Source organism: Populus trichocarpa, chromosome 2 (genome assembly GCF_000002775.5).
Source record: "Populus trichocarpa isolate Nisqually-1 chromosome 2, P.trichocarpa_v4.1, whole genome shotgun sequence".
Taxonomy (NCBI): domain Eukaryota; kingdom Viridiplantae; phylum Streptophyta; class Magnoliopsida; order Malpighiales; family Salicaceae; genus Populus; species Populus trichocarpa.
Genome location: NC_037286.2, coordinates 2,752,379 through 2,815,979, shown reverse-complemented (window position 1 = coordinate 2,815,979; position 63,601 = coordinate 2,752,379). Strand labels below are relative to the sequence as shown.

The 63,601-nt window shown below is 34.7% G+C and overlaps 8 protein-coding genes and 2 long non-coding RNA genes across 14 annotated transcripts in view; 3 read left to right on the top strand and 7 right to left on the bottom strand.

The window, feature by feature from the left end:
- The window catches only part of LOC7471993 (calmodulin calcium-dependent NAD kinase), a 4,340-nt gene extending 3,371 nt beyond the window's left edge, over nt 1–969 (bottom strand). Inside the window, exons 1-4 of one of the 3 annotated variants that reach the window (XM_002300759.4) lie at nt 830–969; nt 556–726; nt 210–433; nt 71–132 (exon numbers count right to left, since the gene is read on the bottom strand). In XM_002300759.4, the coding sequence (XP_002300795.3) occupies nt 71–132; nt 210–433; nt 556–726; nt 830–839 (467 nt within the window). In that variant the 5' untranslated portion in view covers nt 840–969. Of the gene's footprint in view, nt 1–70; nt 133–209; nt 434–555 lie in introns of all 3 variants that reach the window. The other 2 variants (XM_024595144.2, XM_024595145.2) reach the window with 2 other exon arrangements.
- Nucleotides 970–3,272: 2,303 nt separating this feature from the next.
- Nucleotides 3,273–6,952, top strand: LOC112326522 (uncharacterized). Its single transcript, XR_002980193.2, has 2 exons — nt 3,273–5,652; nt 5,763–6,952. It is a non-coding gene; the product is annotated as an uncharacterized LOC112326522 (long non-coding RNA).
- A 3,391-nt stretch (nt 6,953–10,343) lies between these two features.
- On the bottom strand, nt 10,344–11,921 carry LOC112326601 (uncharacterized). Its single transcript, XR_002980344.2, has 2 exons — nt 11,483–11,921; nt 10,344–11,279 (listed from the first exon to the last, which is right to left on the bottom strand). It is a non-coding gene; the product is annotated as an uncharacterized LOC112326601 (long non-coding RNA).
- Nucleotides 11,922–17,886: 5,965 nt separating this feature from the next.
- Nucleotides 17,887–21,444, bottom strand: LOC18096137 (uncharacterized). 2 transcript variants are annotated; one of them, XM_024595466.2, is made up of 3 exons: nt 20,762–21,444; nt 20,459–20,547; nt 17,887–20,358 (listed from the first exon to the last, which is right to left on the bottom strand). In XM_024595466.2, exon 3 carries the CDS (start codon nt 20,313–20,315, stop codon nt 18,078–18,080), a length of 2,238 nt encoding a protein of 745 aa, XP_024451234.2. In that variant the 5' UTR covers nt 20,316–20,358; nt 20,459–20,547; nt 20,762–21,444; the 3' UTR covers nt 17,887–18,077. The 2 variants fall into 2 exon arrangements, with proteins under 2 accessions (XP_024451234.2, XP_024451233.2); XM_024595465.2 differs by having other exon boundaries at nt 20,970–21,444.
- Nucleotides 21,445–21,595: 151 nt separating this feature from the next.
- LOC7479988 (fructokinase-1) lies at nt 21,596–25,602 on the bottom strand. The gene is made up of 5 exons (XM_002300757.4): nt 25,011–25,602; nt 24,229–24,479; nt 23,819–24,110; nt 22,714–22,866; nt 21,596–22,208 (listed from the first exon to the last, which is right to left on the bottom strand). Exons 1-5 carry the CDS (start codon nt 25,407–25,409, stop codon nt 21,825–21,827), a joined length of 1,479 nt encoding a protein of 492 aa, XP_002300793.4. The 5' UTR covers nt 25,410–25,602; the 3' UTR covers nt 21,596–21,824.
- A 1,569-nt stretch (nt 25,603–27,171) lies between these two features.
- Nucleotides 27,172–30,750, bottom strand: LOC7471992 (iron-sulfur protein required for NADH dehydrogenase, mitochondrial). Of its 2 annotated transcripts, none has more exons than XM_002300756.4 (8): nt 30,670–30,750; nt 30,450–30,573; nt 29,789–29,911; nt 29,177–29,274; nt 28,892–29,018; nt 28,382–28,467; nt 27,851–27,976; nt 27,172–27,604 (listed from the first exon to the last, which is right to left on the bottom strand). In XM_002300756.4, the coding sequence occupies exons 1-8, from the start codon at nt 30,694–30,696 to the stop codon at nt 27,434–27,436; spliced, it is 882 nt and encodes a 293-aa protein (XP_002300792.2). In that variant the 5' UTR covers nt 30,697–30,750; the 3' UTR covers nt 27,172–27,433. The 2 variants fall into 2 exon arrangements, with proteins under 2 accessions (XP_002300792.2, XP_024450498.1); XM_024594730.2 differs by having other exon boundaries at nt 27,856–27,976.
- A 1,914-nt stretch (nt 30,751–32,664) lies between these two features.
- Nucleotides 32,665–37,450, top strand: LOC7479987 (probable myosin-binding protein 4). Its single transcript, XM_024595153.2, is given in 3 exon segments — nt 32,665–34,328; nt 34,428–35,646; nt 35,648–37,450. Coding segments are annotated over 3 exon segments (2,604 nt in total). The 5' UTR covers nt 32,665–33,205; the 3' UTR covers nt 35,910–37,450.
- Nucleotides 37,451–42,043: 4,593 nt separating this feature from the next.
- LOC7479985 (cytochrome P450 94A1) lies at nt 42,044–43,823 on the bottom strand. Its single transcript, XM_002300754.4, has one exon. The coding sequence runs from the start codon at nt 43,739–43,741 to the stop codon at nt 42,212–42,214; it is 1,530 nt and encodes a 509-aa protein (XP_002300790.3). The 5' UTR covers nt 43,742–43,823; the 3' UTR covers nt 42,044–42,211.
- An 8,764-nt stretch (nt 43,824–52,587) lies between these two features.
- Nucleotides 52,588–54,291, bottom strand: LOC7471991 (cytochrome P450 94A2). The gene has a single exon (XM_002300753.4). The coding sequence runs from the start codon at nt 54,216–54,218 to the stop codon at nt 52,665–52,667; it is 1,554 nt and encodes a 517-aa protein (XP_002300789.2). The 5' UTR covers nt 54,219–54,291; the 3' UTR covers nt 52,588–52,664.
- Nucleotides 54,292–57,458: 3,167 nt separating this feature from the next.
- Nucleotides 57,459–59,751, top strand: LOC7479984 (transcription factor bHLH3). Its single transcript, XM_024595472.2, has one exon. The coding sequence runs from the start codon at nt 57,936–57,938 to the stop codon at nt 59,445–59,447; it is 1,512 nt and encodes a 503-aa protein (XP_024451240.2). The 5' UTR covers nt 57,459–57,935; the 3' UTR covers nt 59,448–59,751.
- Nucleotides 59,752–63,601: the final 3,850 nt, after the last annotated feature.

The window sequence follows — 63,601 nt, the reverse complement described above, 5'->3', positions numbered from 1 at the left end:
CTCTTGCTGACTTGTGTTTTAACATCAATTACATTGGTGCATGAATTTTCCCAAGGGAAGTATTGCTCACCTAGTTGCTGCCATGACGATTTGCTTGAGCTTCCTTTTGGGCTCCGGATCAGAATTCAACACCTAAAATTAGATGGTAAGAAAGCAACAATAATGAAATACAGGAGACGATACATGCAGGTCTAACAGATCTCGTTTACCTGACTAATCAAAAGATCAGCGTGGCTCCAGTGAAATGCAAAATAACTAAGAATGCACCTCTCAAACTCCTCTACCAGCTTTACATAGAGTGAATCGGCGTCAGGTTCTTGAGAAAAGAATGCATAAATGTCCTCCTCACATCCATCACAATCTCGGATGTATTCGGCGGCCAACCTACATAGATGTGGGCATTCTCTCCTATCTGCAAACCCCATTTGCCGTGCTGCTCTCATGAATGAAGGAGGGAGACATATTACAATAATTGAAAAGACTGAAATGATTCAAGCTCTAGGGGGGAAATTGGATTTAATGTATATTTTTATCGTTGGATCTCGTAATAATTACCTACATAATGGGGAAATCTCTCAAGCTTTTCAGCATGGCCTGCCTCTATTGGTCTTAGGCGTAGGATGATCTTTCGATCCCTCAACTTCCAGAGACGATAATGTACAGCTGCTATGATCAAGCCTATTGAAGAGGCCACCATGATAAGATAGGTTTGTTTGCTGGTGTAATCTGATGAATAATATCGAGACAGGAGTAAAGAAACGTTTCATGCGATTGTTATCAATGTTACTAGAGATGAGAAGACGACCAGATTTTTTCCTCTAAGACTTACCTTTCGGCATGTTTTAGAATTCCAGGGAAGAAGATTTTCTGTTTGATTTCATGTTGTGACGACAGGAAACAACATTATCTGCCATTGCCTTTCCTTTGTAGTTGCATCTTAATCGTTATTTTTGTTTGGAGACACCGATAAAAGCGACAAAAGGGACACTCCTTGTTTTTTTACATCAAAATAAAATCAAGCGGTGCCACGTGTAATAGGTTTTGACATGTACATTCCCAGTAGTTATCTCTGCGTACAGTAGAAACTAGATAATATTTAATAAAATATTAAATAAAAAAGTTATGAGATAAACATGAGTGTAAATATCTAATCTTAAAATATACGCTACAAACTGGATTTTATTTAATATATTTTTTTAAATTGATATTTTATTTAATAAAATAATAAAAAAAACACACATAAAAAAGCTATTGAATAAAACTAAAAAAATAATAATTTAAAACTACATGGAAAGAATACTTCTTTATCATAAAAATTTTGAAATCTTATTCCTAAAATAAATAAAAGATAAATATATTTATTTTAAAAACATCATAAAAATTTGTTGAAATTGGGTGAAAATAAAGATAAAAAAAGCTTGTATATGCAGGCCTAACTTAAGTGGCCTAATGTGCACGGGCTTAAAAAAAACCCAGTCTTAGGCTTATTTTTTTTTTTAAGAGGAGGATAACTTGTTGTCCGTTCCTTATTAAAAAAAAAGAATAAGTAGAAAACGAGTCACGTGTAAACCTAGTTTCAAGCAATTAGAGGGTTGCTAGAAAGTCAGGCCGTGTGTTTTATTTGTCAAAAAAACTAGATTTTAATCTTGTTTTTGACCTAAAGAAACAAACAAAAAAAAAATACAACACATCTTATTGAAATCATTGATGACATCAGATAACAAAAACACAGCTCAAAAACCCAAGGAGAAAAGAACACCCAGGTAGAATTTTCTTTCATTAAATAGAATCCATTAACACCAAAATTAACATTTTTCATGGCCATAATCAGTGTTAGCTTAGACTTTCTTTCTTTATTATTGGAATCCAACCTCTCTCTTTTCTCTCAAATCAGGGATTGAAAAATAAAGTTTTGTACCAGAATTAAAATTTTAAAATATTGAGGAACCGAAAGTTATCATTTAAAAAGTAAAAGGATCAAAATAAACTTCTCACCTCATTTTGTAAACCGCCACCTAATTTTTCCTTATTTTACACTTTGATCATCTTTGTTTTAAATTTGTCCCTCTTTAATAATTTTTGATAAATTAATTATGAATTTGAGAATAAAAAGATGTAATTAATGAGAAATAAAAAAGAAACAAAAAAAATATATACCATACACATCTTATTGAAATAATCGATGACATCAGACAACAAAAAAATAGCTCAAAAACCCAAGGAAAAAAGAACACCCAGGTGGAATTTTCTTTCATTAAATGGAATCTGTTAACACAAAAATTAACATTTTTCATGGCCATAATCAGTGTTGGCTTAGATTTTCTTTCTTTACTATTGGAATCCAACCTTTCTCTTTTCTCTCAAATCAGAGACTGAAAAATAAAGTTTTGTACCACAATTAAATTTTTAAAATATTGATGAACCAAAAGTTATCATTTAAAAAGTAAGAAGGACCAAAATAAACTTCTCACCCCATTTTGTAAACTGCCACCTAATTTTTCCTTATTTTACACTTTGATTATCTTTGTTTCAATTTTGTCCCTCTTTAATAATTTTTGATAAATTAATTATGAATTTGAGAATAAAAAGATGTAATTAAAGAGAAATAAAGTTCGACAACTAAATAAAAAAAATATTATGTTTTGCTACAATAAAAACCCACACGGTTTAAATTCTGGGCATGACTATAAATCATAAAGCTATCATATTTCAATTTGGATAATTATTAAATTTTGATAAAACAATGTTTTATTTTCTTATTTGAAAATAACTATATATTCATATTAACTTGAGCATCAATTAATATTGAATTATATTCTGAAATGATTTTAAAGAAACACTCTTCATGTTAACCAAATGTATTTAAAAATCTTTAGTAATTTTTTTTGTATAATCCCAAAATTTAAACTTAGAAGATTAATAAACGAAACATATTTTTTTAATCAGAACCTTTTAAGATTAAAATGTTTATATTTATTTAATAAAAAATGCATGGCATTTTTATTTCGAGAATGAATAGAATACAACATTCATTTAAAAACAGTATACAGAATTATGAGAACATATTTCTTCTTTGCTCACATGAAAATAACATAAATACATAATAGATTCCACATTTTAAGTGAACGAAAAAATTAAATACGCAGGAGTATTATCTAATAATAATTCCATAAATCAAAGTAAATCTTTGAACTTTGTGGGCCAGGCTCAAGGTCCATTTATATTATATTAAGCAAGCTAGGCCGGGTTGACCCAGAAAGAGAAGCATCGACAATCCCCTGGATTTTACCCGTTTGGGTTCTCGGATCCTAAATCCTCGGTTCAATTTTCCCGGCTCTACAGTCTCCAATAAAACAAACAAAAACCCCTCCAAAGGGTTCTTAAAAGTTAAAACCCTACCTTGCTCTTCTTCTTCTCCTCCTTCTGTTGCTCATATATTATCATCAAGAACAACTGCTTCTTCTATAGGCAAAATCTCCTCCCCCTTCTTCAGTAACCCACAAAAACCCACTTCTTCAAATCCCAAAACTTAAAACGAAGAGCTCACTTCAAACTCCAAAACTTTCCCAGAAGTCACAAACTTTAACGCTCAAAACCAAACGCCACTTCAAGAATTCCTCAAGAGAAACTGCAAGTCAGGTAATTCCACTCTCAATGAAGCAACTCACTTCTTTGATCACATGATTAACATGAATCCCACCCCTCCAATTGCATCATTCAATCTTTTATTAGGTTCACCTGCTAAGAAAAAGCTTTACTTTGATGTTATTTTATTGTGTAAAAGAATGAATCAGTGGGGTTGTTGATGGATTTTATCACTTTGAATATTTTGCTTAATTGTTTTTGTAATGTGAAGAGGGTCTGTGATAGTCTTGTGGTTTTTGGGAGGATTTTAAGGTGAGGTTTTATGCCAAATACTGGGACTTTTAGTTCTATGATTAAGGGTTTATTTTTGGAGGATAAAACTGGTTAGGTTGTCGGATTGTTTAAGAAAATGGGTTTGTTTGGTTGTTGGCCAAATGTGGTTGCTTATGGTATTCTGATTAATGGGCCGTGTCGAACTGGGAATAAATGTCGCTGTGAAGTTTCATGAAAAAATGCTTAGTGGAAATGGTAAATTTGGTATTCATTGCAAGCCTAATTTGGTTTGTTATGGAAGTATTATTGATGGTCTTTGTAAGGATGGGTTGGTGGAGAAGGCGAAAGAGCTTTTCTGGAAATGAAGGGTGGAGGTATTTGTCCTGATGTGGTTGTGTATAGCCCCCTAATGCATGGTTTGTGCTCTATGGATGAGTGGGAGGAGGCTAAAGGTTTGTTTATTGAGATGATGGATCATGGATCAAGGTATGCGGCCTACTGTGGTAACATTCAATTTGCTGGTAGATATGCTTTGCCAGTCTTGGAAGATGGAGTCAAGTAAATTGTTTGAGCTTATGGCTCAGTCTGTATAGAACCTGATGGTTTTACTTATTCCACTTTCATAGATGGATACTGTTTGTCTGGTATGATTGATGATGGGAGGGAGCTCTGTGTCTATGGTGAAAAGGGGTGTAAACATTATGTTGTTAGCCATAATGCTTTGATTAATGGTTATTGCAAAAATCAGAAGGTAGATCAAGCTATGCGCCTTTACAGGGAAATGCTTCATGAAGGGACTAGACCAACAATTATTATATACAATATTTACCCGGGTGGCTCTTTCCAGGCAGGTAAGGTTTGAAATACTCGAAGCTGTTTGTTGAGATGCAACTTCACGACCTGGAACCTAATTAGACGAAATATAAAGTTTATTTGGATGGGCTTTGCAAGACCAATCGTGTTTCAGAGGCAGTAGACCTGTTTCACAGTTTAGAAAATTGTAAGTTTGAATAGAGTGTTGAAATCTTTAACTGCCTTATTGATGGCTTGTGCAAAACAGGGAAGCTCAAAACCGCTTGGGACCTATTCTACAGAATGTCTAATGAAGGTTTAAAGCCAACTGTTGTGACATATTCTATAATGATACATGGATATCCTATCATGATACATGGACTTTGTAAAGAATCCAAATGGAAAAGGCAAATGATCTGTTATTGGAAATGGAGGACAAAGATTGTGCTCCAAATGTGGTCACATTTAACACACTCATGCTTGGTTTCTTCCGAAATAATGAGACACAAAAGGTAGTTGAATTTCTTCATTAGATGAAAGCAAGAAACTGTCACCAGATGTATCCACTGTCTTGATAGTGATCGAATTACTCTCAAAGGATGAAAACTACGATGCATGCATAAAACTGCTTCCAAATTTCCTACTCAAGAGCGAACAGAAAAGTTGACATGATGAATGCCAGCCATTTGTGTGATTTGGCTGAAGAAAACTTTATTAGAACTTTCCCAGAGTTCAACTTTCAACCAGAAGTTGCACAGAACTATGGCCTGCTGTTGTCCTTCCATTTGATCGAATTTTTAAGTGACAGCTTGAATGATGGGGTAAATCTGTTGAAGTTCATCAGAGGGTAGTTTGAACTGTTGAGGTGTGACATCAGGTTCTGATTTACATCATTGACTACAACTGGATTCCTTGAATCTATATGTTTATTCATAACAGAAGTTGTAGCATGGGTATGGCGGATCAGAATCGTTGATGGAGCAAATATCCTGCTAGTTTGAGGTAGGTCACAGACCTTCAAATGATAATCACTTGTGAATTGTAATAGCCTGATAATGCTACTGAAAATCATTTCCGCAACCACCTTACTGAAAATTATTGCTTGACAACAGGAACAGATGTAAGGGGATGCTAACAACCACTGCATCTCTTAAGATCTGTGACGTCAAGTACGTCATGAATATGACTGCATCTTGTTGTGTACAGGTATGCCTGTCCTTTGTACCGTCTTTGTGGAATATATTGCCAATCTACACTAAATTAATTTTCAGAACTGTTGTTGGATATGCTCTTTTAATAGCCATGGCGTACAAATCTATTTATAACTGCTTTTTCATTGAATCTGATCACTGGAACTTATGTTTGGTCACTCTTTTATAGTTTAGATATCCAATTCAAGTTTGATAAAAATTCACAAGAAAGGCAGTGAATCACTGTGTCTTTAATGTCATCAATTTTGGTAATTTGATTCAAGTAAAACTGCAAGTGAAAATATGTTTTGGAAGTCGTAATCTCTCTATCCATAGAGCATAATATTTGAAACTTGAAAGTTTAACCATATTGGAAAGCTGGATGAGAAAAAGCAACTTCATAGTGAGAACCAGATTATTGTGAAGTCTGTTGAGCACTGATCAGTGTCGTAGCAGAGGATACAAGAACTGCCTTTGGAGGCTATCATTTCTAATCAAGTGAGACTTGTGCATGCATCTCTCTCATAGTTGCAAATATTTACATCTATAATTGTAAATGAGGAAATATGAGAGCCTGATGTTTAGTGCAATTGTCAAATTCAATCATGAAACCTGGCTTATTTAAGACAGAGGTGCGTATTGTAGAGCCCTCATGCACAAGTAACAGACTAAAGCAACTGATGGTTTGGATGGGACAGGAGAAACTCTATTGCAAACATTAGTCTGCAGACCTTTTTATGGCAGCAGTTAAAAAAACATTTGATCAACGGTAAGTCTCTAGAAAATAGGAAATAGCTATGCTGATGATCTTATATCTGTGAGAGAAGTCGCGAGACTGGTTGGAGTCCCGATAGAAGTTGTTTGGATGAGCAATGCGTAGAGCTTTTTTCAGAGGATCACAGGTTAGTCAGATCTGGACCAGCATGGGCCGGAACAAATGAAATGAAGGCGTGCCATTTTGAGAATTTTTGGAGCATTCAGACAAAGCGCACTGAAAACACCAAGGAGTAAAAAAAGACATGATTTATCATTTATGTTTTTCCCATTTGAAACATGTATCTTAATCACCTGACATTATTAAGTGGATCTACTGGTAATTGGATTATTGCGAATTGCTTGCTTTTTTTTAAAAAATTATTCTAGGTAGTTACAAAAGTCCCCACATTACACTTCTATAAGACAGTGATTTCTTCATGCCGAGAGGTTTACTTTAGATTTTACTGTTAGAGGGCATTGGCTCTGACATACTCACTCAATGAGAATCTGGATAAAGTTTTCTAAAAGTTATTGGAGCATCAATTGATTTTTGCTTTAGTGGAGGTGGTAACAGGGAACAGTAAAAGAGGATGATGAACGCACCTACATGTCACTCCATTAGATTCATCAAAACCCGATATAGTTAAAGGTATTTGCTTGGTTTTAAGGCAGTACCTCCTGGATTTAGCTTACGAACACGTCTTTGAATTCTTAGATTTGCATGAAGAGTTTTTTCCTGGAATTCTTGAATCGTGTGAAGAAAATCGACCGCCTGGATCTTAGGGTCTCTCCTTTGATCTTTTGGATGTCAACTCCCCATACATCGAACGGGACAGTTTGAAGGAGCGGTGTGATCAAATTGGCTGCAAGGAAAGCTAAAGTTGGTGCTTGATGGTGTCCCCTCTTCTACTTTTTGTTTTTTTTTTTTTTAATGACGCACCACCATTCCTAGGAACCACAGTTTTTTGGATTCGGTTCTTACTGGATTCGTCAGCTTATTAAGAAGTAAAACTCTCCCAGCAATAATAAATAGTATATTTTATATACAAGAATTGAATTCAAGACCTTATTTAAAATTAACAAACACCATCACTTGAATTATTACTGCAAAATGTAGAAACAGCAACTCATGCTACAAGAAGGGAAACTGTTTGAAAATTATTCAGTTTTCCCTGTTTGGTTTGGAAAGCAACAACCAGGGGAAGAGCAATGAAGTGAAATGTGGAATCTATTCCAATCCAAAAGAGATGGACAACGAAAAGGAGAAGATGGTGTTCACACATGTTAGATTTATAAGCTCACATCAGAAGATAACAGTCTTCTTTCACTTCTGATGGGATGGAGTTTGGCAACGAAAAGGGATAAGGCAAAATCTTCAAAAGAATCTTGCCCTAACCTGCTCTGCCTAGCTGCCTATATGGCTACATATCCCTCCCTCCCTCCATTTCCCACTCTCCATCCAACGAATTTTGGACCCAAATCATTTATAGACTTTTCTTGTAATTTCAGAAACTAAAGCTCTCCAGATAAGAGGATTATTTAGGCTCGTCCGCTTCCTCGTTCCTTTTTTCTCTCTCACCATTGTACCGGGATGGCAAGGGATTTTTCCTTTAGGGTGGTAGATATGATGATTGCTAACCTTTAGGGTGTGTTCATTGATAAAAAAAAAGCTTTTCTTTTTTCTTTTCTCTGTTTTTTCTCTGGTTTTTTTCTTTTGATTGAGAATTCGGAAAACTTGTTCATTTGTTGAAAAACTAAGATGGGTTTTTTCACTGAAAAAAGAAAAAAAAATGCATCACGATTACAATAATTTATAATAATCATTTTAGATTGTAGAATATTAATTTTATTTCATTCAATTTAAAAATTACAATGAAAAAATTATATTTTAAACTGATTTTTTTTATATTATATTTATAATAAAAAATTAAATTTATGACAATAACTAAGTATGAAAAAATATATAAGAAATAATTTTAATATTCGCTAATTATTCATGTTTTTTTTTTTTAAATTTGAAAAGCTTGTATTGAAAAACCTTTAAAATGTATTTTTGAAACTCTGTATAAATTTGAAAAAAAAAGAGAGGAAGTTTTATGGAAAGAAAAATATTATATTTTAACAACAATGTTCCTAAACAGCCCCTTGGTGCCTAATGACGTTAGATTTGGACCTTTTTGTCTCTATTTACCTGACGAAGTTGCATGCCCAACACGAACGTGACAAAATCAATCCCATGGGCCCTTACGGTTTTTTGCCTGATTGCCCACCTTTTGACAAAATTATACAAGGCTTTGTAACACGTGGAGACAACTCTTTCATAATTATTACGTAATTATATTTATATTTTATAAGGGTGCGAGGACATCGGTCCTCCGATGGACGTGAAATGATTGCTGGGTTAGACTTTAGAGCTGCACGACTGTTAATCAAGAACGATAACCCTGTTTTATGTTAGATTTTATTGTAATTGAAGATGATTTAGGTGAGTCCAGCTCTCTAATAGGGCTCCTACGCCCTCCAAAGCCTTAATCTTTTCTTATAAATTAGATTTTATTGTAATTGAAGATGTTTTTGTTAAATTTAGCGTGTTATATTAACTCGATGACTCAGTTATTTGGTTCTCGTTTGAACTCGAGTCAAGTTTAAAAAAATTTAAAATGAAACTGATCTAATTAATTCATAAATTAACTCATAATTTGATTACTCAAATTTAAATATGATTTTTAATTTAACTTTAAATAATACCGTTTTAAATTTAAATAATCAAACTGGATTTGATAACTTTACTTTTAATATACAAGTCATGTGATATTACATCTTTATCTAAATTAATCTAATTTATATTTAAAGATTTTGCTATGATTAAGTCAAACTATCATATTCCATTTTTTTCCCGATGATATGAGAATATTTTTATTTTAAACTATTTCTTGAAGCTAAATGTTCCATTGGTTAGCCATCCACACAAATTTTAATTAGGGCACTACATTTCTTGAAATAATTCGAATCTAAGGTAATCACGTAAATAAATCCAATAATCACGTGAATAAGCCTCGAAGAAAAGTCAGAAGCAAAGCCAATTTTTATTGTTGTTCTTTTTTTTTTTAATAAAAAAAGTTCTGGTCGTCTAAAGACATCGAGATAGGTGCAATATTATCGATCGTCCGTGCATCCGCTTCTTAAATTTCTGTGCATCGATATTTGCCTCTCATTTAAAAAATGCTTTATCCTAATTTCTCAACTCATCCCATCTTTGCCTTTATTATGGACATGCAATGATCAGGGATTTTCCTTTTTTTTTTTAACAAATAATAACATGAAGTAAAAATATTTCATATATAATTTCAAAATTAACATACATATGAAAATTGAATTTCCCATATCATTACATAGAAAATCACTATGTAAATACACCTGTAGCTGCTTATTTATTTATTTATTAATGCCAATACTATCATTACTAATAAAAGCAGGTTGTGAACTCAATACTTTCACCTCTCGTAATTTTGATCCTTAAATTTTTAATTCTTTCATGTATACTTGTTTTACATTTGGCTCTCCAAAAAATAAAAAAATTCTCTCCAACCCTCTTTTTTTTTAAAAAAATAATTCTCTAATTTTCAAATTTAACTTGTCTTTGTAAGTTATATGAGAAATATTAACAATATGTAGCATTTCTAAAGCCAAAGACACAAACATGTAACAGCAAACAAAATAGCTAGCATTTCTAAGGCTATAATAAGCTGAATGAATTAATTAAAGCATATATATAAATAACTACAGTTGTTGGAAAAGGGACTTCAAATTGACAATGGGCAAAATAAAAAAAAAAAGCTAGTAAAGAGAGAAATTTTAGTTCTCTGGTAACCCTAACCCTAGATTTTAAGCAAGCAGCAGCCCTTCAATATTGATGCATGGAAAAGTAGTTACATCAAAATGTGGGCACGACCAGATTCTCTAGAGAGGTGATCAACCGATTGAACTTGTTTTTTTCCGCGCCCCCTTTGATCTTCCATCTTCATCCCTTTCACATCGCACCAAGCAGCACTTCGATTCGAATCTTTCAATTTTTTTTTATTACTTTCAACATGAGAATCCCCACAAAAGATGGTGGTATTTCTACACTAACAAATGTTGATATTGTCGTCACATCATGTTTTTTTTTAGTAATTAAAGGAGAGCCTCTAACATGAGACCCTAAGAAGAAGAGAACATGGATACGAATTGAAGTGAACTCATTAATTAACGTACGTAGTAATATCATGTAATTAATTAACAGTGCAATTACAATTTACAACTGCTTGTTCATCTTAGCTAATTAGTTGATAAAATTTATACACGATTTGATTATTTTGACTAACAATCCTCCTAATATCAAGTTAAAGCAGCCACGGAGCTACTGTTCCTCTCTCTCTCTCTCTCTCTCTCTCTCTCTCTCTCTCTCTATATATATATATATATATATGGCAACAAATATAAATCTGATCCCAGTTATGGTAGTTCTAGTTTTATTTATTTATTTAAAGTTGACCCGCAAGAGTTAATATCTGACCCACCTGCTACAAATGAGAAGTTATGGTGATATCCCTGAAGATCATATCGAACTAAAAGAGGCACAAAAGCTCAGAAAGCCAGACCTTGTAAACCTCAAGACAGGCTCCTTTCTTGCTCTCCTGGTTCCTGGATATGGCGCAAGCAAGCGAGCGAATATACTCATTTTATCGTTAATCTCTTCAACCGAAACCATACAAGCTAAATTTACCCAAAACACAAGGAAGATTATAAATTTATAACTATATACTTAATTAATTTTGTCTAAGATATAGTTAATTATATTGGAGACATCAGACATGAGAAGGAGACCGGAAATGATGAAATCATACCAGTTAATTAGTACTGCGACCTCTGATAGCTGAATTATGTATCAATGGGGTGTGTTATCTTCACCAGAGAAACAAATTGATCAAAATCACAAGTATACGACAACAAAAGTCTTATTACACCCTCCGAATGCTAAACAAATATAGTTGGGGGGAATGAAGCCTGGTCCGAAATCACTCAATACTACATTAATGTTAAAGCTTCACATGAATGACATCGAACCAGACAGCAATCCCCTCAACAGTTAATACATGCGAAAGAGGAGAAAGAGAGAGAGCTGAGAGAGAGAAAGGGAGACAAATTATGGAGGTTTTGATATGGCCATGCATTAATTATTTCTTTCATGGGGTCCTTATATATACACGTAGGGATGATAAAGAAATTCTAGCTCGAGTCACATGAGATGGAGTTGGAATCCACTTTCTACACTACCCCCAACCATGCTTTTCGCACATAGGTAATTAACATCCGAATGAGAAATGCTTTTTGGGCAGAATAATTGACTTAACTTTAACTACTTTTTTTCTCGAACATGGTAATTTCAGCTGGTCTTAACAGGTATTGTGTACATTTGATGGCGAGGTCAACCCAAACAGAGAGAGCCTCTTTTAGGGATCCGGCACAAATATGATCTGTAAATTCAAATTATTTTACTGTACTGTGTTGCGTGCGGTTCCTTCCAAACCCATTTCCTTTAAAACTAGATTATTTTACTGTACTGTGTTGCGTCCTTGGTTCAAAATATTTTTTTAATATAAAAAAATATTTAAGCATTATTAAGATGTTTTATAATAAAAGATTCTAATCATGATGCATATTAGATAATATATTTTTAAAATATTGATATAAAGAAATATTGGATGATATTGATATTTTATTTTTTTTAAAATATTGAGACTGTAAGTCTGTAATAGATTGGATCGACTAGGGTTAATCTGTTAAATTTATGACTCAGATCATGAAATCATGATAACCCTATAGAAAGATAATCAAAATAAACTATGAAGATTAATTTTTAATCAACCTAATGTTGAAGGACATAATTGAAAAAAATATGAAATAAAAAAAGCATAAAACCTACCTAAATCAACATGGATTAACCTACTAAACCCATAATCTAGGTCATGATATCAGGATAATCTCATAAAAAGCAAATAAAAAAAATTATGAAGTTCATTTTTCAACCAACTTAATATTGAAAGATGAAATAAAAAAATTAATAAAATAAAGACAAAAAAAAAACTCAAGTCAGCCATGGTTAACATGTTAAACCCGCGACCTGAATTGTGAGACCACGATAATTTCATAAAAAAATAAAAAATTACAAAGCTTCATTCCCAATAGATCCAATGTTGGAGGTTGAAATCAATAATAAAAAAAACTAAATTCATGAGAGTGATATAGCTCTACAAAAAAGCAAATTTTAAAAGATTTTGAAGCCTAATTCCTAAACAACTTAATATTAAATGATGAAATTGAAAAAAAAATAAATAAAAAAAGAAGATTGAGTTGTTGGAGGGTGAAATTGAAAAAAATAAAAAAATTATAAAAATTAATTTCTAATCAATCCAATGTTGAATAATAAAATAAAATAAAATATAATTAGACAAAATGACCTAAAAAAATAACTCGAGCTAACATGTTAAACCTGCGACCTAAGTTATGCATGTGATCATGATAAATTCATAAAAAAATAAATTAAAAAATTATAATACCCCATTTCCAACAGATTTAATGTTGAAAGTTTAAATTGAAAAAAAAATCTAAATCCATGAGATTGATATATAACCCAATAGAGAGGAAATCGAAAAAAAATTACAAAACACAATTCACAAAACAAGCTAATATTGAAGGATGAAATTAAAAAAAAAAACTAAAAAATAATTTGATTATTGAATGGTAAAATTAAAAAAAAAAGCTAAACAAAGGAAAAAGAAACACTATTCTAGTAAATATTATTTTGTAAATATGGCTACAATAATTTAATTACACCCTTTCATGTTTTGATAATAGTTAATGAAGATTAATACTTATTTCATAGAAGTTTTACTTTTTTTCCTATAAAATGGCTTTTTTAAGATGTATTTTACTCTAAAATCTATAACTATTGTATAATATATATATACAAGGCAAACATTTGCTACTCCATGTTGATAACTGAACTGTAGATTGCAGCCATGTATAGCTAAAACAAAACCTAATTTTAATTAGATATCCGTGATTAGTGGAGCTGACCACTCTTAGATAGTCTTGCTTGCAAGACCTTGACCCTTGTGTTCATTTCAAGTAAAGGATATGTCCTTTGCTTGCCACTAAGGTAAAGGGAGGGTGGGAGGTGGAAGAACCTTCACCATTGATCGATGGCATATATATGCAGCATGTACGATTCCAAGCTTAATTCCCAAGCTTAACACAGATTGGCCTGAACTACTTAAAGATGTAATATATAGTCAGCATAAAAAAAAATATAAAAGAAGAAAGAGAAATGGACAAAAGATCGGCGGAAAACCATGCAAGCCACTAATTAATTGCATAAGGGACACTAGTTTAGTTCATCATGCAATTTCCTCGATAAGCGAGAGCTGATATATAATTCCAGAATTAATTGACTACGCTCATGACTAATTAAGAACTAAATAATCCATGAATATGTAAAAGACTAGCAGGTTTGAAATCCTCCAGAGGTAGCTGCAGGTAAAGCTGCTTTTGTAAAGTGAGAAAAGATTATATATTGTTTCAACCGACAGCTTGAATTTTGTTGCCAAATAAAGTAGACGATTTAGCATTTTACTTCGAATACTTGGACTCCCGAAGCATATAGCTAGATCTGGTAGAATATATTTTTCCATGATCATCATCTACCTACGATAATACATGTGCAAAGGAACCAAAAAATATTCTTAGAACATCAAGTACTGATCAATATTGGTAAACTATAACTTAATTCTGCGTAAAAATAGTTTGTCGAACTCGGCGTTGAAGCTTCATTGATCGGTAACTAATTCACTTAAACTTTAATTTGCAATAATTATTAACTTATCATTCTTCGGAAATTAATATTTATTGTCTTCTCTAAAATGATTTAGACGTTGATATATGCATTAACTGAACTTGAGTGATGTAGAGAGTTGAGTTTGAGAAGCCTGAGGTATTAGTTCAAAGAGGTGCGAAGCTATGATCATATGGTATATAACACTTCCTTTTATGACAAGGAACTGAGCATCTACTTACATGTGACCATGGTACAATCTCAGTCTGAGAAAAGAAAATGCTGGACAAACCCTCTCAGCTCTTGTTTCTGGGACTATAGATATCAAATTAAGCAATTATTTTCTGCAAATCTTCCTTTATTCCAAAAGCTGAACTCATTCAATCAGCCTTATGATGCTGGCAGATTGTGAAATGGCCAATGCTAATCCTCAAAGCAGATGATGGCAAGCCAATTTGTGTCCATACACAAAATCCATTGCTGCTCTAAGATGGATACAAAGTGTTTTTTTTTTTTTTCATTTTTCAATGGGCATCTCTATTTTGCGGTTCATTACAATTTGGTAGATAGCATGTCCAGTTCACAGTTAAAGCATTCTAAAACCACTGTATCTCATGTTCGATCCCCATGTTAGAGTACAATGCATACTAGCTAGCTAGCCAGAGATCAAATAGCAAAGCCAGACAAGTTAGAAGCATGCAACTGTGAGATCCAGCTAAGGTGCCCTATATCATTATCACATTCCTGTGGACGGTATATAGTCCTTGTGTCGTTCCACCATAGAATTCAGCTTCAATAAGAGACACCTTCTAAGTACAGCCAAACGATTCATGGTCCATGAATCTATCTATCATGAAGAAAAACATACGTAAAAACATATAGTTTTAGATGGAAAAAAAATGTAGAGTCAAACTAAGCCTTTTGGGGCCCCTTATGGTTGGGAATGATGGCGGAATATTAATAAAGTTCATAATAATGTATCTTTAAACGACAATTGATTGATAAATCTATATTACCTACAACAATTAGAGTGAGAACTACTAAAAAGCAAATGGAATCATTACCTCTGTGCAGATTAATTACATGAAAAGTCAGAGCCCCATTTGGTGATAGCATTCTGTTTCTACTTTCCAAGCACACATGTTATCAAAAAGTATGGTGCCTTGTAATTCTTGGGCAGGGAAGGTTCATAATTGAGAACGTTTCTGCAACTGAGCCTCTTGAAAACAGAGTAGGCTTCTTTCACTTGTAGCAAATGGTAGGGTATCTCATACTTAGGCCAGCAATATTTATTAAGAAATAATTCCCGAGTAGGATAAGTAACTAGTATGTCCCTCTGCGCCGACAGGTTCATGTTTGTTGCCTACAACTTACAAAGATCTCGAGTAATTGAGTTTCACTTCAGCTTAAAACAGCCAATTGTTGCAGAAGTGACAGTTCAGAATGTATTGCTTCATCAAGGAATTAATTGGAGTAGGGGTCATGATTTTGTTTGTTGATCGCAGATCATGATCTTCATATTTTGATAGAGCTATTCGAAATCAACAAACCATATTTAGGATTGCGTTTGATTAACTGTCCCATAAGAAAACAGATGAACAATAAAAAGAAAGAAAGAAATTTGATTGAAGAGATAAAAACACATATAAAAATATAAAATAAATATATTTTTAAAATAATTTTAAAATGAATATGTATACTTTTATATCCTCTCTATTTTAACCATTTTCCTCTCTTCGATCACTAACACAGCAACCAAACACCAGTATCGATCAAAAACAACTTACAGCCCCGGTCAACACAAAGCCTATTTTTCTTCTTCTTCTTCTTCTTTTTCCAAAGACACCAGAAAGCCCAATTCGCAAGTCAAAATTCAAAACATCTCCTTTTGTTTTTCAATGTGATAGAAAATCCAACTTCTTAGCGACTATTGTTACTCCATCAGTTTGTCAACAAATGTAATTAACGAACTGAAAGCATTGAGTTGTGTAAAGTATGACTCTTTGTATATCATTCTATGTATAAGATTTTCAAGATATATGAATCAAGCGCTGAAGTTGCTTTGAATATTTGCCACCGTTTCCATTTTCCAATATGCCCAGCGGAAAGCAGCAGCTATTTTTTTTCTTCACGCCATGCGCCTGTCTCTCGGTTCCAGACAAGATCTTTCAAATGTAACATATTCACACTCATTTAACTATATATATATATATATATATATATATATATATATATATATATATATATCATTGGAACAGGCAAATAATCTGGTCTTAGACTTTGAGCATTTTGAAAGATCTTGTCTGGAACCGAGAGACAGGCCCTGAAGTCTATAATATAAGAATTATTGCTAGTTACGATTATGCCTGCAGCTGCCAACAAGTAGCTAGCTCGAGTTATTTGACTTTGATGTTTCCTTAACAAGATATGACTTGTGAAATAGCACACAGTTTTCCATGCTGGCTAGGAGGGTTCAAAGATGTCTGAATTGTTTTTTTTTCAAATTTTTTTTTGAATAATATAGGTGTCCGGGTTAGTTTGCGCGTGTCTCAATTACTTCTATAATTCTTGATTATTAAAAAAAACAAATCTAAAATCTAACCAATTAAATTACCCGAGTTAGATGTCTGCATTGTTCTTCTTTAATCCATGTGCCTACACATTTTATTTTTCCTGGTAAACAAAATGAAAAGATGAGACTAAACCCTTCTTGAAGCTGGGAGTTTCCTTGACTAAGGCCAGGTGTTCGACTCCGAACTTCGCTTCTGGGATATTACATTTTCAGTCGGTCTACGTGCCGTGGGCTCCTTCGCGAGACCTGAAGGTTTGGAAAGCCCGTGGTAATAGCCCGGCCCGAAGGGCACACCTAGGTATAGTTCCCTAGCTTTCTGGACCGAAATAAAGACTCACCTGAGAAGACGTAAAGTCCAAGCTTAAGCCCATTAAATAAAAACTTATAAATAATAATAAAGAAAATCCGGCAAAAGAAAAAAATAAAAGGGACTATTGATTTGAGTAGCCTCTTGCATGACCTGTTACTTTTCTGGTTCTTATATTTATTGGTACAAGTGAAGAAGATGCATTAACAATCATCCGATTGTATGATAAAAACTTGTTGTCTTCTAAGAACAAACTGATCAGATTGAAAAATGGATTAGCTTTGCAGCCGTATAGGAACGATTTCCATTGCGAACTAAAAACCATCTTCCTTCAGATTTTAATTTTTTTTTATTTAAAATAATTTTTTAATATTTTTAAATCGTTTTGATATGTGAAAAATAATCTTTTAATGTATTTCTCAATTAAAAACACTTCGCTACCACAATTTCACACCCCCTAAATAGCTTGTCATTGTCTTCCATAGAGATCCTAAGGAAGCGCAAGTAGCTTGTGTAAAAGGACAAGTAGGAGCCAGGATGGGAAATAACACAGAGCTGATCAATAATCCTGAGAATAATTGTGAGTATTCCAAAATACTGCCCATAATTTTTGCCTAACATTATAAACAAAAGGAATAAATCTGGGCACTGGAAGCAAATTCATTGTCAAAGCTCTATGTAATCTAGCAAAAATATTCACGAACTTTTCTGCGGAATTGATTCCAGCATCTATAGAGGGACAGTACATGTTGTTCTAAAATGTCCAGTCTGATGGCAGCGGCTGCAATGCACAGTCTGTTTCATGTGCCCCGAAACTTCTGTACAAACTCGCTTTTTTCTTGGTTTAGCTGCTGGTGGTTGAAGAGACTTTGGAGGTTTTATAACGAGTTCGACAGAATTGTTGCCTGCATCGTCTAATCCTACTGATAGTTCCCTCCAAAGGGCTTTATCTGGTATTGGGTGTATGGTTTGTGAATATGCCTTGCGATAATTTGTCACAGTGAAACAGCTTTCAGCAAACCGAGAAACATTCTGCCTGCAAGAGAGAAGAGCTGCCACAGCATGAGCACAGGGCAGCCCACATAGCTGCCATCTTCGGCATGAACAGTTGCGGCTACAGATATTTACTATATGAGAACCTTCAGCAGAAATAACTTCAAATTCAGCATCATCTACTTTGAGAACCTGATGACTGTGTGCGTGCTCAATAGCCACAGACACTTGCCTCTCAGCAGGAGGAACAAGTATGCTTGTCCACTGCGAACTAGTTTCACGACGCTCATTGAACCACATCATCAGCTGTCTACGGATACACTCCATCATTTGAATTATTGGAAGTCCAGATGCTTCCAGTATCAAAGAACCTAATGATTCAACTATGTCAGCTGTTAGATGTCCAAGTCTTTTTCCCTCAAAATATGCTGACGCCCACAGGTGAGGGTCAATTCTTCTAATCCAATGAGCTGCATCCTCTGACAGTTCTTCAATCAGTGTGATTTTCTGTTCAAATTCAATTGCAGTGAGAGCAAAAGCAGCTTCCCAGAGAAGGTTGGCTAGTATGGTATTGTTGAACTCCTTGCTGAAATTGTCGATGAGATGATGAACGCATAATCCATGAAAAGCACTTGGGAAGTGTACTTCTATTCCATCTATGATGCTTTTCTGTCTATCTGATAGAATTGTAAGCTTTGGCATGTTTACTATGTTAGCTTCAAGCAAGTTATGCAGCTCTGAGAGGAACCACATCCACTCAACTTTGCTTTCATCATCAACCACGGCAAATGCCAAAGGAAATACAGCACCCTCTCCATCAAAACCAGTGGCCAAAAGCAAGGTTCCATGGTACTTGCCTTTCAAAAGCATTTCATCAAGAGCGATAAGAGGACAACAAGCATTCAAAAATCCATAAATTGAAGCTTTGAATGAAACAAATAGGCGTTCAAAACTTCTATCAACAGAATTCCCATAAACCACAGCTATACTTCCTGGGTTTGTCCTTCCAATCTGATGACAATACCATGGGAGGAGGTGGAATTCTTCCTCAAATGACTCGTTAACAGCAGCCATGATCCGCTCCTTTGCTCTCCAGGCTTGCTTGTATGATAATGAGATACCATGAACCTGATGAATTTCTTCCAGTATCTCCTTCGGTTTGTAATGAGGGTTTTCCTTGAGGCTCCTTTCAATGGAGTCTGCAATCCACTGGACCGAGGCTTGTTGGTGACCAAGATGTGTAATTCCATCACAAGTATGTTCATTAGGCAAGGTCCTAATTGTGAATGTAGGAACATCTGGAAGCTTTGCAGCATGAATTCGCCAAGGGCATCCCTCACTAGCACATTTAGCCACGAAACGAGTCTTGTCAGATTTAATTGTCTTCATCTCAAAGTGACTAGCAATGGCTGCATCTCTGAGTGCTCTCCGACAGCTGTGCACATCAGGGAACTGTTGGCCAACAGTCAGCTGATGATTGGGAACAGGATCATGGACACGAGACTGAATAACAGGAGTATCAATTACATGGCTCGTCTCCTGATTTTGTTTCACATCTGAACTTGAATTTTCGTGAGAAACACAGTGTTTTTGAATAGCCAATTCATGTTTTTCCATTAAACCTAACCTTCTTCCCTGAGAGATAGGGGTCAACTGATTTTCTTGGTCATCAACATCGTTATGTCCTTGATCAGCATCCAGCTTCACATCACTATCAAAATCCAACCCATTCTCTTCATAATTCTGAACATCTCCATGACGCAGAACCATGTTGTATTGATTGCTCTGATTAACAGCTAGTCTGTGATCATCAATATGACTCGAACCCAAGTCCTGAACATTCAAACTATAATCATCAATGTCTCCCAAACATTGATCCAAAACTGAATCGACACTATTCCCCGGTTTCAAATACTCATTGGGCCTCAGCATTAAATCCCGATTATGCTCAATCATCAAATCATTGCTCTCCATGACTCAAATATATACCTAAAGAAAGCTCCTATAAAAGAAGTACCTGAGCCCAAAATCCATTTGCAAATCAGCATTCTTTTATGTTACTTTTTAGAGCTAAACGATACCAAATTCATCAGAAATTCGTAAGAACAAATGCTTACCTAAAGTCTGCAATAATTTATCTAGAATTTGCTGACTCCCAGGAGACAGCTGGAATTGAAACCCCTCTATATCATCTAAAACACCCCATCTGAATCAACCAAACAACAATTAGACGACATAAAACTAACCATGTGAACTTTGTCGAAACTAAAAAAAAAGTTCAAATTAACTCAAATACCCAGTTTGGTTTCCCATCAAGAAAAACAAGAACAGAGAGAATTGGCCGCAAAAAAGCCACATTAAACACTTGGCTTGTTTAACAAAGTTAAAAACATAACCTTGTGGAGAAAAATAAACATTACCTCAGCTTACACATTCTCAGCAGCCAAACAGGGTACAGCATAAAAAAAACACGTTTTCCAAAGCAAATAAATAATCCCTTTTCTAAAAAAGAACCCTTTTCTTTCCTGGAACTTTTAAACCCAGAACAACACGAAACATGCCCAACCCCAACTTTCCTCAAATTCTTCTCAGCAACCAAACAGAGATTAGGAAAAAAAAAAAACTCACGTAAAAAACCCTGTAGTGTTCTGCAGTATGCAAGGTCTGGCAGAAGCAGCAAAATCAAAGCTTTAAAGCAGACGAGGCACTAATTAAGAGGGGGATAATGGGATTAGTAGGTGATTAAGAGTAATTTAAGAGTTGAATGAAACGGAAAATATATTTTTTTAGGCGGGTAGGTGAGAAGGAATTCGCGCAAAGGGGAAGGGTAGTGAAGGAGAAGACAGGGAATCATTAACAGATTAGAGGGTATACAAAGGAGCAGTTCTGTGCAGTGGACTCGTTAGGCTATCCTATCTTGAGGGTATTTAGGTCATTCTCCTCTCTTAGACGACTCTTCTTCGCTTCTTGCTGCTTTTGATAGAAAAAGTACGTGTACTGTTTACAGTACAGTCACTCGAATGTTAACAGTTGGTGCGACTGCAGCCGTTAGTGCCGGACACAAATCATGTAACTAATGTTGGTCGGTCGGTCGGTCGGTCCCACTTAGGGGTTTTTTTCTCTTTCTTTCTTGATTCAATAATAATAAATATTCTTTTTGACTAGTACGGTGGTCAATCCAAAACGGTTGCAGAAATCCGTTAACTAGGTGACTCACGAATTGATCCAGTATGACATGATGAGTCAACCCGGTATCAAATCAAAACCCAATTTAACCATGTTGCAAATTAGCGAAGAATTGAAGCATCTACACTTGAGCATAGGAATGCAAGAAAAGTTATGAACAGAAAAGATGAAGTCTGCTGCATTACTTATTGCAATCAATTTCATGGCAAGGAGAACTCCCAATGAAATCGAGGGGATGAATTAGTTCCTCAAAAAACAAATCGATTCTAAGCAGCTGCATGCGTTCTATTGCATCCATCAAGAAGCCACTTTTCCCTCTAGCCAACTATTTTCAAGCTTAGGCAGCAGTTCAGAAACCACTTTTTGTAGAGCGATGTGGTTTACTTGACTGTTCCTTCCATTTATGACCATTTTTGACAGAAACGTGATTTCCTCAGTGTTCAAATCTTTTACCAGTTCACTCCAGAATTCATCATCCTCATTGATGTCTGATGCTCTCATGAGTTCAGTTACTTTATCCAAGGTAGCCACATTACGACCAGCACCACAGCCCATGGCAGTTGCAGCACCTACCGCGTTTGCGATCGCCAATGTATGTACCAAGGGCATATTATGGATATAACCAAATGCAATAGCAGCTACAAAACTATCTCCACATCCAACAGTGTCAATGACATTCACCTGATCACATTTTAGAAAACTAATCAAAATCTTACTTTCCATTTGTCAGGACATGCAATGGAAATAAGAGTTACACTAACATGAAATATTGGACTATCCACTCAAGATATAGATCAAGATTTTACTTTCCACTTTTCAAGCTATATGGGTGTAGAAAAGCAAAACTCACATGGTTAAAGATGATTAGTATAAAAGAATGTTCACTACATGGCATGCTCTTGGTTTTTGCATCCTCTCAGGTTTTGACAGCTATAAGGATTCAGCAATGTCCAGTTAATGAGGCAGTGCATGGCTTAAATTAACGATGAACACATTCAAATAAGATGTAATAAAAACATCCTAAAACTAAGGCATGGCTTAAATTAACGATGAACACATTCAAATAAGATGTAATAAAAACATCCTAAAACTAAGGCATTCTATGGGAGAATAAGATGCAAGGTTTCAAGGATATACAATAAGATTGCAGAGTCAAACGACTCTGAAAATCAAAGAAATATCATACCTTGAATGCAAGTGCACAGGATATACTGGACATGGTGACTAGAATTGAGCCCTTTGAACCCATCTTAACAATCACCCATTTCGTGCGTATCCCGTTTTTAAGCAATTCTTTCCCTGCTAGTATTGGGTTTCCTATGCCAGTCAATGACTCAGCCTGGCATATAATTAATGTAACTGAACTAAATCAGAACTGCAGCAAGTAAACTGCTTAAAGAATGCAAGCTCAAAGCACAAATGGAAGAGGAGTTAAATGGTCTAAAGGCAAAGGCGTACAAAACTACCTGCAACAGTCATAAAAAGCTCCAAGATTAACCAAAAAGGAAAGAACTCAAGCGTATAATGGTTAAGGAGAAATCTAAAACTGATATTCTAATTCGTGGCTAAAACACACAAAGGATGCTCTTAGGTTGGATGAGTTTTGAGCATTTTAGTCATGCTGTGTATCCATGAACAAGCATTCCTGAGCCATGTACGATTTCAGTACTTATTGGTTCTATAGAAGTATGCATCAACAATCTGTAGTTGACATCATATCCAAAGAACAAGGCAACAGTTATAGATGAAAATCTTGCAGTAAGGTTCTATGTTAGCATATATATATAGACGTTCAAACACTTCTAGGGAAGAATGGAAAGTGCTTAATAGAACTAGTTCATTTAACAATCAGTTTGCACTATGAAAATTCTTATTTGTTGAGAAATAATAATTTACATATTGACGTTAGTTTCATTGCATGATCCAGACTAGCTCATCCACAACTCTCCATACAACTTTTCAAATTTAGTTAAATGTTTTACATCAAATAGAGGATTCTAAAAATTTGTTTTACCAACCATTCCATGCATGCTCAAACTTTTCTATTATTTTGTAAGACTATAGGTATACACATGTGCCAATATATGGGACATAAACAACCTCACAAGCAAATCTGATCTTATGTTGTTGTTATTATTATTAATATTTTTACTTTGGATAATCTGAATTTTGGAATTGTTTTCAATAGTGGATTAGTTTTGACCTTGCGATAGGAGATTAAAGTGATTGTGTTTTGCTGAGAACTGAAGCTAATCTTGAGACATTCAAATTAAGAAGATTCTTGGTCAAACCTCATCGGATGTTAGAAGAAGAACATCGCTCATCTTCAAGAAATGGCGAAGTGCTTGTCGTTCTTCAGGTGAACCAGTCATAAGACTCTTTCCACGGGGTCCGGGATCAAAGAAAATAGATGTCCCAACGTCAACGGCATAATCTAGAGCTAACATTATCAGACCTGGGGAGAGCTCATCAAAGCCAAAACCATTGCAGAACAGGATCTTTGACTGCTTAATAGCCACCTTTACTTCTCCTGATAATTTACTCATCCAGCTAAAAGCAGGCTCCTTAGAGAAATCTGCTCGACTGAAAACAACAAAAGCGACACAAAGATATCCTGTTGAGCACAAAAGGATGATAGCAATGTATTCTTTTTTTGAATAAAAATAGCAATCTAATTATGCACAGCCAGGAAAGCTTTTACCTACAAAATCCATGTCTTTGCAAAGGGTCAACAAGAACCCAGCACAAAAGGGTCTCATACGAGGCACTAGAACTATCAACAATATCATCATCTTCACTCATACCAACCATGCTAATCCTCTCCTCGCGAAGCACATCTAGCAAAAACTGCCCATATATTTCATCACCCACATGACCAATCGTGGCGCAATGAAGTCCCAATCTTGCAGCTGCTATAGCCATATTGCAGTTACCGCCAGCTTCCCAGTATTTCTACTTGCAAAAGAAATCACTTTTAAGAACAAACTACAACCAATATAGACAAATGGGTCACTAATGCAATTGCTTTCCCATGTCATTCTTAAGATAACGAGTTAAATGCTAATTTATTTTCCAAAAGTAACATTAATCAACCCTAAACCAAATCAACAGCAAACATAAACAAATGGGTTACTTAATGAAAGACTCAAACTTTATTTCTTTTCCTTGTTGTTATTATTTGGATGCAAATCATTTCCTCATATTAAATACTAACATCATTACCTCAACTTGCAAAAATCACATAAGAATCAATCAAAAAACAAATGAAAAGCTAATATAGATAAAAGGAACTAAACCTCATTCCTTTCAGCATATAATAATCAAAATATATTCTGCAAAAACCATATTAATCAACAAGGAAACAAATTAAAAGCTACTAATACGATACTCAAACTTTATGTTTTCCAATGGAATTTATACTGGGCACTGACTGAATCCAAAAATTAAGTAATTAAAATTAGCTAAAAGAAGAGCAAACGGTACCCTATCAGGTGGAGACTTGGACAGCTCTTGCATATAAGCAAAACGAGCCTCACGAGAACGAGGGGGCAATTTTGGAACATTAAGAACAATATCAACACACAGATTTCCCAGAGTGGCAACATCAATACTTTTCAGACCAACACTCCTTAATTTCCAGTCATGAATAGCAGCACCGTTACCGTTAAAAGGGACAAGCGAGGCCGAACCATGACTGGGGACGGAAAGTTGGATTCCTTTGCAGGTGAAAACGGAGTGGTGGTGGTGATGGAGTCCTCCAGTGTTTGGAGGGGAAAAAGGGAGGATAAAATGTCTAGGGTGAAGAGGGGGAGAGAAGATCGGGTGAGAAGAGGGTGCATGGTAAGGGAGTGGAGATTCGAGGGTTACAGTGCAGTGATGCATTCAGGGGTGGAAGGAGATTGAGAGGAAAGAAGAAGAATGGAAGGAAATTGAGAGGAATGTGTTAATATTTAAGGATGTTTTTTGTTTTTTTGATCTACTCTTGTTGTTGTCGAGAGTGTTCAAGTGGAGACTGCAACCTTTTTTCGAAGTGCTGTTGTCTAGGAATCTTTGACGATCAACTTTTGGTTCTTTGGATTTTCTTTCCTTAATTTCCTTTCCCTTGCAAGGTTTCATTTTTAATATTTCGAATTCATTAATAAGGAGAAATTAGAGAAAAAATAGCTCCATTGATTATCCTTCATTCATGTGCATGCATGATAGAAGCTTTACTGTTTTTAATTATATATTTTAATATTGTAAACACGAATAATTTTTTTTTATTCCTTTTTTAATATTCCAACACTTAAAATTAGGATAAATCTCTTTCACCCTACTTGTTACATTATTTTTTAAAATGCTTTTTTACTCAAAAATATATTAAAATAATATATTTTTTAAAAAATTATTTTTAATATCAGCACATCAAAATAATATCAAAATATATTAATTTGAAGTAAATAAAAAAATAAAAAAAAATTTAATTTTTTTTAAAACATTTTTAAAATAAAAAAAATAGAGCTTTTATATTTCGGGTTTTATCCTTGCTAACTTAGATTTATTTTCATACTATATATCATCTCGTATCTGAATAAAAAAGAGGCTGTAAGAAAAAGAAAATTCTGTGAATGCAATAGTCATGGATGATTTGCTAGTAGCTTGGCCAAGAAGAATGTGAACAAAGCAGAAGTGGGGGATGCGATTACTGGATCCCAAATAACAAAATATATCCATTGAATTCCAATAGGTGAATTAGGTCATTTTGAAAGTCAAGAAGTCTTGTAGTCATGGCATTGGAATCTCATGATTTAATTATTGTGGGCGAATTTTCATTTCTAAACCTATCCCAACTCACTATATTATATTGTAAATTGTAATTTGTAATTAAATGAAATATACTTGCCTCACAGGAAAGAACCCTGCGAATTTCTAGGTAAATTCTATTTGTTTTTGCATTTCAAAAATATTTTTTAAAAAATTAAATATTTTTTATTTTTTTGTTTTAAATTAATATTTTTTAGTGTTTTATGATTACTTTGATGCGCTAACATCAAAAATAATTTTTAAAAAATAAAAAATAATTTTAATATATTTTCAAGTAAAAATCCAGTTAAAAGCGAGCAGACACGCTAGATTCACATTCTAGTTTCCTCTCTCTCTGGATGAGAATACATGCTGTTAAAAGGTGATTCTAAAGTAGCAAAGACCAAGTTGCAAATCCCCAAGAGATATTCCAAAACAATCCTGAGTTGCAATAATTAAGCTCAGCACCACAAATCAATCTCTTGTAAGCAAAGGTACAAACACATGATATGCTCATCCTAATTGCAGAAAGACTACCAGGCTACCAGTATGATGCCTTGAGCTACAAGTTTTTCCTTCAAAACCTATGTGGGTTTTTACAATTTTGAAAAGGTTTTTCCTCCTATGATGACTTCGGTAAGAATTAATTGAGTTATGTGAACAAAAGTGTTTCAAATACTTATCTGTAACCTAAAAATGAAGTCACCAGTAAGTCACTGTAGCAGCAGGATTCCCTTTTTGTGACCATTCAAGAATAAATGAAATCTTATATTAGTGCTATAACTTCAAGAAAAATTAAAATCAATGTCCATATGGTGGCTAGACTGGAAATGATGTCAGGAAAGACCAACACATACCCCCATTGTTCCACACACTTGTAGTGTAGTTAAATAATCTCGAGAGAGAACAGAGTCACTGGCTGAGATCTGGAGCAAATTGCTCTCAACTTTTCATATGCCCTAATCCTAAAATACATTAACTTATTCAAACGACGAAAAGGACAAGAGATGTTAAAATTGGCATGCTATAGCAGCTAAGGAAATTGGAAAATCATGAACAAGTAATCGATGGCTACAAGATCGTTGTCAAGGGAGGGGAGGAAAATTGTTCTTCTAGCAAAGTTTTTACAGATTAATCTCTGGGTGGAGAGTTTGTTCCTTCGCCAATTCCTCAAGTTTGCTGACAACATTTTGTGCTGTATCACCATATGCTTTGGAGATCACAGAATCAGGTGCTGAAATTACAACAGGGACACCTTCATCGGAACCTTTTCTAATGTCTACTTCCAATGGTATCTGAAAAATCATAATGTCAATGAAAGTAATTGCTAGTTACAAATTAAGTAGAGCCATCAAAAGGTTGCGTTCATCATGTCCAAAGTAAATCAAAACATAAGACAGCTTGGAATGTGCCGAAGATGCAACAAGAAGACTAAGACAAAAAGAATATCAGAATTCCTCGTTTTCCAAAAATACTGAACCAAGGTCCAGCACCTCAAGGACACTTTAAGCTGTTTTTTTTTATAAAAAAAATTGGCATACCTCACCGATTAATTTGTAACCCATTGAAGCAGCTGCATTTCTAGTTCCTTCTTTCCCAAAAATGAATGAAGGCTCACCACAATGTGGGCATTTGAAGAAACTCATGTTCTCTACAAATCCCAAAATCTGTAAACGTCATTAGAATACTTATAAATAGATTATTTAAAGCAGGTTTTATTTCCTTTACTATAGAAGATGACAAACAATAGAATATAAATCCCATATCCCTCCATGGCAAGTAACAGATGCACTTGCTTTCAGTTTAGGGACAGCACATGCATGCAAGAGAAACATATCCATCCACCAACGGATGCTAGCATGTTTCACATGCATATTGAGCCCCAAAACTTATAAATGCATTGTCTGTTGTAACCATTGTGATTTATAACCAAAACTCTCATGGCACCGATCATAATCAGCTTTTATGCACCATCCCATAATTCTCCATTATCTAAGCCAATTTACTGATTTTTTTCACTAGTTGCTGAATGAAATGACATCTTCAGATTTTAGCAAAAGAAATGATCATACAGGAACATCAACTTTAGAGAACATATTAGCTCCTCGACGTGCATCCATCAAAGCAATATCTTGTGGAGTTGAAACAATCAATGCACCTGTACAAGCAGAATATATGTTACCAAATCAGAGTCACTTGTTGACAATAAAATAAGAAAAGCTTTCTTTTTTGGCCCCTACTTGGATATAGGGTGTTATATAACATGTGGAAAACAGGTTGAATGAATCAACAAAAGCACATGGAGATCATCACAATTTTTGCACTTAATTATCAAGGCAAAGGTTTTACTGCTTATGGAATAGTTGGAATGAAACCAATATATTTCCACAACAATATAATGAGAAAAAAGCCAAATGAAATATTCAGCTAAATCATTTTCAATATAATGGTCACAGTGTCAGCATAATGGCAGTCATCAATTAGATAATTAAATCAGCACAACTACTTTAAAGAAACCTAAACTGGAAATGGAGAGCATTGCTTCTTTTTTCCCTTGGCTAATTGAAAAAAGCTTTGCTCACCAGAGAGCTGCAGATTTTGAGTCATGGTTAGTTGTGCATCGCCAGTGCCAGGGGGCATATCCACCACAAGAATGTCAAGATTTCCCCAATCAACTCCCCTAGTCATTTTGGCAAGAGCACTCATCACCTGCACTAAAAGAAAAGGGAAAATATCATCTTTACATTAATTAACAACAAATTGTTGAAATTTTGTTTAAGTTGTTCATAAGATCACTTAATGTAGATCGCATCCCATCTGAAAGATGAATTAACCTAATGAAGGAAATATCTAACAGACTACCGTACCATGGGACCTCTCCATACAATAGGGGCATCCTTCTCAACAAGAAATCCCATTGACATGCACTTAACTCCATAGTTCTCAATTGGAATCATCTTTTTATCTGCAAGAGTGAGCGAGAAGGAAAGTTATGTTCCTCTCTTACATGTGTTTGGGTGTGATCTTGTATGACCTCAAGTTCCCACTAGATGTTAAATTCATACAACTTCTAGCAATGCTGAAGAATACTGAAGTAAAAGAAATTAAAAGAACAAGAACTCATTCTCTGACATTTGCATCTGCCATGCATGAATAACGAGAGTGAGAGGAGGGAGGATCAAAGATGACTTGCAGGATAAATTCACTTGCTCGTGTATTTCAGTATGTTTTCAAAATACACATTAAGCAAGGTACAAAGCACAGTACATAATTCAATAGTGAAAATGAGAAATGAGAACGCTGAAGTATGAAATCGACTAAAGTTAGGAAACAATCTTAAAATAGCTCAGGAACAACTTCTTACTATCTCAAACCCCTTGCTATTACACTTACAAGATCAACTTATTGATATCCATATAAACTGCTACCATAAATTGACAACGTACCTTCTTGAACACATTAGAAAATTAAAGCATTACCTTCAGTAATATCTGGCTTCCTGTCAATCTTCATCATCATAGGAACAGATGGTCCATAAACATCAGCATCAAGCAGGCCCACCTTTAGTTGGCAATTCTTAGCAAGTGCAACTGCCAAATTAACTGCAGATCCAACAGTATGCTTAAATGAATCCAATCAATCAGCATTTAATCATATGTATAAAGACAAGGCATATAACACGGTAATCGCATTTAAATTCAAAGAAACCGATCTCTAGTCGCACAACTCACAATTTGAAGTTAGTTTCCACCTTCCACTACTCTTTAAAACATCACATAAAAAGCAAATATTTCGAAATGAAAACTAATGAAGTAGTCATTTCACAAAAATTAGCACACAATCATTGACCCAGAAGTTGGAACATTATGTAACCACCAAATTGCCTCATCAGCTCAGCAAAACTGACAAAAAGAAATGAAATTTCTCCTTCATGCAAACATTTATCACCTGCCCCAAATCCCAACACGTATCTTCTCCATATTAGTCTGACAACACAAAAAAAGACTTCTTTTTAACAAGAATCATGAAAAAAAAACTTGTTTAAAAGCTCCAAATGAAACAAACGCTTTCAACTCAAGTCCCCCAAGACTAGAAAGTAGGAAAAACATGAAAAAAAAGATGGAAACCAAAAACAAATACCAGCAGTGGTGGATTTTCCAACGCCACCTTTACCAGAAGCAACAGCAATAACATCCTTAACCCCTTCAAGCCGCAACTGTGATCTCTTAAACGTCCCTGAGTAGCCTCTAATACCTCCAAGCCTCTGCAATCCAAACCCACCTCATCATCATCATCTCCATCAAATTATGAAAACCAAAAAAGTAAGAAATCAAATAAAAAACACAAGACTTAAACTTACACATAAAGATCCCAAGAATCCCTTCATCAATCCAACCTTGCTCAAGAGTGGAGATGAAGGAGAGAATATAAAGCTGGGCCAAGGGATTTACTTACCTGGACTGGGTAAATGGGCTATAAAAGGCCCGTGTCGTAGGTTGGCGGTTCGCTCAGGCCTACGCCTGTGTTCTCCCGGCCCTTGTCCAATTAATACTAATTTTTGAAAACATGATGGGCCTTGAACGTGATATTATTCTGTTAATTGGTTTGGGTTTTTTTAGAGAGGGGTGACATCGAAAGTTTCTTGTAAAAACCTCTGTTACAAATATTAAAAAGCAAACTTGGTTGGACTCGAAAAATTAACTTGGTGCCTCTCTTACAAATATTAAAAAGCAAACTTGGTTGGACTCGAAAAATTAACTTGGTGATTATTAATTCTAGAATTTAGTTTAAATTAAGTTTTATATTAAATAAGAAGAAAGTTAACTCTGTAAGTTAATTGATTAATTTACAATACCTAACAAAAATCTTAATTTATCTTTTTTTTTATATATATAAAATATCATTTTAAATTAACGGTTTTATAAAGTAAAAATCTCAACCCGATTTATTTTTGTATTTTTAATTTTTTTTAAAATAATATATTTTTAAAATTAATTTGAATTAATTTGGTTAATCCATTTAACTTGTGAGTGTGATTCAACCATTCAATCAGTTCCTATTCCTAGTTTAATAATTTTGAAAAAAAATACTATATTATATATATATATATATATATATATATATATAAAATCATGATTGAAGTATTAATGTCTATGATGTGATGGTAGTATTAATGTGATGGACATCATTGAATTTGAACAAATTAATCGGCATTTGTAGCAGCCTCTAATGATAGGTTTGCAATGTTAGAAGATTATGCTGATCTTCCGACCCATTTTTCAATCCTTAATGATTTGTCAAAATCGATTATTGAAATCTGAAAGATTCTTCAAAACGGAAAAGAAACAGAGCTAATTAGAACTCTTTGAAATGTTCCATTGCTGCTTTCAACTATCCACTATGAAGATGGCTAGATGTAAGTTGTGGAGATCCATTTTCTGAACAAAAAAGAAAGCTGTGCGTTAGTAGTTGAGGTCCATTTTCTTTCTCTGCTTTGCATGATGATTTAGGCATTGAAGCATAAGATATTAATCATGATTATTTTTATATATAACAAGTAATTTATGCTTCGATATAAGTCCGATTCAACGCCGAGGGCCTGCCTTGAACAAGATGGTAATAAGAACAAGTTACAAGTATAACTTCATGAACATTTCGGTTAGAAAGTTTAGATCTTTCCTTTTATCCTATTGAATTCAGAACTTAACATTAAAATGTATGTAATTTATAAGTAATTTATGTTTAAGAATGTCTTTGATCTCACTAAATATGTAAAATCTAATAATATCTCTAAGCCTGGAACCATATAATTATCAAAGACACGGTCACTCATTTTTCTCAGTAATAATCAACCACCTTATAAATCTCCCTCTTATCTGTACTTTCATTTCTCTCTTTTCTAATTTTATTCTCAAATTTGTAATCTTTTAATATGGCAGTGTTCTTCTATTCTCTTCCTCTATAAATTCCATCGTGTCCCAGGTACATTTTATTCCTTCTCAGGTTTTCATTTTGTTGCCTATCATCGAAACGCTTGTTCTAAAGTGCAATTTTTTTTAAAAAAAAATCTGTGTTGTAGTTGCCTTGTACAGTGTATTTCTCATTGACCCTCTTGCTTTGCATGTATAATGTTTGGTTTAGCCCGTTCTTAACCTGTCGGCATTTGTGTTTTCAACGTTGAAAAGGTGCAGATCATGCATGAAGAAATGTTAGTAAATTCATGATTATGAGAAATTCAGAAGTAATAATCTGTTGTTTCTGGGAGGGACTAAGTATAAAGGCAATCTCAAAAGTGAATCTGGTTGGGCTTCTTAGCATTAATCGGTTTGGTTTGCACATTTAATTTGATGTTTGTCATCATTATGGTGGTTGTTAGCTGATTCTAATATTATGTTGTGCAGTTGGGTTCGGTGGAGGATCTTTTTCTTTATGGTGATTAGTATTCTTCTTATTGGTTGTAGGTTGATTTCATTACTGCATTGGGCAACTGGCTAGGGCTAAATCTGTACTGTTTTTTTTTTGAATTCAGAGTCAGGTTTCCATCTCTTTGAAGGTTTTTGAAGAATTTGTTCGAACTGTCCATTTTTATGAGGGTTTTTCCCAGTTCACGATCCTTTTATTTGTGCCTTGTTTAACATTAAAACATGTGTAAAAGTGGACAGTAGAGTTGAGTATCCTTTTATTTCTAAGATTTTTCTACTTTATCTCAGAAGTAATTTAGCTATTTCTGAGATTTAATTGTTTCTGGTTTCTGGGGGTTGTGGCAACTTGCTGCATTGAATTTAGACAATATGCATTTGTATGATTGGTGAATTCAGTATTTTGGTGAATAATAGCCTTTTTTTATATTCAGTGAATTCAGAAATTCATGAAGTGTTAGTGTGTTTCCGGTGGAAATGGCTGCAACTGGCACTTCATTTATTAAAGTACAGAGGAATCTGCAGAGGTTCACAACAGTTCTACAATCTGCAGCTTGTGAATGGTTTTTGCTCTTTTGGCTGCTTATTGATGCTGTACTCTCGTATCTGCTAACAAAATTTGCAAGTTATTGCGGATTGCAAATACCTTGCATGTTTTGTTCCAGGCTCGATCATTTTCTGGGAAATGAAAAACCTGGATTTTATAAAAAATTAATTTGCAGCAACCATAGATCTGAAATATCATCCTTGATTTCTTGTCACATTCATGGGAAGCTTGCTGATGGCTACGGTATGTGTGAGGAATGCCTATTGTCATCCACTATGAAAAGCGTACCAAGCCCAGACATAAACAGGCTGTTGATGGGTAAGTTTGGGTTTGATATTGGTGCTCCTGGTTTCCAGAACTCATTGCAGAACAGGGAGCTTGTTTCTGGTTCTGTTGGTACGAGGATGTGCTCATGTTGCAAGAGATCAAGACAAACTTCCAACAGAATAGCCCAACTGAAATCACCTAGGAGTGGGATGACTAAGCCCAATATTCCTTTGGCCCGTCATCTGACCCACCGTGAAAATGTAAGGAAAAAGAGAAAGAAATTTCCTGGGTCTGTAACATCTCACCGTCTTGTAAGGTGTGATTACAATCCCCGCTCTCATGTAGGATACGCTGAGCTCAAGTTCACTTTTGATTCTGATTCTGAATTTCCATTTTTTGGTGATGATGAAGGCAGTAGTATTGGTAACAAAATGAAAGAGCTGAAGGAAGAGTCCACAGTTCCACCCAAAACACTGACTGATGGTATAAGCTCAGAGAAGATGACGCATCATTCCTTGAGAAGCTTGGCTTCTGATGTTGATCTGAACCGGCAGCAAGCTGATCATGAAAACTGTCCTTCTGCACTACCTGAGCTTATTTCTTTAGATGGTTGTCCTACATCCAGTGTAATGGAGGCTACTTCTGGAGTGTCATCAGTGAGAAGTGAGCTCAAGTTTCCTTTCTTTCAGAACTACAATCTTTCTGCACTCTCTGATCTCATGTCACTCGTAGTTCCCTCATCATTTAGTGCTGTTGAAGGTCCTCTGGAAGCATCAGAAAGGAATTGTAAGTTCTCCATATCTTTCTACTTGTCTTTTCTGTGTGCTGTGTGAGGATAACTGTTTTATAAGCAACTTATTTCCATCCTGGAATTGTTTCTAGCAGCAGACTACACTGGAACAGGTGACAGGCGATACATAGCCATCAACAAGCACAAGGAAATTTCCAAATTAACTACGTCAATCAGAGGAGGTGATCAGGTTGCTACTGAAGTACCTTCCATAAATTCATGTAATGTGGATCTGATTGATGTGTGGAAGCCTGCTGCCAATAGCGAGGAAGGAGAAGCTCACACTTTTATGGCAGAAAAAGGGACTGCGAATGAACATGAAAGAGTTGATGAAAATTTGGAGTTGCCAACAGAAAATGTTTTCGCTGAAGTGCCTGATTTATCATTGAATAATAAAATCAATGGGGTGGAAGGTCGTGGGGATGAATTGGAGATGAATGATGCTTTGGGGCCTAATGGAGTTCAGACGCTCCAGACTGAAAGAGCTGAATCATCTGGTCTTGAATCTCTCGATGGAAGCTTTGTCAGTGACATTGAAGGTGAAAGTATTGTTGATCGGTTAAAGCGACAAATGGAGCATGATAAAAGACGCATAAGCGCTTTGTATGAGGAATTAGAAGAAGAAAGAAGTGCTTCTGCGATTGCTGCAAATCAGGCAATGGCCATGATCAATAGGCTGCAAGAGGAGAAGGCAGCACTTCATATGGAGGCCCTGCAGTACCTAAGAATGATGGAAGAGCAAGCAGAGCATGACGTAGAGGCCCTTGAGAAAGCTAATGATCTTCTGGCTGAGAGGGAGAAACAAATGCAGGACTTGGAAGCAGAGATAGATTTTTTGCAATTAAACACCCCCGATGAACCAATGGCGGAGACAATTCATGTAAAAAGTTACGATCTGAAGGAGAAAAATATGAGTTTAGAGAATACTTCCAAAGGCGATGATGATACCAATGTTACTTGTAGCTCATCGTTTAGGGAGGTCTTGAATGACAGTGAAAAACCTGCTACTGTCAAATCTTTCTTGTCAGAATATGATGATGAACAGTTGCTCATTTCACAACGTTTGAAGGGTTTGGAGAGGAAACTTCATCAATTTGCATCTCATGGGGCTTCACAATTCGTGTCTAATGGTGATTATTCCGAGGAAGCTCATGGAGCTCTCAACGAGGGAGAATCTCTTGACTATGAGGGGAGCCGAACAAATGATCAGACAAAGGAGGATAGTTTGTCAACGCAAAAGGATTCACCTGTATCTAATAGAAGCCTCCCTGCCCATGAAACGTCCAGCGCTTTAATTGCCAAAGATCAAGATGTTTAACGAAAGTAATCATCCAGTTTTCAATGGACAAAAACCCTCCGAGCAACATAACGAGATTGATTTGGTTGTTCTTGAAAAGGAGATATCAGACCTTAATGGGAGATTGGAAGCACTTGAATTTGATAAGAATTTTCTGGAGCATGCTTTCAATTCTCTTCAATCTGGAAAAGAGGGACTGCAGTTTGTTCAAGAAATAGCTCATCATCTGCAAAAATCGCGGAAAATGGGGATGAGAAATAGTGACCAATCTGTTCCTTGAGTTTCTATTCTTCGTTATGAGGTTAGTATATCCATTGTAATATTTCCTTTTGCTTCCATGCGTGCATGTTATTGTTCTAACTGCTACTACAATTGCTAGCTGAAACATGATAACCTAGAAAAGCCTGTTCCAAATAGAAACATACATATATTTGCGAGCATGCACGCACCTCTGTCGCTATGCACCCCCGCGCACACACTGAGTGAGAGAGAGAACACTTTCTTGTGCTTTTGATCTCATATCAAGCCCCCTCATAGAAGCAATTTCGATTCTTCAGTAGATCAAGATGACTGATGAGAACTCACATTAATAAAGCCTTTTTTCTACGCACAGAAGATGAACTGGAATGGTAAGCATAACGGTTCTTGTAAACATTCTGCACAGGTATGATACTGTTCCGTGTCTTGATTAACAAGGCGAGAATCCATGAATTGCTTCAGGACAACCCTGAAGTGCTTATTCAGAAATTAGTAACGCTACAGTCTACATCTTTACGGGCATAGGGAGTTTTATTATCAGCCTTCGATAATTTTAAAACTCTCCCCTTGGCATGGAAGATGGTCTTACTACTAACCCTTGCCAAATCTATTTATTATGTTAAAGCTTGCTGTGGTGGAGAATCTGAACCATGTGGTACAGAATATTGCTTTGAAATGGTTTTTTTTACTAACAATAATTAGGTCCTTTCGATCTCTCATTATGATTATGATTTTGGAATCATATGTCTGGGCCACTACTAACTTCACGTGGAAAGTTCTTTTGCAATTTGCAATAGTCTCTGTCTGATCATGCCTCGAAACTGCTCAAAATTAACTCCCAGTTATTGGGAATGGCGTGCTTAAGGCATAATTAATTAAGATATCAACTTTATTACAGCATAATACATGTGCTTAGAGAGGAAAATGAAAACTCGATTTATTCATGATTATGGCTACCGATTTTGTTTGATAATTTTCGTGATGTCCCTCCAAAAAGGTGGACTAATAATATGTGTGCTATATCTTAGCCAATCTAAGGAACTGATCGAGTCACAACCCCTTGTTCATTGACCCAAACCCTGTTGCACCTAAAATCCTTGGTCACTGGAGTTCCTTCTCGCAAGACAATTGCATCAACATTTCTGTTCTCTCTCTCAATGGTAGCCGCCGCCGCCTCCCCATATGCCCTAACCAGCTCTGGCCACGAACTCTTACCTGAAAGTTTCCATCATAATGATATTTGCTATCACAATGTATAACACTTCAAACTCAGAGAGGAAAACAAAAGGGCGTGCATAATTTCCTTAGCCTTACCTGGACACCGAGACGCCATTGCTCACCCTTCGCCCGGCTGCTGAGTGTTGAGAATTGAGTGAGTTGTTGCCCCCTTGATACAATAGCTAGCTAGGTTGCTTTTCAAAGCAAGATCTGAGCCGGTATCTTTGAATGTTGGCATACTGACTTGGCCCTATTAATGCTCCAATATTTAATACATTAAAAAAAGGCTATGTGTACAGTTTTTGTTTGACTTTGATACATTTATTTTGAAAAAGATCTTTTATATTTGTTTTTTTCTATTTGTTTTTGCATTTTTGGTCGTTGCAGACGTGTTCAGTTTTGTACGCAGTGTTTAAATTGAGACACCATTACAGGCGGAGGTGTTCTCCTTTGCAATCTTGCTAGACCCATAATCTCTACAGGTGTTATGCTTTTTTTGGATAATCATCGAGATCTACAGGTGTTATGCTAGTTGCATGGCATTTTGTCTTCAAGCTATTCCTCCATTAATTATAAGCTAAGCTGAATGTGTTGGCAGCATGGGATGGCCCAAACCCTCGGCAAGTGTAAGAAGAAAGGTCAAGTGATATTGATAAAATATATAAAAGGCTAATCATTCAAATAATAGAAGACGTAGGCTTTAAAAAGTTATCTCTTGTTATCAGTAAAAGTTTAAGCTGCTAAATAGAGATTTTAAAATAGTTTTCGATGCTTTAATCACGCAAAACTACTATGCAAAGACTTCCAAACATACTCAATTAATTATCATGGAGAAAGAACAGCATATTTATATGATAAACACACCAAAATTTGCATAGCTAAATGATAAATGATGAGAAATATAAATTGTCTCGAATTTATTTCTAAACAGAAAGTTTCCAGAGTACTGCTTTATGTGGCTTACCGGCCGGTGCAAAAGTCATCTGCCATCTTTCCTTTCTCTTACGGTGCGATGGGAAGGGGAGGAAATGGAACTGTATATATAGGCGAGGGGCAGGGAGAGTTTTCTACTTTGAGATTGACATGGGACACTATCTTTATTATTTTTTAACATAATTATTTTTATTTTTATTGTATTACTTTTTTGTTAGATAAAATCTTAGTTAATATAGGAATTCTAGTTGATGTAAACAAGTGGATGAAAAAAGATTTATGTAAGACTAGTTTATTAAAATCCTTGTTTAATTGGTTAGCTAGAATCTTTATTAGATTATGATAGTTAGATGATTAATCTCCATATAAATATAAGAGTCGTTATGTTCAGAAAAAAAAGCATGTTGAAAAGTGTGTTGATAAGAGTGATTTATTAATAAAGCATGGGAGGTTCATCCAAATACATGTGTATTATACTTTCAACAATTGATATCAAATCTTATGTTAATTAATTACAGAGAAAAACACAGCCTTTTTCTCCCTTGACAATAAAAAATACAACATTTTTGGCAATCGTAAACAAACTAAAAGCCTTTTTTCTCCCCTGAAGACAAAGTTGTTGCAACAACAAAACCTCCAAAGTAGCATCTTTGATTTGTTATTTAAACCAACAATGTTTATCCTTCATGTAGCATCATTAAGACATGCAATAGTACTCACAGCCGTAATGTTCAACAGTCCTCCCAGTAGCAGCCTCACAACGTTTCAAGCAACAAGAATTAAAAAAATAATTTTTTTATTGGCTTCCGATAATTTTGTTCAACTACCCATTCCTTACTTTGATGGTCATTATGATCATTAGAGCATGTCAATGGAGAATTTTTTAAGATCAAAGGAGTATTGGCAAATTGTTTCTCAATGAATAATTGAAATACCATACGGATTAACAATATCGAATGTGAAAAGAGTGAAGATAAAAGCGTAACGGTTAAAAGATTTCAATGCAAAGAATTATATTTTCCAATCAATTGACTAATCAATTTTAGAAACCATTCTTTGTAAGGAAACCTTCAAGGATATTTGAGATTCAAAGAGAAATAAGCACTAAAGAACAACTAGAGCAAAGAGACAACAACTTCAAGCACTTCGAATAAGATTCGAATTGCTTATGATGAATATGGAAGAGTCAGTCATGGACTATTTTTCATTAATAATGACAATCATTAACAAGATGCGAATTCATGATGATAAAATAGAGGATATAACCATCATTGAAAAAAATTCTTAGATCATTGATATCAAAACTCAATTTTATTTTATGTTCAATAGAGAAAGCTAAGGATATTGATGAACTTTCCATTGATAAATTACAAAGTTCCTTGATAATTCATGAGCAAAAGTTGAATCAACAAGACAATGACAAGCAAGCTTTATGAGTTTCATCTAATAATCATTTTTCTACCTCATAAAGAGATGGACAAGGAGGAGGAAGGAGCACTAACAACAATAATGATAGATTTTCACCATATTAGAAATTCAAAGATAATCACTATTCTAATATATATAAAAAAGAAAAGAATATGGCAATGATCTTCAAATTTTTAGAAGCCAAAGCCAGTGAACAAATCTAAGGTTGAGTGTTTCAGGTGTCACTAGTATGGAGATTACAAATCTGAATGTCACTGTTATGGACAAATCTATTTTAATAGGAATGGTGGTGAAAATTTTAACTTTACAGAAATGAAAAAAGAAGTATCTTTATTGATGGCTTGTCATATGAACAAGAAAAACGAGAAGGGAAAATTTAAAATTGACTAGGAGTTGATTAATAAAGAAAAAAAAGAGCTAAGAAAGAAGTCGAGCACATAGCCGAGGAGAGAGAAAATATTTCTAGGTTGCTCAAAGATGAGTGTGATAGCTTTAAACTAGAGAAGAAAGCTATACAAGATCAACATAAGCAAGATATTAGGTCATTTAATTGTGAGCATAAAGATTTCATGAGTATAATAGAGCAAGAGCACTCTGAATGGTTCAAAATGAACAAATAGATTTCTTGTTGGGCATTAAGATAAAAACGAGGGAATTGAATATTAGTTTTGATAAAAGGTATGAAGAGATAGAAAATTATTTAAAAGATAAAGAGACAACCTTTGAGTTAGATAAGAGAAGTGAGCTTCAACATGTTGCTTCTCTTAGAGAAAAAGCAGGAAAAAAGTTGGAGTAAGTTGTTTTATAAAAGAAAAACCTTAATCATGAGAAAAAGAAGAAGCCTATAAAAGATGCACCATAACTAGTAGATGATAAAGGTCCACTTGAAATATTAGCAAATAATGATAAACGATCACAATATGTTAAAAAAAGCTTACATGGATAACTGATTATGAGGTAACTAGAATCAAACAATCCGATGATCTACTTACTCATTTTGCTATATTATCATATTGTGATCTTGTGACTTCTGAATATGTCATCAAGGAAATAAAGTGTCAAAAGCTTTGGATGATGGAATTGATATCATTAAGAAAAGCAATACTCGAGAATTAACATAATTTCCAAAAAAACGAAAGACCATTAATGAAAAATGGATGTTCAAGACAAGGTTAAAGAAAAATCCTTCATGGTTAAAATGAGTGCTTAAGAACATAAGTTTAAGGGAGGGATTGTTAGATAAAATTTTAGTTAATGTAGAAATTCTTGGTGTAGAAGAATTTGTGTTAGACTAGTTTATTAGAATCTTTTTTAATTAGTTAGTTGGAATCTTTATTAAATTATGATAATTGGAGAATTAACCTCTTTGTAAATATAAGAATCATTGTATTTAGAATAATAAGTATGTTGAGGTGTGTGTTAACAAGAGTGATTAATCAATAAAGCTTGGAAGATTATTCTAAATACATGTGTGTTTTATTTTTAAATTGCTAAAATTCAACTCGCAATTTAATGAATAATTAGAGTAAATGTGATAGCCCACAATTGTCAGACGAATAGCCATTAACTCGGAGAGTTCCGGGGCAAGGTCCTCGGCCCCTTTGAGATCAAATAAATTTTTTGTCTCTTCGAGCGTAGATGGTAATTTTGAATTATAGGAATTTTCTACTAGCTATTTATGTATCTTCACTTTTCGGAAAGAAAAAAAAAATCAAAGGTCTTCGATCTTAGAACTTAGAACAATCATTAAATTAATTACCCAAATAACTTTTATACTGTTATTACTGTATCCTAATATATTATTTTCTATATAAATATATTAGTAATTTATTACTTTCTGTTAATATTATATTTTAAAGTAATTGTTATATATATACATATAAAGAATAAAAAAGTATTATGTTACTTTAGCTTTTCATGAAAAGTTGTTTTCAATCTCTTAAACTAGAATATATTTTTCTCTATCTAAAACCTATTATTTTAATAATAATAAATAAATAAATAAAGAATTTTCGTTGAATCGTTTTCATAAGATAGTTAAACAATAGAAGTTAAAAAAATTAATTTTAAAACACTTTTCACCAAACAATGCTTAAAAAGGGAAGTCTCAGTCTCTTCAATCATGTAATTATCAGAAGAGAAGTTGCACTGATTATCTTGACTTTAGCAGATAGAAAGGCATAAATCTTTGACATCGTAACTTAAATCTTGTCCAAAAAAACTAAACCTTACTTATTTTAGTAAAAACAGTTAATCTAATGATTAATGATTGACTATGACTTATTTAATAATTGAAACAATTTTTAAACTCGAATCTAACAAATATTCGACAGCGACACCACCGCATCGTGGAGATGACCACTTGAGGTACTGCCAAGAATAAATAAAATGACAATTGCCTGGCGTAATAGTGATCGTGCTTTAATGGAATTCGAGCACTATACCTCTGTCTGGTTATAGGGGGGCAGGCATGGGGTCCATCTTGGGTGGAGGGAGAGGTCCTCCGGGCATGGTATACAGGTTGTAGCATGCTCTGTGATTTTATGCGTTTTGTGTGGGATTGATGATGTCCCAAACTCGAAATCAATAATCATACCTTTTAATTATATCAATAATCAAACGACTAAACATACATACATCCATGCATACATGCATGAAATCCATCATATCGACAATTAATTATATAGGCACAAGCTCCCAATTTATCCCTATAAAGATGATGAAAATGAAGGGAATTCTTGTTCTTTAATCAGATCTCTCTTTGAACCTCACGGGAAAACCACCCTTCATCTTGCTCGTCAAATCAGCAATAAACACGGGCTCAAAACCATCATCTGCCACTGGTACAACCTTAAACCTCCGTAAGATCCCGGCAACCACCCTCTTCATTTGCAAGAAAGCCATGTCCTTACCCAAACAAATCCTTGGCCCAGCCTGAAAAACAGGGTAGGTATACGGGTCCCTCCCCACAAAACTCCACTTCCCATTCTTATTAGCTCCATCGGCAGCACTCTCCAGCCATCTCTCTGGCTTGAACTTTTCCCAATCTGAACCCCACAAAACCTCGAGCCTCCCCATTGCGTAGGGATGGTAACACACTCTCGAACCCTTCTTAACCACAGTCCCATCAGGCAAAACATCGTCGTGCTTTGCAACCTTGCTATCTATTGGGACAGGAGGGTACAGCCTCATGCTCTCACACAAAGAAGCATGTGTGTAAACCATGTCCTTAACTTCTTCATAAACTGGACTCTCCGATTTCTCTTTTATTTCCCTAAGTACTTCCTTCTCCACTTCTTGGTTCTGAGAGAGTAGCCAGAAATACCATGTTAAGGCAGCAGAAGTCGTGTCCCGGCCAGCTAGTATAAAACTGATGACAATATCAGTGACAAAGTCTTCATCAGAATGGCCAGAGCTCAAGAACCGGGATAAGAGATCGACTGATTCGAGTGATGATTTATTGCTGAGTTCTTGCTTCTTTTCTTTGATGATGTTTTTGGCGAACTGACGTAGTTGAGAGGATGCTTCTTTGAGGCGTTTCTCTGATCCAATATTCAAGAACTTTTTAATCTTCCAAAGATAGGGGAACACTGAATTGAACCTCTGGCTGCTTATATTGACAGCGTCATCGAAAGTTTTTGCAAATTCGGCTTCAGGGAGATCAGGCAGCAAGTATGCAGGGTCGTACCCGAAAGCGATCTTGCATATGTTGTCAAAAGCGAATCTTTGAAGTATGTCTTGCAAATCAAGAACTGCATTATTAGCAGCAGCCGTGGAGAGAATCGGGATCAAGCGTTGAGAGAGTTCGGCATCGACAACGGTCTCGACGAATTTACGCAGTGATTTGGCGTTGAATTCATTGCTGGAAACTTTCCTTTGAAACTTCCAAGAATCGCCATTAATGTTAAAGATACCGTTTCCAAGAAAATCGAAGAGAATCCGACGAGTTTTGCTACCTTTCTCATAGTTGTGAAACTGGGTTTTAAGCATGTGTTGGACATTTGCTGGATTTCCTGTAAGAATATGGCTATCGTCCAAGAAGAAACGGTGGAGAACAACAGTGGCAGAGGGGGAGTTTTGGATAAGATCTGATATCCATTGGATGCGTCGGCTTTTATTGGCAAAGATGGCTAAAGAGGATCCAATTAGTGGGTATGATTTCGGGGCATTGGGATATGATATTGATGATGCTTTGGACTTGGAACTTTTGGTGAGATAGAAGAAGATTGGGAGTAGTAAAAGGGAAATCGATGCTAAGAGCTCGGTAATAGACATGGTTTGGTCTGGTAATTGGTACTAACAAGTGGTGTCTTCTAGTATCCTAAGAATGTGTGTGTATATCGATACATCTACGTGAAATTTGAGCTGCTATTTATAAGCTCGATGGACTTGCTAGGAAAACCTTATTAACGTTTGAAAGAAAAAATAATAATGATGTCATTACTTATGTCATCAAGCTGGCTATATAACCTTTACTCTTCTCTTTTTAAGTGCCCGGTGCACCGCACAAACAACGAAGCCTTATCCTCACATATGCTGATATTTCTCTTATACATGGGACCGACAGCTTTTTTATTTTTTATATGCCTACGGGCAGTTTTGAATGTTGCTTCGCCTACTCTAGGTAAAAAAAGGATATGCGGTTGACTTTAATATCTCTTCTTCTTCTTCTTCTTCTTCTTAGTATTGTTATTGTTAAAGATGTGTGGAAGTCAATGTAACACTCCTCACAAACGCTGTATTATTCATATGAAACATGCTCTCTGTTTTTTTTTTGTCGATGATTGGGTTTTTATTCCTTACAATTCCATCATTCCATGTTATATTAATATGGCTTTTTGTTTATTATCTCACATATGCTATGTTTTGAAAGATTTTCAAAAATGATTTGGGTTTTGATTATGAGAAATCATAATTTAATTGGGGTTAAAAATAAAAATTAAAAGAACTATGAGAATCAACTTTAATAAATAACAACAAAACATGCCCCATTTAAATTTTTTGTTCTTTATTAAAGTTGGGCCCTCGTTCAACAAAACATGCTCCATTAGATTCCGACAAATTAAGAAAGATTTAATTTGATTTTGGGATTTTAAATTTTCTGACATTTGATCCATGTTGTTCTAGCGATTCATGTTTTATATAATATCAAACTTTACTTTCTTCAAGTTTTGGTTTTTGGATGTTGAGAGATGAAAAAAAAAAGTTATTCGAAAATGTTGAGGAGACAAAGTGCACATTCCAACTATAAAAAGGTTGATATGTCAATAAGTTCATCATCTTCTTTATAGAAGTTAAATAAATGTGTTTTTTTCTCTGTAACCATGCCAGCAAAAATAGAGCATATATAATCCATTTATTTTTTTTGTATTTGTTTTGGAGTGATTAGAGGGTGTTTTGTGGTTGAGAATGAGTTTATTAAAAATTTTATGGTGTTTTTTTATGTGTTTTCATATAAAAACAAGTTAAAAATAGATTTTAAAATCTAAAAACTCATATTTTAATTTTTCAATCATAGAAAATGACCTAAAAATAAATCAACAAGAGACAAGATGCTTGACGCGTCGTCCTCTCTTTAAAAAACAAAACAAGCCTAGCTCAACAAAACTCAACCTCTTTCTTTCAACTTTTGATAATTGTTTTTAAAAAATTAATTAATAACCTCCCTCCTTTTTATTTATTTTTAACTTGTGTTATTTTTTATTTATATTTTTTAATAAAAAAAATTTATTTTAATATTTAATTAGCGCTAACAATTATTTTTTATTTTATCCATTTATATTATTTTTTAATTTATTTTATTAAATGTAAACAACATCTTCTGAATTTTCAATTAAAAAAAATCATAATATCAAAGAACAAATCCATCATACAAGTGGTTTTTTCTATGATATTATAAATTAAATTAAAACCCTAGGAGCTACGTGACTAGTGCACTACCAATTCATGGAAAAAAGCTTGGTGGTGCCCAATGGTTTTTTTTTTAATCATTTAGATGGTGCTCCAGTAGTAAAAACTTGGGACTAAGAGGTTTGCTTTATCTGTGGTCTCAGGTTCGAGCCCTGTGGTTGCTCATATGATGGCCACTGGAGGCTTATATGGTCGTTAATTTCAGGACCCGTGGGATTAGTCGAGGTGCGCGCAAACTGGGCCGGACACCCACGTTAAACTAAAAAAAAAAAAACTTTTTTTTATGCGCCACGCTGTTCATGTGACATGTGTGAACTTGGAATCATTAAATTAATAAAGTTGTGGACCCCACTGACAGGCACATCAAAAGCACATGTAGGAATGGTAACGTTACAGATATTAAGGGAACACAAATCGACTCTTCAAGATAGTGGCAACTGGCAACTGCTGCACCGAAAAGAAAAATAAACGTTGCAAATGTGTTTTTTATTCTTCTTGCTGTAGCTGTCATGGATGCACGTGGCTTTTAAATCCACTATACCACTTCGAGAATAATTATCTGGTTGCTGACGACAAGACAATTTCTTTTTCCAGGGCGAATGCTCACGAGAGTAGTTTTAGTCGAACACCTGCTTTGTTAATATGAGTTGCTTCCATGCCTTTAATTTTCATAAATAATGTATTTTCTTTAGTAATAATGCCAAGCCTAATGTAGATTTTATATTTCGGATATTATAGGAGTCGTCTCCCTGTTGCATCTTGGAAGATATTTAGGCTTCCTGTCACTTACCGGAAGGAATAAAAGGGCGGTATTTGCTTTCATTCGAGATAGGATGAGGAGGAGGATTCCAGGTTGGAGAAATCGCATGCTATCGAAAGCAGGAAAAACAATGATGATTACGTCTTTCGCTCAAGCTCTTTCTAACTACAGAATGGGTGTTTTTCTATTACCCTTTACTTTATGCGAGGAAGTGCAAAGAATGATGAACAATTATTGGTGGGGCAATAATGGAAAAAATGGACGAGGCATGATCATTTGACAAAGATAGGATAGACTTTGTCAAAGAAAAGACAATGGTGGTATGGGTCTTCGTAACTTACATTGCTTCAATATATATGGCACTTATTGGCAAGCTAGGATTGAAATTAACAGTCGAATAACTTTATTTAGTGAGTAAGATATCCTCAGAGCAAGATATTTCCCTAGCTAGAGAGGACTTTTCGAAGTAATGCCAGTTTAGGGCATGGGCCTAGCTTTGTTTGGCGAAGTATTCTCAGCTCACGAGAGACATAAGAGGCACTAGATGGCGTATTGGCACGGGTACGAAGGTTAATGTTTGGTCAGATATATGCATGGTTGTGTAATGACACTAATAAATATGTGGAGACTCCCGTGATGGAAGGCCTTGATTCTATGTTGGTGCGTGACCTTATCACGGACAATGGAACTGGATGGGATGAGTGCTTAATAGATTCTCTTTTTTAATCCGTAGATGCAACCTCAATTTTGAGCATTCCTTTATCTTCAAGAGGAGTGAAGGATGGATTGATCTGGCATTATAGAAAAAATGGATCTTATACCTGCAAATCAGGATACCATGTAGCTATAGAGGTGGATGGGCCCAATTTTGGAGACAATTCAGATAAGAAATGGAGAAGGTTATGGAATTTGAAGATACCACCGAAGATCAAACTCTTTTTATGGAGATCTTGTCAGGATTGCATTCCTACACGAGCTCGGCTACTTCAAAAAGGAATTGAGGTCAATGATGTTTGTGTTTTTTATGGATCTGCAGGTGAGACACAAGAGCATGTCTTTGTTCATTGCTCATTTGTGAAGTGTTGTTGGCAGAAGATTGGTTTGACTACTCAGATGATTGCATCAATTACTTTCCAGCAATGGCTTTTGACCAATCAGTTTAATTTGCTGGATGAGAATTTGCTGCTGAAGGTTGCAGTGGTCGTGTAGTCCATTTGAAGCCACATAAATGATAAGGTGTGGACCAACAAGGCTCTGTCAGCTTACAATGTAGTCAAAGGGAGTAGACTTCTTAAAGGCCAGGAAATCTGCACATTCCATTCCTATGCGCTCAAGAATCCACCAGTCCTCCATACAAGCTTGGGAGAAGCCTCATGTTGGATTCTTCAAGTGCAATGTGAATGCAGCAATGTTGTAGATATTATAGCTATGGGAACAAGTTCTGTTGTCAGGGTGTTGGACAACCAGATGAGTGTTTACAGCTGCAATGGCTGAGGGTTTGGCACTTAAGGGAGTCTTGCAAAAACTGATTTCATTAAATCTCAGTAATGTCATCATAGAAATTGATGTTAAAGCTACAGTGGACGATCTTGTTTCAGCTCATACTGATAATACTGAGTTCGGTCTACTCCTCTAAAACTGCCACCTGATGGTTGTTGGTGCTCTTAATTATAGAGTAAACCATATTACGAGAATTGCAAACATAGTAGCTAATTGTTTAGCCAGGAGTTCTGATCAATTTGTGAGCCCACTCACCATGAGACATGTTTCAGAGTTTCTTTGTTCTGTATTACAGAATCAAACTTAATAAACAAGCTCTTCATTTATATAAAAAAAAACAATAATTGTTATTATGCTCGCTATGTTTAATTTCTAATTGATAAAAAAAGGGGTTCACTATTATAAATATGTTTTCTAATATTATAAAAGACTATAAATATATAATGAATTCAATATATATATAAATTATAAAAGTAGTTGTGGGTGTTGGTTAAATATCAGAACTAAAAATTCATCTCAATAATAATAGGCAAAAGATAAAGGTATATGTAAATATTTTATAAGTATAAACTGTAAATAGTCTTGTTAATTAATGGTGATACATGTACAATAAATTATGGAATAGAAGAAATAACATGAGACCATTTTCAAATTCAATTTTTATTTAATTCTATGACAATTAAAATAAATATTTTAAAGAGTTCAAAGGGATTAATTAAAACTCTCAAGAAAAAAATGTATTTAGTTAAAATCCTCACCTTTTCTTTATATGTTTTCTTTTTTCTATTTTGACAAAAGGATGTTTTTTGTTAACAATTGATTTTTGAACCCTAAAAACCTAGATTTTAATATTTTTTTAACAAAAAATTCTAAAAATATTATAAGATCCTTAATATCCCCATTTCTAACCTCAAAAAAAATTTAATCAATCTTAAAATTAAAAATCAAGTAAAAAAAAACTTTACAAGTTACGATCTATTTTTTCTAGCTTATCTGAAAGACAAAACAATCTTCATTGAACTTTTCTCTCCGGGAGAAACCAATTGGCATCGAAATCAATCTTTTTTGTGGGTAGAATATAGGAGGTCAAAATCTTGTTCCCTCATATCTCAACATACAAGGATGAAAACATAATGAGAATTAATGAAGTTTTAGGAATAACATGTGATAACCCAATTTTGGACCCCTAAAATTTGTTTTATAAAATGTGTGTGTGTATATATATATATATTTTAAAAAAATAAAAAAATAAGAAATATAAAATCCAAATTTTTTTTTGGGATATGAGGAGATAAACGTTCGAGCTGTAAAAAATCAAAATACCAGAAGATAGTTAGATTATGATGTTTTGACAAGATGACATGAAGAAAGGAAGATAGTTAAGGTTGAAATCCAAACTTGACCAAAATTAAAAAAAAAATAATAATTAAGTCTAAACTTATAACAGTTTTAATTGACTTATGTAAGGGCTTAATTAAACTTCTAATGAGTTTTATGCATTCAATCAAGGACTAAATTGAAAAAAAATCAAGTTTAGAAGCCTAATTTGGATCAATTCGCAAAGATTAAAAGATTAGGGATACGATTGAAACTTTGAAAGACTAAATTGGTGCAATCAGAAGCTTAATTGAAAGAAATTTAAAGTATGAAGTTCAGTTAAGGACCACGTTGAAGAAATTCGAAACCAAAGATCACTTTGTAAAAAATGCTAATTTAAGGGTTCAATTGAATTAAGAAGGCTAAGAGTGAAATTATAAGGAATTCAAAAGATTAAGGTTGATCAGGGGCTCCATTGCAAAGTGCCAAAAATTCAAGAATCAAATTGAAAAAGCCCATAATTTTACTATTCATTATCTTTTTCTCCCTGAAACAAAAGAAAATGATACTCAAGTACCCACATGTTAGCTTTAATTTCTTCCTTAAATTTTATGGCAACTTATACCCCGACATTGTCACTTCACTCTATCCAAGATTTCAGTTCTTATTGTATTAAAAACACCTATAAATTCTTTTTCAAAAGTACTATATTCTGTACTGCTCTGCTTATAAAAATAACCTTGTATTTTTCATTATCAGCCAGACAAGTTTTTATCCTTAACTTTAATGATTAGCTAAGAGTTATTCCTCAGCAAGGATTGAACCATAAGCCTTAAAACCTGCCCGTTTTTCCCTAAAGATCCAACAAAACCCTAACCTAAGCAGCAGAGAGAGGGGCGTGAGCACTGCCAAAAATACCATCTCCCAACCATCACACTTCAGCCTTCACCCTTATCACGACAAGTAAACATCAGACTCGTTGTTTTTTTTTTCTCTTCTCAGTCAAAAGCCCTCGCCAGCGCTTTCTATTTCTTCATCCCCACCGTATCAGTAACCGAGAGCCCTTTCATCACAAGCAACAGCCCAGTTCAGCCAAGAGCAATGGCACCATATGTGTTTGGTCAGGACCAACAGAAATCCTTACGCCACTGCAGCAAGCTCCATCACCTCCAGCTCCGCAGTTAATTTGAGGAAGAACCAGCAGCAGCGTGCACCAGTAATTTCCAACACAGCGGCGTCTCAGACCGTCTTCCAGCAGCAACGCTCATTCCTCCATTGAAGTAGCTGCACTGTGACATCCCCAGAAGCAACAAGAAGCTCCAAAATAATTAACCCTTACTAAAAGAATCAGCCACCGTCTCTCCACCACCACAACAAGCAGCAGTCGGCCACCATTTCCAAACTCACCCTCACCAATTAACGGTTTCACCACCAAGCATCGTCCATTTCTTCTTCTCCACGCTGACAGCCTCACATCAATCAAGAAGCATCCATATCTTGTTCTCCATCCACGACAGTCCAGTACCTGTTCACAGCATCAGCCTCACCTTCTCTATTCCAGTAGCAGAGCACAGCCCCAGCGTCGGCTAGGAATAGCAGCTGAAGTTTTCAGCTGTGAACGATAGCTTTATCTTTTCCGTGAACTACCTCTCTTGTTTCAGCCGTAAGCAGCAGCAGGCAATCTCTTCGCACAACAAATCTGTGCAGCAGCCTTCCAGCAGCAGCAGTCCAAGATTCAACAGCCTCGTTTCTCTAGTTTTCTCCATTGAAGAACAGCCACAGCACCAATGTCGGTTGTGAGCAGTAGCTACAGTTTCAGCCGTGAAAAACAGTTTTATCTTCACCCATCGGTGGCCGTTTAGTTCAAACCATGAGCAGCAGCACTTTGACCCAACCGTGAACAGTAGCAGAGATATTAAGTTCCAACATCCTTAACTCTCCTTTGGTCTCCATTGAAGGTCCGTTTCTTAAACTCATAAAGCACGACCTCTTTGAAATTAGTGGAATAAACCATGTTGTGTTATCTCCATGATTTACATGATGAATTTAATTTGTAATCAAATGTTGTTTGACCTTGAATTAATTGAATGACAGGTCCTGCTGGAATGGTATAGGAAGGGGCGGGTATCATGCTCTGGAGTTTTTGATAATTCACTGATTTCAGTGCGCCTTGCAATGCACATTTGATTATGACTACTTATTATTAACGACGAGCTCAGTACTGCTTAGTGTTTAACAGTATAATAAGACACAAAACATGAAATAATATAATATAATGATGTTTTTAGCTGTAGTTGAGATGATACATCTTTTTCTCATAGTTAATTTATCATTACGAGGCTAATCAGAGACAACTCATAAAATGAATAAATTGCTTTTAAAACAAATGAAATTTGTAGCTCACATCTAGGAGTTTTTTTAAATTTCTGTATAAACACAGTAAAATAATTAAATCATCATTTAAAGTAAAAAAATTTAATTGTCACCCAGACACTTTTTTCTCACTTCCATCTGATTTTTTTAGTTAGGATTATATATATTTTGAATGAGTGGTGGTTTAATATTTTAATAAATATAAAAAATATTAAACACACTTGTTGGCGCGTGAGGTATCATTGACGACGGTGTTTGAATTCTCTAGGCAAATTCTTTATTCTTGGGTGGCACTTGTAGCCAATGACCCCCCCCCCCCTCCCCTCATTTCTCCCCCCCTCATTTCTCACCTATTCTTGATTTTCGCGCCTAAACCTTCAAATTTTCAAAGACAAATAACTCTTTAATTTATTTTATTTAAAATGATTTATAAAATTAATTTTTTTTTTAATTTCAACCCTTTTATTTTTTTTATTTGTCATTTTTGCTCCATATTCTTTTTTTATTGTCATTTGTTTTATTTGAGATAAATTTTAAATTTTTTCTATAATTTTATCCTCATGTTTTTTTTTTTATCAGATTTGAGTCGTGAATATGACATATTAACTCGAGTTAACTCTAGATGTTTTTTGGCTTTTTTAATTGAATCTTTTTATTTTATTTTATCTTTTATCATTGACTTAAGTGAGAACTAAGCTCTTTATTTTTTTTCAATTTGCTTTCTGGGAGTCGTCATGGTCTTATAAGCAAGGTTGCAAATTTAAAAAGTCGACCTGAGTTGATTCACTATGTTGTCATCTTAATATTAAAAAATAATATGTCATCTTGAATTTAAATTTTTAGTCAAATTATGTTGTTACAATTATTTAAATTGTTTTTGAACTTGTAAAGTCGATCAAGTAATATCGGATCAACCAACATATAATCTAAGTTTTTTTTTTTGAAAAAATATTAGAAATGCTTGAAATTTTTTTATTTTATGTTAAAAAAAATCTGAACTTAGCGAGAATAATTTGATTTGAGCTACAAGGACATTTCAAGGAGAGCGAAAGTTTTGTGCACTGCGTGTGGGATGATAACCAAAATCAAAATCAACAATCATACCTATTTATTAGGTACAAAATTTAAATATTGTCGTGGGGTATTATTCAATGTGTGTGTGTGTGTATTAACACACTATACGTTATATTTATTTATTTATTTATCATTAATACCAACAACTGATTAAAAGAATCCAACAAATTCACTAAAAATACATATATGATAGAATTATGCTTCTTATTTATATCAAACAGAAAAACATCCATGCATACATCATATGATCATACATATATCCATTCAAAGGTGCTGACAATCAAGGGAATTCTTACCGTCAGCTCTCTTCTCGAACCTCACAGGAAAACCACCCTTCATCTTGCCCGTCAAATAAGCAACAAACTCGGGCTCAAAACCATCCTCTGCCACCGGTACAACCTTAAACCTCCGTAATATTCCAGCCACCACCTTCTTCATTTGCAAGAAAGCCATGTCCTTACCCAAACAAATCCTTGGCCCAGCCTGAAAAACAGGGTAGGTATACGGGTCCCTCCCCACAAAACTCCACTTCCCATTCTTAGTAGCTCCATCGGCAGCACTCTCCAGCCATCTCTCTGGCTTGAACTTTTCCCAATCTGAACCCCACAACACCTCGAGCCTCCCCATTGCATAGGGATGGTAAGATACTCTCATACCCTTCTTAACCACAGTCCCATCAGGCAAAACATCGTCGTGCTTTGCAACCTTGCTATCTATTGGGACAGGAGGGTACAGCCTCATGCTCTCACATAAAGAAGCATGTGTGTAAACCATGTCCTTAACTTCCTCATAAACTGGACTCTCCGATTTCTCTTTTATTTCCCTAAGTACTTCCTTCTCCACTTCTTGGTTCTGAGAGAGTAGCCAGAAATACCATGTTAAGGCAGCAGAAGTCGTGTCCCGGCCAGCTAGTATAAAACTGATGACAATATCAGTGACAAAGTCTTCATCAGAATGACCAGAGCTCAAGAACCGGGATAATAGATCGACGGATTCGAGTGATGGTTTTTTGCTGAGTTCTTGCTTCTTTTCTTTGATGATATTTTTGGCGAACTGACGTAGTTGAGAGGATGCTTCTTTGAGGCGTTTCTCTGAACCAATATTCAAGACCCTTTTAATCTTCCAAAGATAGGGGAAAACTGAATTTAACCTCTCGCTGCTTATCTTGGCAGCGTCATCGAAAGTTTTTGCAAATTCTGCTTCAGGGAGATCAGGCAGCAAGTATGCAGGGTCGTATCCGAAAGCGATATTGCATATGTTGTCAAAAGCGAATCTTTGAAGTATGTCTTGCAAATCAAGAACTGTATTGTTAGCAGCAGCGGAGGAGAGAATCGGGATCAAGCGTTGAGAGAGTTCAGTATCAACGAGGGTCTCGACGAATTTACGCAGTGATTTGGTGTTGAATTCATTGCTGGAAACTTGCCTTTGAAACTTCCAAGAATCGCCATCAATGTTAAAGATACCGTTTCCAAGAAAATCGAAGAGAATTCGCCGAAATTTGCTGCCTTTCCCATAGTTGTGAAACTGGGTTTTAAGTATATGTTGGACATTTGCTGGGTTTCCTGTATGGACACGGCTGTCATCCAAGAAACGGTGGAGAACAATAGTGGCAGTGGGGGAGTTTTGGATAAGATCTGATGTCCATTGGATGACTCGGTTTCTATTGGCATAGATGGCTACAGAGGATCCAATTAAGGGGTATGGTTTTGGGAGATATGGATTGGATTTTGATGATGCTTTGGAGTTGGAGTTTTTGGTGAGATAGAAGAAGAGTGAGACAACAAGGGCAATTGATGCTAACAGCTCAATAATAGACATGGTCTGGTCTGGTCTGGTGATTGGAGGCAAGCCGTGTAAGCTGATAGATGGATTCGTCTATGTGAACCTTGAGGAGCTACTTATAATTAAGCTCCATTGACTTGCTAGGATAACTTCATTACCATTTGAATAAATAAATAAATTATTATTATTATTATTACTTTCGTCATCGAGGTTGTTGTTTACTTTTAATGATAAACATCAATTCTAATTAAAAAAAGTTGAATTAAATTATTTTAAATTCATCTATATATATAACTTTTTTACTTTGTTTTTTAACAAATATATATTTCATTTATATAGGCAACGATCAACTTTTGAAAGTGACCAATATTGGTTTTGAATTTTGTTAATAATGTGTAGTTGGCTTTTACAACCACTCTTTTCTTTTTATTATTATTAAATTAAATTATTTATAGAAGCTTCTCGTTTTGGGAAATGTATTGACCATTCACGTAAGTCAAGTGGTTGATAGAGATGATGACCCTGGATTTAAACATTTATATGATGTAGCCGACAGTCCGACACAATTGGATCTAAGCTCTTGAAAAATCGTCTAATATTATTAGATCCAGATTTGGTTGAGACGTAAATAATTTAGTAGATATTTTTATGAATTAATAAAAAACATTTAGATTCAAGGAAATGATTAAGATCAGTTAGTTTTTTAAAACTGTTATAATAAATATCCTACTGTTAAAGCAAACTCAAAATTTTACAAGTAATTTTTTTAGGATAGAATGGATTGTTATGTCTTTTAATGCCCCATTTGTTTGCTGGAAAGTAGTTTCTTTTTGGAAAGTAAATTCCGGGAAAGTGAATTCCGAGAAAATAAATTGTTTTTCGATGTTTGGTAGTATAATGAAAAATAAGTTGAAAAATACTTTCCAGTATTTGGTTATATCATGGAAAATGAGCTGAAAAATAACTTATTAATTTTTTATTTTTTTTCAAGTTTATTAAAATAATGAGGAACAAATCTTACAAATTAAAAAGTTGAATGAGAATGGAATTGAAAAAAATATAATTTCATAAATTATCTCAAATAAAATAAATAATAATCAAAATAATTAAGATCAAATCTAAAAAATAAAAGAATTGAAAGATGAAGAAATTAAAATAATAATAATTAACGTTTCATAAATTATTTCAAATAAAATAAGTAACAATCAAAAGAATGAGGATCAAATTTGATAGATAAAAAATTTCAATTAAAAAATATAAGGGAAAAGCAAATAATTAACAATTATAAAAATAAGGACCAAAATTAATATAAAAATTAAATTCTAATGGATGAAATTGAAAAAAAATTCAAAACAAAATATATATAGCAATCAAAAGTTTGAGAACCAAATTTAATATAATCAGCAAATAATATGACATTTCTAAATTTTTCAGAATTTCTGAAAAGTGTTTTCCGCCCAAAATAAAAGAAAAATATTTTCCTGGAAACCAAACCAAATTTTCTTTTTACTGGAAAATGTTTTTCGTTAACCAACTTTTCTAATGACAAACAAACACAGGAAAGTTTGGAAAATAGTTTCCGGAAAGTAGTTTCCCAGAAACCACTTTCCGGAAAACAAACACAACTTAAATTCATGTTTTGAGCACTGATGTTCTTAGTATGGTAGTTTTTGTTATTTTTCTAAGTTTTTTTAGACTTTATATTTTAATTCAGTTTTTTTGTTTGTTTTTTTATATTTTTTATTCCCAGCTGTTTTCTAGTATAAATAGAGTTTTTTTATTTATTTAAAAATCTTGTAAATCTTTTAAAAAGTTATCCATCATAAATTTTATTTTTCAAAAAATAAAATTATAAATTCAAAGTTTATACCTATAACTTTTTTTTCTCATTAAATTTTATATGTTTTTTTCTTGCGATTTTCATGTTGTTACTGACCTACATAACTTCCGCTTGCATCAATATCACATAAGAGAGCCAACTTTTTACGTAATTCTAATAAGATCATCACTGAAAGCTCAGGCAGAGAGGTACATTTTGCCCACTGGAATTTCCCACAAAAGATAAGAGCTCCAGTTTCCTTGGAAGGCATGCGGGAAATGCCTGGGATTTTGGTTTGTGGTTTGGCCACCACAAATTTTTGCCGATGCTGCTGAAAGTGCTTGTTCAACAAGAATTTAAATAGCTATTATTTATTTTTTACTTCCCATCAAAGCACTTGTAAGATCTCAACTGCAAAAGCATGCATCTGGTCAAATAGTAAGTTTAACGTGCAAACATTATAAAATATATACCAAATCCAACCTTTAAGATACTGGCAACTGTTGCACGGAAAACCAAATAAATAAATAAATGTTGCAAGTGTTTTTCGATCTTATCCTTTTCTGGTAACTATCATAAATTTTATGTTGCATTGTTTTTTTCAAGGTGAACTTAAAAAGTAACTAATAGAATAATATTAGTTTAAGTGGAAGGAATATTTCTTCTTTTGGAAGAATTATTGATATAATAAAATGGAATTCTGCTCATTTATGTTATTATAATTCAGAAGTAGAACACATTAACTCATCCATTATAAAACTTTGTGATGGCCGCTGAAGGCTAGCTGCCAAGAGGCACTGGATCTGCAAATCTGAAGGTTGCCTCATAATGTGTCTCGTTGCCATATCTTTTGAAGAGTGGCTGTTTTCTTTTAAACCAAGAGAATTAATTCATAAGCACCAAGCGAAAAGATCGGTGAAAAACAGTAATATAATGGGAGATAACCTATGGCAGCCCTCCCCATAAAGCATAAATCAACAAGGCCTGGATATGTAAACAAGAACCCAACAAAAGCATCAATGCAGGGACAAACCTTGAGAAAAATGAAACAATATGGTGCGATCATGTAGAGATAAAGGCATATATGATGGATACATTATATATACAGTTGAAGTTAGTCTCCAACCTCTTTTCTTCCTTCCCATGGTGATTATCATGAGATCAGCGAGATTAAGGATGACAATACCAGGAAGGCAGGAACTGATGCCCAATGATCAAAAGAGGGCTGAGCTTTTTCTGCACTGGGCTAGTCTAGAGATTGGCTTTGGGTTTCTCTGAGAGACTCCATCATGAAATGGCTTTGGGCCCTTCCTTGTGCTCAAGAAGAAAAAGACCAGCAGTCGGATGGGCGGATTAACCCTAACAACGTGCCTCGGATGTGGCAAAAAATAAAAGCAAAAGTGACCCCCGGGTAACATGAGCACGCCATAACGTGTTATGACCCCATTTAAATAATAAAAAATAAAAAGGAAAAAAGGACCGCCCTAGATATATCATCAGATCAGATCAAATCTTGAATCAGAAACACCATGTGAAGATTTTCAGACAGGTGAAACTGAAGAATCTTTGAAAGCTGAAAAATTCCGACCATACAAACCCAAAGATATAGGTGAGGCTTCCTTCTCTTCTTTTAGACAAGTATTTGTAAACTGTCTGTAAGTCGACAACTTGTTGTTGTGCTGTAAAAATAGGATCAACATCTTGTCTTCTTCATAAGCTTTATTCAGTTTGCTACATGTGAAACTTGCGGTTCTGTTGAGTTTGTGTGATCTTAAAAATTCTGCCGGGAATCTAAGCCTTGTAATTTTTTTACTTAATTTTTGAGTGGGGGGTCATGAATCAAGGGTGGTTTGGATATTAGAATGAGAGAATTCAGGATTTATGTAGGATACAGTTTTTGAGATATTTGAGGTTTGTTTGAGAGGGAGACGAACATGGGTGAGAAATTTTGGGTGAAAGAAGAAAATCGTATGGTGGAATCAGTGCTGGGTGTTGAGGCCTGTGAATTCTTGATCACGTCGGCTTCTAAAAACATTTTGAATGATTTGGTTTCGCCGCCTGCTAATTTGGGTGTGCAGCAGGGTCTTGGTAAGGTTGTAGAAGGTTCTCATTGGAATTATGTGATTTTCTGGTATGCTTCTGGCTTGAAATCTGGTGGGTCTATATTGGTCTGGGGTGATGGGATTTGCCAGGACCCGAAGGGTGGAGGGGTTGTACATGGAAGCTCCAGTGGGGATGGCAAATTGGAGGGAGTAGAGAAAAGAAAAGTGAAGAAGTGTGTGCTTCGAAAGCTTCATGCATGCTTTAATGGATCAGATGATGGTAGTTTTGCGGCCAGTTTGGATGAGGTTTCGGATGTGGAGATGTTTTATCTAACCTCAATGTATTTTACATTTCGGTGTGATTCAGCATATGGCCCTGGAGAGGCATTCAAGTCTGGTAGGTCCATTTGGGCGTCTAGCATGCCTAGCTGTTTGGATCATTACCAATTGAGATCAGTTTTAGCCAGATCAGCTGGGTTTCAAACAGTGGTGTTTTTACCTGTTAAGTCTGGAGTTCTAGAGCTCGGTTCTGTCAAATCAATTCCCGAAGAGCATGATTTTGTGGAGAAGGCAAAAGGTTTGTTTGGGGCTTCTAATAATGCACAGGCAAAGGCAGTTCCAAAAATTTTTGGCCGCGAACTGAGTCTGGGTGGCTCAAAATCACGATCAATTAGCATTAACTTTTCCCCAAAGGTTGAAGATGAACTGGTTTTCACTTCAGAATCTTATGCAATGAAAGCAACAAGCACGAATCAAGTTTATGGAAGTACTTCCAATGGGCGCCCTAGTGACAAGAGTGAAGCAAAACTGTTTCCGCATCTGAACCAAGCAATTGTGGGTTTCAATACTGAAACAGTGGTTGGTGGTTTGGAGCAGCCAAATGATGACTTGTCCCCTCAGGGTGATGAGAGGAAACCAAGGAAGAGGGGAAGAAAGCCTGCCAATGGAAGAGAAGAGCCACTGAATCATGTGGAAGCAGAGAGACAGAGGAGGGAGAAGCTCAATCAGAGATTTTATGCTTTAAGAGCTGTTGTCCCCAATATCTCTAAAATGGACAAGGCCTCTCTGCTTGGAGATGCCATTACCTATATCACTGATCTCCAGAAGAAGATTGGGGCTTTAGAAACAGAAAGGGGGGTGGTAAACAATAATCAAAAGCAGTTGCCAGTGCCAGAGATTGATTTTCAGCCTGGACAGGATGATGCAGTTGTGAGGGCAAGCTGCCCTCTGGATTCTCACCCAGTTTCTAGCATCATAGAAACATTCAGAGAACATCAAATTACAGCTCAAGAGTGCAATGTGTCCATGGAGGGTGATAAGATTGTTCACACATTCTCTATCCGGACTCCAAGTGGTGCTGCTGAGCAATTGAAGGAGAAACTGGAGGCTGCACTTTCTAAATGATCTCATCTCACTGTATATTTCTATTTACATCATCAGACTATCTCATGCATGTCCCGGTCCTTGTCAAAAATGGGATTGTGTATCGATAGATGATTAGCTTCTGTAGTCAAGTTTTAAAAGAGAGCAATCCGTGTTCCGATCATTGCTGTATGGTCGTTTAAAAAGCTACCAAATAGACAGAACAGAATGTATGTAACAATACTAGGAGAAAACTCTGAAATCACTCCTCAGGAAAGCTCCAACTGGGAAGTGGACACCATTATTGCAAAACAGTCTGAATCATCCACCTACGTTGTTCTGTCTATTTTCTTGCTTCAATGTGTTTCTCATGTGTATCTCGAGGATGTCAACGTAGTGTATTAGACCCTACTTTCAGAACATTGCGTGAAATGCTGGAAACAATTAATGTTGTTCGAAGATTCGCACTAGGCATCGAACATGAATACCACTGCCATTTTCTGAGATGAAAACGTGTTTGGATCATGGCAACATCAAACGGCACCATTTTCAAAATGAAGAATTTAGATAACCGCATCAACATTAGAACACACTTCCTTTAATCTGTTCAGATGAGAAATTGGCTGTAGTATCTAATTTCCTCAGTTCCTTCGGGGAACAAGATAACGAGAAATTAAAACCTTTGCTTTTCTAGTTAAAATTATGAAGAGGTAGTATCGTGTGGGCTGTGGGCTGCCATCCTCGTTCTAGAATTGTTAAATCTCGTCTGGCCTGTATCAATAAAATGTAGTTTTAATTTTTTTAAATAAAATAAAATAATATTTGTTTTGTATTTAAAAAAAAAAAACTAAACCGAGTTTTGACATCATCGACCAGATTATAAATTGACCTGTCAATCGTTTATATCTAATCAGGTCAAATCTTATCTATTTTTTTTTTAAATCCAACCCGGGATAGGTTTTGCTACTCTCTTCCTAGATTTGTGTCATTTTATTCATACTAATTAACAACAACTAATTGAGGAGGGAACCTCACATGTTATTGGAACAGTAACATGTTTATTCCTTTTTTTTTCTTTTTAATTTTTATATTTCTATCTCGGTTTATTAAAAATTAAACTATGTTATTTATTTTAGCTTTTTTTATACAAGGTTATTATAATCTTGAAAAAACATCTCAGCATTGGGTTGGTGTTCAACTTTACGATCATCTACTTTTTTTCTATAATATTATTAAATAAAAATGATCTATTATATTGTTAAATAAAAAATATGGTTCCTAAAAAAACATAATTATTATGATTTGAGAATCATAATTTTTTTGATTTATTTTCTATAAGGTTATCACGGTCATAGAAAAACATACCAGCAATGGGTTGGTGCTCGACCTTTTGAGCATTTATTTTTTTATCATATTATTAAATAAAAAAATTATTAAAAAAACATAATTATTGAGAATTAGGGTTTATGATTTATTTTGATATATTTTTTATGGGGTTATCCTGATCTAAAAAAAATCATGGTATAATTAAATAAAGATAGTTTCAGAATAAAAAGTTATTAAACTCAATTAAATTCATAATTCAGGATATAGTTTTAGCAGGTTGACCCGGGTTGATCCAATGTGTCGTCTTTTCAATATTTTTTAAGAAAAGAAGTTGTCTTGAAAATATTTTTAAATTTAAACCATGTTTTTACAAGTTGTCTGAGTTTTTTTTAACTTATAAAGTTGACTTGGTTATGCCAAAATAACTTTTATATATTTTAATTTGAAACTTAACTTAAAAAAAAAATATAGCCAAAAAGTTTTAATTTTAACCCATTGAGTTAAGGTTAATAACATTGTCCGAGAATTTCTGGGTATTATTCCTAATTACATGTAAAAATATTGTGGCCCCATCACGGCGCGGGGAATTGTATAGTTATTCCTAAATATGCAATATTCGTTCATTAAATTAAGAGTATGGTTAGATTTCCTTGGATAATTTTGTTAATTAGGAAAAAATCATAACATTCAAAACACTACATGCAGTCGTGTAGATTTTGGTTCTCCGATTTGAATTCAATGGTAAGGAAAAACATCGGAGCCAGTTTAGTCTTGCCCCTGCTTCCCACGCTAAAGCTAGTTTCGTAAACAATGGCTTGCATTTTTAGCTTATATATATATATATATATATATATATATATCCTTGTGATGATGAACAGTTTTTTGGGGATCAACATTTATAACATAAACCTTTCTGCGGTTTGTACGACTGCTTTTATTCGGGGTCTAAGCTATGCAACGGACGTTGATCAATTCTACCACAAGTTTCAACCTTCAAACCCACGGCTCGGTCAAACTCAGAAACATTAGAAAGCTCAAAGGGGCATCGGTCAAAACAATATTAAAGCAAGGGAAAAAGGAATGCTGGGACGTCTCCATCGATCTTATATATATATATGAGTTCATATCCTCATTGTTGCACCACATCAAAAGCTTAATATCTCCCTCCATCTCAGAAAAATTAGTAGTAACCAAATTTCCCTCTGAACGGTCTTCTGCTTGAATAGCATTAGGTGATCAATCGAGGGGAAAGGAAAAAAAAAAAAACTAAGAACAACATTCTGTTCTTTTTCTAAGAGATGGGTTTATGTCACAGGAAAAATGCGTTCGCCACCTTATTCATGCTGTCGATTCTTTCAGCTTCTCTGCAGCTCGGTGCAATGAGGCCATTAGGAATCCAATGGCTAAAGCAGGAGGGGTTGTTGTTTCATTTCCTCCCAAAAGGGCCAGTGACTCCGTCCAGGCCCAATCCATGCACTTATATACCGAAAAGAGGCTCCGGGACTTGCAAATTGAATGGGATGAACATAGCTGGGAGTGTTGTTGCACGTTCACCTCCTGCATTTTCCAAACATACAGTACTGGATGTTCCCGTGGCTTCTTCTTCCATTGCTGAAAACACTCGTGATCAGGATCGAAGTTCTTGATATTGCTTCTTTCGATCTGGCGTTCTAATTATTGGTTCAGTGCTGCAAATATATACAAGTTGAATCCCAAAAATGGAGATGATCATGAGGCATATACAATCCTTGCAGCTTTACTAATTCCCTTCTTTCTAAATTATATTTCAAGTTTGGTTGTGATGTAAAATAAGGAAAAACTGATGTTACACCAGAAAAATAATGGATTTATTGATTCGTTTTCGAACTTAAAATTATTAAGATGTTTTAATTTTCGTCCAATATTAATTAGTGCCTTTTATTTTTATAATTTGCCTCCTGAAATGATCCTTTCGCCACCAAAAATATTTATTTCATGAACTATTATTTATTTGTTGATTATACGACTAAATGTGGATTAAATTGACATATATCAAAACCAAAATTAGAATTTCGGTAAACAAGGTGGAAAAATTAAAAAGTCAAAATCAGCCACAATCCCAGTCAGCTAAAAGACATGCATGTGTGCCACGAATAGACTAGTATTTAATTACGACGAGAGCAGCAAAGAATTCAAAATTGAATTCAAACCAAGATCTTGGACATTGTCTAATACCGACCTGTGGATTCACTCCATGTTCACATGATCCCTATTTTCTTTTTCTCTTTTGAGAATCTATAGAAAAACTCCTGTGGATCCTGAGCCTCCTCAGCTGATAATGTACCGGACTGCTCTGTTATTACAGGGAATACAACTAGTTTATAGATGGAGTTTTTGGATTGGATAATTGATTAATAAATTAATTTTAATAATATTTTTTTATCAAGATGATTGATAGCTTGTATTTTAGGTTTAATAGATAAAGGTTGCCTTCTAGCTGTAAATATAAGTTAATTGAAGAGCTCGTTTGGAAGTGTGGTTGCAACTGTTTTTTAAAGTTATTTTCACTTGAAAATACATTAAAATAATACCCTTTTATGTTTTAAAAATTATTTTTAATATCAGCGCATCAAAATGATCTAAAAATACTTAAAAAAATATTAATTTGAAGTAAAGAAAAAAATAAAATAATTTTAATTTTTAAAAAATACTTTTAAAATACAAAAACAAACAATTATTTGATGAAGAGTCCAATGTTTAATGATGGTAAAAACCAACGTTTTAATTGGCCGTTGTATCAACCAATGATATATATTAAAAAACAACCGTCAATTTATCTTTTAATAAATCAAAACATTGAAATAAAGAAGAGATAAAGGGCAAAATGCAAC

Coding starts and splice junctions, on each gene's coding strand:
- LOC7471992 (XM_002300756.4), bottom strand. CDS start 30,696: ATGAAGGGATTCTTGGGATCTTTATGT. Junction 29,912..30,449: donor TGGAAAATCCACCACTGCTG/GTATTTGTTTTT, acceptor TTGGATCTGCAG/TTAATTTGGCAGTTGCACTT. Junction 27,605..27,850: donor GTTACAAATTAATCGGTGAG/GTATGCCAATTT, acceptor ATGATTTTTCAG/ATACCATTGGAAGTAGACAT.
- LOC7471991 (XM_002300753.4), bottom strand. CDS start 54,218: ATGTCTATTATTGAGCTGTTAGCATCAATTGCCCTTGTTGTCTCACTC.
- LOC7479985 (XM_002300754.4), bottom strand. CDS start 43,741: ATGTCTATTACCGAGCTCTTAGCATCGATTTCCCTTTTACTACTCCCA.
- LOC7479988 (XM_002300757.4), bottom strand. CDS start 25,409: ATGCATCACTGCACTGTAACCCTCGAATCTCCACTCCCTTACCATGCA. Junction 22,867..23,818: donor TTCTTCTAACATCCGATGAG/GTTTGACCAAGA, acceptor ATTATATGCCAG/GCTGAGTCATTGACTGGCAT. Junction 22,209..22,713: donor CCTGTGCACTTGCATTCAAG/GTATGATATTTC, acceptor AAATGTGATCAG/GTGAATGTCATTGACACTGT.
- LOC18096137 (XM_024595466.2), bottom strand. CDS start 20,315: ATGGAGAGCAATGATTTGATGATTGAGCATAATCGGGATTTAATGCTG.
- LOC7479984 (XM_024595472.2), top strand. CDS start 57,936: ATGGGTGAGAAATTTTGGGTGAAAGAAGAAAATCGTATGGTGGAATCA.